General features: G+C 33.9%; 3 protein-coding genes across 3 annotated transcripts; 1 reads left to right on the forward strand and 2 right to left on the reverse strand.

The window, feature by feature from the left end:
- Positions 1 to 24,872: 24,872 nt before the first annotated feature.
- On the forward strand, positions 24,873 to 32,768 carry LOC123660515 (S-adenosylmethionine decarboxylase proenzyme). Its single transcript, XM_045595577.1, has 6 exons — positions 24,873 to 25,091; positions 29,612 to 29,708; positions 30,163 to 30,317; positions 30,968 to 31,060; positions 32,263 to 32,418; positions 32,594 to 32,768. Exons 1-6 carry the CDS (start codon positions 24,900 to 24,902, stop codon positions 32,717 to 32,719), a joined length of 819 nt encoding a protein of 272 aa, XP_045451533.1. The 5' UTR covers positions 24,873 to 24,899; the 3' UTR covers positions 32,720 to 32,768.
- A 409-nt stretch (positions 32,769 to 33,177) lies between these two features.
- On the reverse strand, positions 33,178 to 48,714 carry LOC123660129 (fatty-acid amide hydrolase 2-like). Its single transcript, XM_045595232.1, has 11 exons — positions 48,551 to 48,714; positions 47,936 to 48,202; positions 46,622 to 46,748; positions 46,085 to 46,256; positions 40,690 to 40,814; positions 39,889 to 39,978; positions 39,135 to 39,363; positions 35,515 to 35,701; positions 34,947 to 35,066; positions 34,543 to 34,680; positions 33,178 to 33,795 (listed from the first exon to the last, which is right to left on the reverse strand). Exons 1-11 carry the CDS (start codon positions 48,596 to 48,598, stop codon positions 33,643 to 33,645), a joined length of 1,656 nt encoding a protein of 551 aa, XP_045451188.1. The 5' UTR covers positions 48,599 to 48,714; the 3' UTR covers positions 33,178 to 33,642.
- A 4,773-nt stretch (positions 48,715 to 53,487) lies between these two features.
- On the reverse strand, positions 53,488 to 60,102 carry LOC123660283 (fatty-acid amide hydrolase 2-like). The gene is made up of 11 exons (XM_045595378.1): positions 59,844 to 60,102; positions 59,296 to 59,419; positions 58,627 to 58,798; positions 57,938 to 58,062; positions 56,656 to 56,745; positions 56,064 to 56,209; positions 55,692 to 55,774; positions 55,105 to 55,279; positions 54,672 to 54,794; positions 54,388 to 54,525; positions 53,488 to 53,953 (listed from the first exon to the last, which is right to left on the reverse strand). The coding sequence occupies exons 1-11, from the start codon at positions 60,066 to 60,068 to the stop codon at positions 53,804 to 53,806; spliced, it is 1,551 nt and encodes a 516-aa protein (XP_045451334.1). The 5' UTR covers positions 60,069 to 60,102; the 3' UTR covers positions 53,488 to 53,803.
- Between the last annotated feature and the right edge of the window lie 8,386 nt (positions 60,103 to 68,488).

Raw genomic sequence — 68,488 nt, forward strand, 5'->3', positions numbered from 1 at the left:
GTAACGGAATTACGAATTTATGTTCAAAAGATCGAAGTATTTTTTTTTATTTACAATTATTTAAACACGGTACGAATATTAATTTTTAGTTACGCCCATTAATTAAGTTTTGTTTGTAAGTTTCTCTCTATACCTAAGATAAGTCGAGTTTGTATTCACTTTCTCGGTAACGGTAAGGTTTCGATAATAATTTGCAACAAGGTTTTACAGGGACGAAAAATCAATCTAGCTAGGTCTCGTGTCCGGGAAATTTGTTTTCTCTTTTCACCCGAGCATGTCGTCATCGTTCCGATGCTGTAATAATAATCGAAAATAGTTTTTCTTTTCTTTGTTGTGGGTTGACACAAAGATGGGACAGAATCATATACATATAAAATTCAGTAACCACCTACGTAATAAAAAAATTGAAAATTTTGTATTTATCTTCACTACTTCAATCAATAATCCCTTGTGAACGTTATGATTTGTCTAAAGTTTTTAAAGTATAAAACTAAAATTCTGTTATTAGCTTCGAGGTGGGTGCTTCAGGGTGGGGCAATGCCTCATCTTGTCCCAACTGTGGGTACGCCCATTGATACAATATTATTTTGTAAACATTGTTATGTACACAGCTTTATTGATTACGAGCTGACTCCACAGATATTGATCTGTCTTGTTGTTGGTTTGGGTTTGGTGTCTTTTAATTTTGGGTCGTTAAATTTTATTTTATTTTTATTTTAATTGCTTAAGAATGTTCTAAAAAGTTATTAGAAATATTTGAAAAATTAGGTAATTCATTCTAAAGTTATGGCGAAACCGATGGAATCAGGGATTCATTCACGTTGTTTTAACGACCAATTTCCTTTAAAAAAATGAAACAAATAAGTTTGTACTCTTTCTCTGCTAGACTGTTTGTTGTCTTGTTTTGAATGTTTCCATATACTATATCGGTAAAACATGTTTGCCAAAAAACTATTTTGACATCTGATGTATTTGAAGATTGGACTCTTATAGACCGATTTTGGTGTTATTACAACCATTTACTTTCGTTTTTTTTTATTCTTAAATTATTTATTAGTGTAGTTCGTTTTATTTAAATTATGGAAAAATCTACGATTCATTTAGGTACAATTAAATACTATGAAATCGACGACTGGCCTCTTGGACTAGGATCGCAAATCTGAATTAAAAATCTAGAAATAAGTTTCATATAAACCCTTCGTAACTATCCATGATTAGTAAGAGTATAGTGACGTATGAAATGTAACCATAGTCATCATCATCAGATCATTCATTGGACATCCAATGCCTAAGTAGACCTCCAGACTCGTTAAAAGCAGAAAACTGCAATAAATCACGCAAGAAGTCCTCCATTAATAACGGAAAAAATCATGAAACTTCGCAAGGAAGGGAGCGGGGTACTGTAAGGACATTTGTATAACAATGGTTAATATTCCAAAATTAAATCGGATTATACTTGATTTAGTTAAGAACGATGGAGGTGACGTGGTCACTTAAAGTATTCTAAAAATTGTAATTAAAATATTCTAAAAATTTCAATACAGTTTTCACAAAAAATTACACGTGATTCTTGACTGTGGATGGGAGAGGGAGTTGAAACCCTCACCACATATCACCATCTACCCGCCGTAGGGGGTAAAAGAGTTGCTAAAAACATCACGTGATTAATAGACGAGCCCTAACTATAATGATTTCTGCGTAAGCCTTTTTGCTGACAATAGAAGTTACTCTAAAAACCTTCTCTTCGATCTTAAAGGGCACAAAGAACACAATAGCTTGGCACTGCAATGTTGCAATTTATTTGTTTAGCGAAGGTGTTGTAAAATATATCTGTACGCATAACATTATTTTATGTTTCGACTGTGGCTGCACTATGAATATTTTCCTACTGTTACAGAAGTTTAAGCTTGTTTTTTTTTTCAATGGTTTTAATTGCGATTTCATCACATCATCATCATCATCACAGCAGCCTTTCGCAGTCCACTACTGGACATAGGTCTCCAAAAGTTCACGCCAAAAATGGCGTGAACACGTGTGTTTTGCCCATAGTCACCACGTTGGATAGGCGGGTTGGTGACCGCAGGGCTGGCATTGTCGCACTGAAGACGCTGTTGCCCGTCTTCGGTCTGTATATTTCAAAGCCAGCAGTTGGATGGTTATCCCTTAGTCGCCTCTTACGACACCCACGGGAAGAGATGGGGTGGCTATATTCTTTGATGCCGTAACCACACAGCATACGATTACGATTACGATTTATCGTGCCTTAACGTGTAGAACATCTAAAGTTTTATTCTTAATTGCACTAAGTAATTTTACAATAGTCATTATAATATAGGAAGTTGGCAAGAGCGAACTTATCTTTAAAAGAGATCTCTTTCAGTCAACCCATGGTAGTGAGAGATGATGTGAACGCGGGGCAAAGTAGTGCAGGAGTAAGAGAATAAAAATAAAACAAAAAATACATACACAACATATAAACTACGTACATTACTGACACTATATAGATAAATATATACATATATATAAATACACATACATACATAAACATACATACATACATACATACATACATAAAACATTCATCTCATACATCTGTACTGATTTTATAGACAAGAATTAACCTGTTTCAGTACGTTCGTTGATTGACAGAATCTGACAAACCTCACTTCAAACACACTTTCTTTCGTGAAAATAGTAAGAAAAATTCAAATGAACTTTGGCGGTGGATATATTACTTATATTGATTATAATATTTAGTTAGGAATATGACATCCACTGGCTCTTAGTTGACTGTGCCCTTTTTGTACACCATGCAACTTTTTGCTTATCTCAGTGAATCTTTTTATTATGCTGGCACTTTAGGCCAGCAGTTCTAAGAATGCTAGAACATGGTCTGATGCCGACGGTTATTCGTGTTACAACTAAATTAATTACTAGCTGTGTCCGCGACTTCGTCCGCGTGGAAATTAACAAAAAAGTTATTGTTCATTTCTCAGAGTTGTAAAATAAATAATTTTGTAAAATAAAAGTAGCCTAAGTTACGCCTTATTACATCAGCTATCTGACAGTGAAACTCCCGTTAAAATCGGTTCAGCCGTTTCAGAGATTAGCCGGAACAAACAAACACACAGACAGACAAAAATTTTACAAAATGTTATTTTAGTATATGTACCGTGTATACATCCATATGCATTCAGTAAAAAGCGGTTATTTTAATATTACAAACAGACAGAAAGATGTCGTGTATGTATGGGTGTAACATTAAGATCAGTGTATATAGATAAAAATCACCATTGATGACGTAATCCAGAATATTTGGCAAGAACTGTAGACTACCGTGGAATACTTGCGACAGCCGCAAGACGAACTATTTACGGACGTGACAATGTTAAGGGAACGTTATTTAGCTGAACGGGACATCGATGGCTAGAAACTTTTTAGATAATCGCTTAAACAAAACATCAACAAAAATTAATATTGTCCTCTTTTAGATAACAAAAGTTGTATCCATGATTTCATGGTTGTATCATGGTTTGTCTTGTTTTTAGTTCGTTTCGTTTAAATCGCAATTTTTATAGTGAGTTATAGTATTTTTATCCCCCGCTATAGAAGTAAAGTGGGATATTTTCTTATTTATCATGTTAATTGTAAGCGATATTTCAGTCAGTACCGATAAAAGCGATATGGTGATTAGTACTGTATTTGTACAACTGTCGTTTACAGTAGATGTACAAGGCACGACAATGTAAACGGATCATAAACGAATCACACTCATCGGCCCCCAGTAGAATTTTCTCGTTTATCGGGGGTATGGAAACACAATACACAAGCACAAACGCCCAGACTACGACAAACATCTATATAGCTAATACAAATGTCTATCGTGAGCGGGGATCCGCGACAGTCAGCCCAACAGTCATTGCTGTGACCGCTGCGCCAACGCGATTATATGGAGATAATGTATAATTAAATAATAAATCCTTGTATACATAGATAAAGGCCTGCGAATCTTGAAATAATAAATAAACACTTCGGAAAACACTGTCGGTCCGGAAACATCACAAACGCCAAGATTACACTACAAATATCGGCCAGTCAGCCAGTCGCCATAACCACTGCGCTCAAGTTTCGTCATATCCGAACCTTTAAAATTACTACGCCAACTCGATTTATCGTAGTTAAACACAGAAGTATCTCAAAACAATCATCCAGTATATTTTATTTACAATACCTTCCAAACTTCCCGGTGCAGCTTCGGAACATTCATTCATCACAATCTATTGTTTGTTGGTTACCACAGCGCGTTGTTGTCGGTGAAATTTACCGTCGATGAATGATTAAGTCCGTATTTTTAACTTTGGTGCTATAATTCTTATCAGCATCTTTGGTATAAAAATCTACATCACGGATATGACTTTTCTCAAATTAGTCACCTATTTTCGTCTCTGGGGTGAGCAGTCTTATCATCAGGTTATCGGGCATAGCAGTAAAATATTTTAAGTTCGAAGATACGTTCGTTTGGTTGCTACGTTGGTTAAATTTTAAAGATCGACGGTTGACTACTGATTCTTTTGTGTGAAATTTACCTTCAGAATCCGCGGATTCATTAAAAACAATTACGAGTTATTGAAGTTATACTTTTTTTGGCGCGTTAGGGAAAAATGACGAGAGTTTTTTTGGCGCGTTAGGGAAAAATGACGAGAGTTTTTTTGGCGCGTTAGGGAAAAATGACGAGAGTTTTTTACGATGCGCGCTCACACTGTCACAAAAAACCGACAGATAGTCAACGAGGAAAAAGTTAGCAACGTGAAGTTAGCTACCCTATGAAGAGTATCTCTTCTTAAGTGCGTACATAATACACACTTTTTTTATAAAATGACGATTTAAAAGTGATGTTGATGCCTACTTAAAGTAATTTTTGATTTAGATTACATGACCATGATATCGCGTCATGATAATAAAGTAAGAATTTATTTATATTGCATTATATCTATATTAATATCTAACTCATTTTTATAACGGAATATCTTCCACGTTAATTGCAAAGGTGCTGACATAAACAAAAATACGGTATAAAAAATAATGAGTTAAACAACGCGAAACTATAACAAAGTGACAACATGCTAGATATTTTAATGCCTAACATTGTTTTGCTAAATAAATAAGCCACGTAATGTAAAAACTGTTTAATTGATCGGCGTCAAGCTGATCGGTGAAGTTAATACATTATAAAGCTGAAAAGTTTCTATATTTAAACGCGATCATCTGAGGAACTACTGATTCGGATTGAAAAATTATTTTTGTGTTGGATAGCCCATTTAGCTAAGCTATAGACTATCTTTTTTTTAAATTAACCCGCCTGAAACCGCGGGCTACAGTTAGTGTATTTATATTACGTTTATAGCCAATATCATTGCGAGCTGAGCCCCTAGTAACACTTGCTTATATAACATGTATAATATTTAAATATTATTAAATATAATAATAATAATAATGTAGTTTTGTATTTTTTACGATAACGCGATAAATTCAATTTTTTAGTGATATTGCTAACCAGAATGTAACAAGTTTAATATATTTTTATACTAATTAATACTTATCTTAATTTGGTAGTTTGTGTGATTGTTCGTTTGTTAAACGCGCTAATCTCTGGAATTATTTTCATATTGGAGAGCCTATTTACTGAGGAAGGCTATACTATTTTTTTTTCTCTCAAATTAACACGTGTGAAACCGCTTGGCACAGCTACTCTTGTACATGTACAAAGTTCGTTTTAAAAAATATATAAATATGTACACAATACACACACGGTTGTCTGATCCTAAAGTAAGCAACTTAAGTTGTTGTTAGTCTATATAAATAATAATTGTGTTTGCAGGCAACCGAAAAAAAAAATCGACTTCAATTATATCGACAAGTAATACAACGTCGGTAGACGAAAAATTAGTCAAGTAAATACGCATTATCTAAGATTACTCCAAAAGTTGTAATCAGATCTCGATGAAATTTAAATGTGACCACATGGGAAACATCGGCTTTCGATTAAATTAAAAATCATCAAAATCATCAGTACACCCAGCAAAAATTTATGCGGATTTTCGAGTTTCCCTCGATTTCTCTGGGATTCCATCATCAGATCCTGGTTTCCTTATCATGGTACCACACCAGGGATATCTCCTTTCCAACAAAAAAAGAATTATCAAAATCGGTTCATAAACGACGAAGTTATCCCCGAAGATACATTAAAAAAAATATACATATACGGTCAAATTAAGTAACCTCCTCCTTTTTTTAAGTCGGTTAAAAATGAATGTTGCTAAGCGCTTAACTAGAGAATGGCTCGACCAATTCGGCTAATTTATTTGTTTCACGAGGTTTTAATACTAAAAAAAAAACGATAAAAAAAATTAATATTAACTTTTGACAGAACGAAGCCTGTCCGGGCAGCTACTAGTAAATAAAAATTAATCGTTAAATGTGTTGCTAAGCGCAAACCTCTTTTCTAATACTTTTTAGATTTTCATAGAATTATAAAGTAGGAAATTATTAGAAATAAAAAAAAAAAATACAAAACCTAACGATTATTTAAACTTATGACAAAAAATGTAATCTCGTATCTATACTAATATTGTTAAGCTGAAGAGCTATGTTTGTTTGTTTTAATTAGCAAAACCAAAATTTCAGGAACTATTGGTCCAATTTGAAAAATTATTTCAGTGCTAGATAGCCCATGATAGGCAATTTTTTTTTTAAATTAGCGTGTGTGAAACCGCTATGCACAGCTAGTTTGAGATATTTAGAAACTTGGAAATCTTAGCGAGCGTTGACGCCGTACCAATATTTACTAACCAAGATAATTTCGATGTAAAAATAAATAGATACACACACATCAGCTGTTACGTATATTGTAAACGTAGCCGCGGTACCGACGCTCCCTCCGTATCACTGACGTACGGCGCTGGGCATCCAGCCAAAATGTGATAGTGAAAGCAGACTGTGAAACGTAGTTTAGTTTATAAAAATCTTTATTTATCGACCTTGCTATAGATCACACATATTTATGTATTTCAAAAGATGAAAATAAAAGACCGGTATATGCAATAAAAAATAGAAATAACAAATAAAAAATTAGAAAAAAAACTTATCCACAATTACATTTATCAGCTAGCGTATCTTGAAAAAGTAAATAATCATCTACAAATAATCGCCAAAAATTCTAGAGCCTTTATTCGTCTTTTGGCGCGATTCAAAGGAATATTTTTTATTGATTGAAGGCGTGGTTGTATAACGCGTCCAAATTTTCGTCCAGTTTGTCAGCGTTTGAACGTGGTGTAACATTTAAAAGTTGGTCGAAAATTTTAGTTTATATTTTTTGAGTCTGTTTCGCACCCTCTATAGAGTAAATTTATTACGATAAAATAGAAAGTAGTATTTTTATTGAGTTAGGTAACAGCTTAGTTTTCACTTCGAAGATTCCGCAATGCTTGAAGACAAAAGTCTTCGACTGGTCCACAAATTTAAAATCGCTCAACGTGCAATGGAACGGGCTATGCTTCGGGTTTCTCTCAAAGATAGGATTAGAAATGAGACTATCCGCGAGAGAACGAAAGTAACCGACATAGCCCACAGAATTGGCAAGTTGAAGTGGCAGTGGGCTGGTCATCTGTATCGCAGGTCCGATGGCCGTTGAAGTAGACGGGTCCTGGAGTGGAGACCGCGTCTTGGCAAACGCAGTGTAGGACGTCCTCCGGCCCGTCGGACCGACGATCTACGTAAGATTGCCGGTGTAGGCTGGATGAGGATTGCGGAAAACCAGGATGTCTGGCGCGAACTTGGGGAGGCCTATGTCCAGCAGTGGACTGCCATAGGCTGATGTGATGAGTGATGAGGTCACAGCAGGAATATCTTAAAATCTGGAACAGTCTGAGTGGGAACATTAATAAATCTCACAAAAGATCACAGCTATTTAGTACTGCTTAAATAGCGTTAAGTTTCTATGGTAAGTAAGGAAGTTAGAGGTTTTTGCAATGGCTGTTAACAGCCATTGCATTGCATGGTAGGGTCGACAATACGCTTGCGTTAAAAAAATCATAGGTCGTAAAGTGGCAACCCTCAATATGTTTATCCAAATTTAACATAAAATTTGGAAGAAAATATTATGCGTATACTAGCTGACCACGCAAACGTTTTTTTGCCATATACCTTATTAACCTTATCTATATTATATACATCACGAAATCTCCGAACCTATAACACATACAAACTTGCAATTTAGCAGGTAGGCTCCTTATAGGACATAGACATCCGCTAAGAATTACGGATTTTACGAAACTCGACCCCTAAGGGGGTAAAATGGGGGTTGGAAGTTTGTATGAAAGTCCTATAATTTTTAAGTAAAAAACTTAAAATTTAAAATATATGCTCTATAGATGGGGAGAAGGTGTCCAAATAATGTATCTTTAGAAATCAACTCCCTTTTGGGGTTAAAACGGGGGATGGTAGGTTGACTCACTCATCACGAAATCTCCGAAACTATAAAAGCTATAAACTTGAAATTTGACTGGTAGGTACCTTATAGGGTGTAGATATCCGCTAAGAACGAATTTTATGATATATATATATATATATATATATATATATATATATATATATAAGAGAAAGGTCACTGACTCACTCATCACGAGAACTTAAAAACTACTAGACGGTCCATCCATCCAGGATTGACAAAGATGGAATTTGACAGAGAGGTAGATTATAGTTAGTAGACGTTCGCTAAGAACGTATTTTGCGATATTCCACCGCTAAGGGGGTTTAATTGGGGTTGATAGTTTGTATGAAACTTATGTGTTCAAGAAACATTTATCATCACAGCAGCCTTTCGCAGTCCACTACTGGACATAAGCCTCCACAAGTTTACGCCAAAAATGGCGTAAACTCATGTGTTTTGGCCATAGTCACCACGATGAGCAGGCGGTTTGGTGACCGCAGGGCTGGCTTTGGCGCACCGAAGACGCTGCCTTTTTTTACGCGGCTTTTTAAGTTCCAAGGTAGTGGAACTATGTTATCCCTTAGTCACCTCTTACGACGCCCACGGGAAGAGTGGGGGTAGCTATATTCTTGATGCCTTAACCACACAGCATCCGTAACCACGAAGTATTACAGAAACATTTATATTGATCACTTATAAGTAGTACAAAAAAATATTTTTTACAATATCTAACCTTTACGTTACTAGAATACTTTTTATTTAACCCTGTCATCACGGAGGAGCGTGCGTTACGCTATTTCGTTGCATATATTTACGTAGAACCATATTAAAAACTAAATTGCATGCAGTATATTTTAAACATATTTACATTACAATACTATATTATTACTACATTATTTCATACCACAATTCTGACGAATTCGAACCAACGAAACGAACCATTTTGTTTGACGCGACGCGAGCTTCACGCGGACTTAGTCGCGGGCAACAGTTAGTGTATTATAAAACAAAGTCCCCAAAAGTGTATGTGACCACTTCCCTCTAAATCTACTGGACGGATTTTTATGCGTTTTTACCAATGAAGAGAGGGCGTCAAGAGGAAGGTTTACGGAACGGCCGATTTTGTTGAGAGTTTCACTGGAAGTTTGCCGGGAAAACTTTGTGACACACTGATTTCAATGCGGGCGAAGCCGCGGGCACAGCTAGTCTTATTAAATTATGAAAAATAGACGTTGGCCGATTTTCAGACCTACCTGATATGCACACAAAATTTCATAAAAATCGGTCCAGCCGTTTCGGAGGAGTATTTTAACTAACATTGTGACACGAGAATTTTATATATAAGATTACACTTACTCTTGCTACCTTGATAATAAGTAATAATAAAAAAAAACATAACGCTTCAGCCTGTAATACCCCACTACTGGGCATAGGCCTCTTTCCCCGTGTAGGAGAAGGATCAGAGCTTAATCCACCACGCTGCTCCAATGGGGGTTGGCGGATATATTTCCTACTATGAGTAACGATCGCTATCAGGTGTACATGATGACAACCGGGACCGGCGGCTTAACGTGCTCTCCGAGGCACGGTGGGGAGATCCACAAGGACTGCACAAACACCCGGACCACGGCAAACACCTTTGTATTGGCCATACGGCCAATACAAGTGTTTGTTATGTGCGGGGATCGAACCTGCAACCGCCAGCGCAACCGGCACAATCCATGGCAGTGACCGTTGCGACAACGCAGTGTCTGAAAAAAAAAACATGTAACTCAGGAATTATTGATACGTCTTAATGGTCCAATACATCAAATTCATATCAAGATCATCTGTTAGTATAACTACGACATGCTAAACGTTTTTATTCATTCTAATTTTAAAGTCAATACAGCAGCTGTTTTAATAGAATCGAGTCTGGAAATGTCCACTGACGCTGATCAATTGCCTCAAATCATTTATTTATGATTCGCCCGATTGACCGTGTTTTCACATTTCATTTGACCCTCATCGATCTCTGGATTGTCAATATGTAAAGACACGAGCTAGACTATTTTAATTGATAGGGTTCCATTTAGAATGTCCTACATCTTAGACTTGGTGAATTAAAAGTTAGGGTTTTAAATTCTTTTCAGAAACGGAATTGGTTGGTTGATTTTTAATTTCTAATAATGTATATTTATTTATTATTAAACTCGCTACTTAGTGACTAACTACTCACTCATTGTTAAACAACCGTTTTGTTTTCATTTGGTAACCACAAGTCCGTTCATTGTACTCCACAATCTGTGGTATCTTTAAGATTTGTTTATATTGTATTTGTGGTGTACAGTAAAAGTGTAAATAAATAAACTTGCTGTTACATGCGACTTTATTTGGGTGATTTTTTTTTCTTCTAAATAATTGGCTTATGTATGATAAAATTGTCTTGCTTTCTTATACATAGTTAGTCTTACATTTTTTGTTTGCATAAAAAAGTAGTCACTGACTTCTAAACGAACTTGAAACACTGCAAAATAATCATATCACTCTCTTGTTCGATGAAACTATTCAGCTTGTAACATCCCACTGCTGAGAATATATATCTCCATGTAGAAGAAGGATCATAGCTTAATCCACGACGTTCCACTGCAGTTTGGCGGATATATTTCTACTATGAGTTACGATTGTTATCAGGTATCTATGATAGCAACCGGGACCGTCATGCCCAACGACGGGCCCCCAGTGGACAGATAGTAACGTCCGAAAAAATAGCCCTTTACTATTCCATATATATCTAAGTGCCAAATTCCATCCAGATTATTTAATTCGTTCTGGCGTGATTGAGTAACAAACATCCATCTAAACCTTAGCATTTATAACAGTAATAAGGTTTATTAAGTTCAAATTTAGAGCGCGTCTTTATTAATGACACTATTTTTATATCTCAATTGTGGTCCGTGAATGACCTGTTGCGATTCCCAGTAGTATCATCTGAGACGTCACTCCCCACGAACAGAGAGCATGATTATCAGCACAGTCCGAATGACAATTGAAATCGTTTCATTAATAAACTATTTGTAAAAAATAACCTTGCTTAAATTATTATGTTAATTGACGATAACTTATTGACCTGGAAAATAATGATTAGATTTGATATGACGTATTGGCGTGTATGCTCTATCGAATTTGCGACCACTGACACGATAATTTATCGCGTTGATAAAGCAGATATTTAATTATTTCACGGACACACCGTCGACACAAGTAGAATGAAGTAACACAGCTAAACGTATAATTCCGTATGATTTGTCTGTACACGTGTGCTTGTAGTAGATATCTCATGGCAAATGCTTTTATATAATATGACATACATGCCCTATGTGACAGTTATTTATTATGATCTAGAACAGTTTTTTCTGTTTACCTAAACTAGAGTGCCTCTTAGCAATTGTAAGTTACTTCCTCAAACACGCTTTTATTGCATTTACCCTATCTATGAGTATTGTTTCACACAAGTAAATAGTTAAGAAGTGGAACTTAAATAATGATATTGAAGATACCAATTACTTTTTAACTTGTTATGAAAAGATTAATTCTTATGGAAAAGAGATGTATAAATATCACAGTATGCGTGGTATGATAAAATTGTTTACACACAAAATATTCCGCAAAGTCTTCAATTTCGATGTTCAAACTGATTCAATCTCTGAAAGTTGCCTTCGTAAATGTAAACAACTTCAATTCAGTTGATCGTGTTAAATGTTGGAAGATGTAATAATGATTGGGTTACGATTAATTTATAAATTTCGGCCTGTAAGCCCTGAAAAAAATTGTCAAAATTATTACAATCTACAATTCTACAATGACAATATTTGAGGACATGTTGTCCTCAAATATTTTATGTTAAAAATATTAAGAAAATATTTAATATTAAGAAAATTTATTTAAGTAAAACTTTTTTAGGCACGCTAGACTTGGGAAGAGAAAATGAGATTCTTTAAAATCAAGAATCAATTGTGTAAAAAATTTGATCTGCATCAGAACGCGTATTGACGTTGATAAAGTAGTATTAATCATCTATTAGAGCGGTTCGTTGACATTTGTTACTACATTTTATCAAGTCCACAATACACGAGATTATATTGAGAGGCGTTTGTTTATTCAAATACTTCTAAAACAATGCTTTGAGTTATAAAGATAAGTCATTTTATATTAAGTGGTTTTAATTTTATATTCGGCAGATATTTTTTTTTATATAGATATAAATAATTATTTTTTAATCTTACGTGACTAACGTGACGAATAATTAAAATATAGTTACGATGGTGGAAAAAAAATTAGCGTGAAGGTTTTTCATGCCTTTAGTAGTGGAATACTTAATATTATCTTCTTTAACTTCTGTCAAGACTATTGTTAAGTTATTCCATTCTCCTTTGGTTGTCTCCTTCAGTTTCTTCAAACTCGACTGGTGAATATTTGTTAGAATATAACTGGCAGCCCAATAGTTTCATCATAATTTTAACACCCACAGCAGTTTGGAATTTCAGTTACTATAAAATGTTTATTCAGGTGGATAATGGATAGGAAGAATTGCTTCAGACCGTGGTGTCAGTTAAGATTTGAAATTGTTGACGGCCGTTATGTTATATGAAGCGAGAAAAAAAAGATCAGCCCATCATGCATGATTTAGTAAATATAAAATAGTTAAGAATTTTCCAGAAAATAATCAACCAAGTAATGAGGAAAAAGAATAGGAACCTATTTTGTTTATACGCTTTAGTGTTCTAATACTTTTGTGGGGTTAGTCCTGATATCCATACCCATCCAATAAACTTGCCTTTTTTCCCGTGGGGGTCGTAAAAGGCGACAGAGGGATAAACCTGGCTCAAAATCATCAGGGTCCTGGAGAAGGGAAACTTCATTTGAAACCCGGAAACCCCGTCCCGTGGGGTCTCCGTCAAGCATTCGTGGCATAGTTCTAAAATGCGAAAGACTCCTGCAGCCGAACTGGCTCCACACGTATCGACTCGTCGTTCCTGTGGGCCTAGCCAGTGAGGTCGAGAAGGTGGCGCAGAGGTTAAGCAACCTTGCGTTTTCCTGAAGAGTGTCCTAGGCGACACGGTGTCTGTCTGACACTGTCTAAATCGTCTGCAATAGATGGACTAAGGCCAATGATGATGATACTGAATTACTACCCGGTATCCGACCGGATAGTTACCGGATATCCGTTTCATCTCTATTATTATATCTTAATTGTCTTATGCTCTAATTTTTTGCCAAAATTTTTAATTTGTTGCTATTGCTGTTAGTCAATGTCACTAGCTTGAGTTTATTATAAATCCAACTTGTTATAACAAAGTCACTATTTTTATATTACGAACTGAAATAGAAGAGAAAGCTTGTGCTAAGCTAACTTTAGATACTTTTCACTGAATCATGGAACGATCTATAAATATCATCTAGTACGAATATGTGTCACTACGTCACACGTATACAAGATTTTATTTTTTTATTACTTTCGTATTTTGTACTCAAATGTGGGTAGTTATATAAAACTGCTTATCGCAATTATGGACTTAAATAAACTAAAGTGTGCTATTGTAGAAGATTTTCTAATGAATCTTGAAAATGAATATCTTGAGCTATTGATTCAGTAATCTATTAGGCTAAGCTACCACTTTACGTGTTATTTTAGAGGAGAGGGTGACTGGGAAGGTCAAGGTGGAGAGTTTCGCGCATGCGTCGAGCACTCTACGCCAGATGCGGATACCTTCAAGTCGTCTAGCTCATTGCATATTTTGTAACGCTTTATTACACTGAGTAAAATCTACATTTTTTCGCTGCAACAAGTTTTATTTATAATTTAATCTTGGAGTTTCCATTTTTTTTTGTCTGATGATTTAACACACTAATCTCTCTACGAGTCTTTTTAACAAAACTTGCTTCGGTAAATATAATCTTTAAATATTATTATTATAATCTTTAAATATAATTATTATAATATTTAAATATTGTTATTAAAATATTTCAATATAATTATTATAATATTTAAATATTATATTTACCGAAGCAAGCTTTTTATGGAGATTAATCGAATACGGAAATATAGAGGCACTTATTTATATGTTTATATATAAACGTGTTATGTAACTGATACAGTTCGATGCCCACACAATTACGACAATTTACAAATCGTTAACAAAAAGTGGTCTTGATTGGTCGCGATGTTCGACCACTGGCCTCGAACGACAAATCTTCAAGGTCGGTTGCAACAGACAACATCCTAGACGAATTATGGTAATGATATGGCAAGCAGAATTTAAGCGAGAATTAATTTTGATTGGTGCGTGATTAGTATTAATATAATTTGCTTGAGAATCGACAAACAATAAAATTGTTATCAGAGTAATTTTAAAGGTTTACCTACTACAAATAAAATGGTTAACGACCCTACCTTGAATAGTATAAAATGGAATAAGAGGCTGTAGCATTTTTAGTATGAATATCCTTTGCAATAAAATATAGTACCACTGTTTGGATAATTTCATTAAAAAGAGGGTATATAAATTTATCAGCTTAGAATTATTACAAAATTTAATTTGTACGAAACAATAAATTTATAGAATTGACGATTTGTTGACTAATAAATATTTCTTAAAACGTTCCATAATTTATAAAATTAGGTCAGTCGAAAGTCAGTTAGTTTCGATCCTTGTCCTGCGAAATCTATTTTTGTAGTTGTCGATAAAATGACGCCCCTTCGCCTTATTTAATCGGTCGTCTCTGACTCTGTTTACCTTCCAGAGAATTTGACCTAGAAAATTCGAAGAAAGATTTCAGTATTGCGTAAAGACATAAACGCCCAAACGGTGTCGTAAGACGTATAATATGCATGTAATTGAAGGAGTTCCTATCAAAATTTTTTGCTAAAAATGTTTAAGATTCGTTGAGAACTCGTCACGAGTAATTCGCCTTGATGAAGTTTATACATGTATTTAAAAGTGAGAAAACTAGTTTTGATTTTTAAATTACAACATTTAAATAATGACTAGCAAAATTAATGAATACTTTGAAATAAATGTAGTTAGAAATTAATTTAACTGCTAATGACTGATATTACGCAATTCCCTGAATATTAAATTGGAAGTGCATAACACATTTGATATTTGATTTCATTTGAAAAGATCTATCCCAAATATGTTAAATTAATATATTTTAATATTATGAAGATACCTTCAGTATTCGAGCAAACATGTTTAATTTCAGAAACATGTGTTTGCCTGCAATATTTTAATGTTATCGGTTACATGAAACCTTACGTAACCCCGTGTAACCCTAACCGGACGATTGTAATAATATACGAAACTTACACCGACCCGATTACCTTGGCAGTGTTAAGGACGTCGTGATAAATTGAGTCTAATTGCTTGTTTCATTTATATGATCGGGCTTAGCACGCGAGAATTTTTTACGTACTGTATATTACTTATTAAAATTTAGATTGTGTTTTAATGTTTTTTTTTTTTTTTTTTGTTTACTTAAAAGTTTTGCTAGATTTTATTTATGATTATTTCTGGACGACAGTATAACTCTATAAGAAAATTACACAGGCGAAGCATAAGTATCCAAATTTATCTGCTGTAAGAAAAATAGAACGAAAGTCAGGGCACAGCAGAATATGTTTAGTTTAGAATATGGAAAAGTCCGACGAAGTATTTTAATCTTATAATACATGGGCTATGATGTTGCAAGCGTTTCATACGTTATTATTAGATATACCTTTATGGGACGTTACCACGATAACCCTAATGTGCCAATTATTCGAAAAATCAGACAGCCTTTAGGCGGTGTCATTTCAAATGATATTTGAGTTTTAGGGCCGACATCACCGGTTGTGGATAGGGTTTATCCTGCAAATAAGTTACGAATAGACTTTAACGGGAGGAGTTAGAATAGGCCAGTAGAGCCTGTTTATCCTCAGCAAATAAACGACAACTTTTAGATTCATATAATCGAATAGAAACATCTCATAACTATAGTGGAATTCGATGGTAAAATATAATAGTATATCAAAATTGTTAATCTGTTGGATACCGTCATCCGTCAAGTAGCGTTATCTACAACCGGTTAAACAGGCCCAAAATACGATAAAATTAATAAATGTTTGAATTAATTTCAAATGTTCGTCGACTCCAATGAAGTCCTGTCACAAACAAATTGAAAATTGAGTAGGTAGATGTTGCAAAAAATGATAAATGATGCATCAGCTCTCTTTCGTCATCAAAAAATCTGATAAATTAGCTTGCTGAGTTTTAAATACACGTGGTAGTTTGCCAATTCCTGTTTGTTATGCACGTATGAATATCGTTTTATAAATTATTCATCATAAACTATTTGAAAATTTAATAAAAAAAATATCGTGAACCTTATTTAAAAATCCTTTTGTGAAGAAGATAAAATATACTCTTTGAGGGTACTTTATTAAAACCCAGCTGCACCTCTCAACTCCAGATCCAATATTATATTATTGGCAATATTCAGTATTTTTTACATGAAACAATAACAAACACAAATCCAAACTTTATATTAAAAGTTATAAGTTAAAGTTAGTAGATAACGTTACTTATAAGTATAAGACAGTCATAAATGCAAGCAATAAAAGTGGACCTAGAAAAAACATTCAAACACCACTAATCCATATAGATTAATCTTTCCAAGTGACACCTGTGGATTACACTTGCATAATCTAGAGATTTGTTAAGGTAATCGCAGCACTTCTAAAATTAACTGAATAGGTTTAAATACGGAATAGGTTTATTCATGGTGCGTTGCTGCTAAACAGATTAATTAAGTAAATTTTTAGTTAGACTTACAAGTAGAGTTGAGTTTGTAGTATTTTTTAGTAATTAGAGAGGTTATAAAATTACTTAAACCGATTCAATTATCGATCAATGCTTTTTCCTCTTTATTGTTGTAACTAATATAATAAATTATATAATATTCCTGGGAATGTTTTGGATAATAGTATTATGCAGGACTTAACCTCAACGATCAATTAGTCAACAACAAACTTTGTAAGTAATGTTTGAATATAAAATATCCCATTGAGTTCTTAAGTTACAAGGGTTGGCAATATAAGTGACAATTAAATGTGATTTTTTTTTTAAATTAGTCCAAAAATTCTTTTAGTTTTGTTGATTTAATTGGGTGATTTTTTTGGTTATAATATAATTTCTTAAGTTTGGTATTGGAGGAAAATACTCTTAATCTGTCCACGTTACAATACTCATTGTGTATTAAAACAAAAAATGTCATTACTAGAGTTACGTAACAAATGTACAGTCAGTACCCGCTCATAAATAATGCACATCGACCTTTGGAAAGAGACAATTGGATAATTAAAAAAATCTTCCATTATACTTAACGTTTTAGAGTAGTAATACTCGCTTATGATTTTTTTTTTGTATTAGTCACACACATGTATGTTTATAATGTGTGTCCGTGTTTACTTTGTGTTACGGAACTTGATACAAGATTGTCATTCTATAAGCGGATCTTTCACTGTTGAGTATGAAGCATTTATTTATATATTTATATTCCTTATCTAAAAACTGAATAATCATTATTAACCGGATTAAGATATACCAACGATTATTATATTATAAATATATTACCAAACAATATTAATTGAAAAATAAATAAAACATTACTATCCGTGTTTAGATTCACAGCCCTGGGTGTTGAATCCGTTCTGGCCCACGGTCGTACAGCGTGGTCAGACACGTGCTTCTGACACTTTATATCTTCATTGTGTGATTACGTATGGTCTTCTATTTCTATCTTGCTTAACGTGTGTTACAATTGTAATCACATTGACGAAGTCATTGTTTGTTTAAAAAAATAAAAACAAACTTCAATTTCCATTAAGTAGGTATTTAAAGTAGGTTATTTAAATACACATTATTAGGAATAACTCGTTAACTAGTCGTCAGATTTCGATAAAATTTAAATTTGACAACATGAAAAGCTTTCCAATAAAAAAAGGATCTTCAGAATTGACCGTCGATTAAAAATTTGTCTGTTTAGTCCGAAGTTTTGACATTTTGAAATTATTATTAAATTGATTCTTATAAGGATAAATAGATAGTAATAATTAAAATGCATTTTTTATATCATTCATTTGTATTGATGGCTTCCAATTGTGCCAAAGTAACATATGATTTCGCCAATGTAACGTAGAATGAAGACACGAGAAGGATTGATATATGCGATCGAGATTACAACCTTAATAGTTTTAAAGACCATAAAAATAGTAGCAGGAGATCCGAACTAGAGACGAACTTCACCTATCAGCTTAATCGATGAAAATTATTTTATATTTATTTTAATTTATATTAGAGAAATAATCGCGAAAGGGTTGACCAAAATTCCTAGCCGAGTTATATTTTATTTAAAATTTACATTTTTATTTTCATTTTAAAAAGCACCTACGAGTTTAAAAAATAAATTTAATACCCACCAATAGTATGACGCCTGTAAAAAATCCAAACTGGGGTATTCTTATCCAGGCATAGCTACTGGGTGGCAGGTATAAACATATATATTAATATATATATGGTCATAGTTACTTTCACCTACATATTCATCAAAATGAACGTTGTTTCATTGCGAAAACGATGGTATAGGGTTGCCTGCTAAAAATTTGGTTTGAATGGCAGTTGTCGAATATAATATATCCTGGACAGGAATTTTTCAGCTACTCTATTCGTGATTTATCCTTCGCATACTAACAACTACTACTGATTCATCTTTACATACTAACACACTAACAAGATAATTATTGAATTTTTGTCCATTAGGCAGATGAGTGAAGATCACATCTAGTTCGGATCTTAGACTATGGGTAGTTTATAGTAAGTAATTGTATATTTTAACTATTTTTATAAATATGTAATAATATTTTAATCTTTGATAATGCGTACCTATTTACTTGACTATTTTTTCGTCTATCTCACATTTAAATTTCATTGAGATCTGATTTCAACTTTTAAAGTAATCTTTGATAATGCGTATTTACTTGACTATTTTTTCGTTTGCCAGCAAACACAATTATTTAATGTTTTTTGGAACGAATGAACATAAATCGTACGCAAGGAATCACGTAGAGCCTAATCAGTGTAGCTAGTGCATGTACATTCGTCGCTCTATTGATCGGAGCCTGCGCGCTCGCTGCACGAGTGACGCAGTTGATATACCGACAACCCTTACACTTGAATAAAGCCAGCCTTAATGACATTACGGTTTCTTATTTTAAATTTGGAACACTTTACCGTTAAAATTTATTCGTTACCATATGAAAGAGTTACCTATAATAAGTACCTATTGATAGTCCGCTGTTTAAAATTGGAATACAGATTCGATTTTTAAATTTGGAATCTACTTTCCAAATGTGAGTAACTTATAACTTTAAAATGATGTTATGAATACCTACATAATTTAAATTTTGAAAACATTACTGCTAAAATTTATTCGTTATTGATTGAAAAGTTCCTATAACGATACCAGTTCTAAATTTTAAAACTACTAACGTTGAACTTAATGACGTTACGGATTCGTTCTTATTTTAAATTTGGAACATTTTTACCGATATGCAGCCTAAGCGTTCAGGCTTAGTAGACTCTTAAATTGAATATTAAAACAATATATTCTAGAATAAATCCGCTGTTTTAATACGTTTCTGTAATTCAAGATAACGAGACGTCGAAGAAATTATCTAAATGATATTAGTTATATCAGATGAATTAAAAGTAATATAACAAAGAATAGTGTGACCTCATATTGCTTGTGTGACTTCTTATCGTCCGTGATAAGCCCGTGAGGCATGGTTCGCTAAAGACGCGTCATATACTACACGAATTAACATAATCGAATTCGAAATTTAATCATATATTCCCAAAGTGGTCCAGGGGGACCCTCAGGGGTCCACCGGAGACGCGACGGGAGCCTCCGTTGGCGTGACCAAAAAATGGTTCACAATTCGTAAGCACGAAAAAATTATTTTATGGAATTATGGCCTAAAAAAGAGTTCATTCCTGTTTTTATCTTTGCAACGCAAATTTCCATAGTTAGGTCTAATCTTGACACTTTTGTCGAGTTTATGGAGTTTTGGTAGAAGTGTAGCTGCACGGTTTCCATCGGAACCAGCAAAACTTGGAAAATGGTCTATAAGAAAAAAAAGTTTGGGAACATCCGGGTCAAATCGAAGTAGTAAAAAAAATATTAACAGAGAATCATAGAAGTTCATCCTTTTTTGAAGCTGGTTAAATATAAATGCGAATTAAAGATACGTTAAAAATGTTTTTTATAATTTGAATTTTTTTGCAGTCGAATGAAATCGAGGTGATTCGTAATGCGTAAAATTTACGTCTAAGATCAGAGATAGTTAATAAAATCGTACTTTTAAGACGAAAACAGAAAAATTTTCTGTTAGATTTTTTTTGAGAATGTAGGTGTCGTAAAAAAAAAGTATTTTTACAAATATTTCTAACAACATGTGGAATCTAGAATAAGATATATCTCTTCTGTTGGCTTCGGATTGCGTTAGAATTTTTGTGACGCAAACGTTTGATAACGTGGGATTTAGTTAAAACTGAAGAGATAAGAATATTATTTCATTAGACGAAACTTACACAGATGGGCAGGCGGGTTGGTGACCGCAGGGCTGGCTTTATCGCAGCGGCGGTGTTTGACGAGAAGCAATATCCATCAAAATATAAAGTCGAATATAAGCCGAAATTTTTTTGTTATATTTTTTTATACGTGTATGTTTAGATAAATATAACAATAGTTTATTAAACATTATACATATTTACAATTCACAACTTTAGAACCAAAGTTAAATAATTAAATCGAAATTACTCGTAAGCGAATTGTTTTCTGTTACATCATTGCTTGTGATAGGGTCCAATATACGGATATTGTCCGCCAATTCGCAGTTGAGCAGCATAGTAGAGTAAGCTTTAAAACTTTTCTAATATGAGTAAGAAGTCTGCCAAAAAAAAGTGGCGCAGTGGGGCATTCCTCGCTGAGTTAATTCAGAACTAATCTGCATAAATCACGTCATACCATAGGCTTAGTCAACAAATAAGGCCGATAAATTGCCATGCTGTTTGGCGGGTAAGATATTGTAAAAGTATTTGGTCCAAAATAAGAAATTTTATTTATTATTAAAATGTATTGACAGACACAAAGGATCAGTGCGTATTTGAACGTATTATCAGACACGTTCAGATACACTAAAGTCGGAGGTTCCGAAATAAACGATAATCATATTGCGTAATACTATAACGATAAGCGAATGGCGGATATAATTATACTAGCTGATACTAGCGACTTTACGTGGCAGCTTATTGAATATTTACGTAATGCGGCAAGATTGAGATCTTTAATAAAATTGTGTTTGTTATCATACAAAAGAAAGTGACTTCAATTTGCAATATAATGAGAAATTGCGCATTATTGAAGATAATTAAAAACCTACTTAAGGTTAAAACTACCCAAACATTGTGTATGACAACGAAATTAAAACTTGTAAAAAAAGTTCGCAATAGCATAAATATGTCTATCTTTTAAGGCTAACTCGTTATATCCTTTTTTATGGTAATCAAGTTTGTTCTAATAATAGATTTAAGAAGGTGGTTTCATAGACATGATATTAACCCAAATAAATTGGTCGTTCATTACAAGTAAGATTTCAATGAATATCTTAGAAGAAATCATAGCTTTTAGAGTAACTCTGCAACGAATTAATGATCATAAAAATAAAATATTATTTTATTGTAATTATTATTGGCCAGGCATATTAATCCTTATGAATGAAAAATACTTCATCAACAAGGCAATTTTATGGAGATTAACTTTGTCTTTTAAAGCATTTACTTGGGACGCGTAATTTAGGAGATAATGTAAAACTAAATGAAACGACGCCGTGTCGCGCCGCGTGCCATTTTGCACAGTTATGGTTTAAAAATATTTTAGTACGTTTTTCCTCAAAGTAACGCATATGAAACCACAGAGGTAAGCTAGTTTTTTTTTATAACAATGAATAGGTTCCTAATTTGAATTTCTCGGCGTACCAATTTTATGCTTGTCGTGTGGTTCCATTTATCGAAATCAGATGGGTACTTTTTTAAGTATCTCTAATGCGTATTTTATTGAATATTTTTTTCGACTACCTTCGTTATATTACTTTTCGATGTACATTGACGTCGATTTTTTCCTTTACAAGCAAACACAATTATGTCATAAGATTAATGTTTTATATAGTGATCTATCTAGTATTCCGTTTGCTGTCATTTTCATATCTACTTATAGGTCCATGGTAGATATGGTATGGACTCCATACCGTGTCTTCTATTACACAATAATTGTGTTTGCAAGCAAACGAAGAAAAACCGACTTCAATTATATCGACAAGTAGTACAACGTAGGTAGACGAAAAAATAGTCAATAACAAAGATTACTCCAAAAGTTGTAATCAGATCTCGATGAAATTTAAATGTGACCACATGATAAACATCGGCTATCGATTAAATTAAAAATCATTAAAATCGGTACACCCAGTAAAAATTTATGCGGATTTTCGAGAATTTCCCTCGATTTCTCTGGGATCCCATCATCAGATCCTGGTTTCCTTATCATGGTACCAAACTAGGGATATCTCCTTTCCAACAAAAAAGAATTATCAAAATCGGTTCATAAACGACGGAGTTATCCCCGAACATACATAAAAAAATATATATGTATGTACGGTTGTTTTTTTGAAATCGGTTAAAATATATAACGCTTCTAAATACGAAGTTCATCAACTATCATTCAATTAGTTCACGAACTATATCATAATAAAATTCAATTAAAGAATAATAATTTTATTTAATACTATAAACGTTGACGTTAAGAAATAAAAAAACAAAGTTCAAGTACTGGCTGACATGTTATCGAAACTTTTTAGTAGCTGTTAACATTTATCATTTCTTCATAGGAAGGGTAACCTTTGTCCCTCCTGCATTATCATTTTAATAGGAATTATCACTGAGGACGATTTTTTAGTAAAATTTAAACAAGATTTTTTTATCACTTCATCAAGGTCTTGACCTGTATCTTCAGTTATCTTTTGCAAGTTAAATTTGATATGAAAAAATTACTTAAATGTGTAGTGCTTACTGATCATATTAAGTATATTTAAGGTTATCACTATAGCTAATGTTTGTGGTTAAATTCGTGGTAGGCATTAATTGTAAAACGTCCTTGTAACATTAATTGCGGTAAGAAATAAGTTACATTTACGAGAAGTCCTAATTAAAATGATAATTAAATAATGTATTAGCAATTTTTGAAAAGGGAATTTATTATGAAAGATTATTATCAAATTGCGAATTGGCAAAATTAAAAGAGGTTATGAGTTTCTTGCTGGTTCTTCTCAGCAGAATCTTGCTTTGCCGCAGCGGTCGCAGTAACAAACGACAAACATTTGTGTAGGCCATAAAGATGTTTGTCTCGTCGTTTGTGCTTGTGTATGTTTTCGGCCCCCGACACTGGAGAAAATTTTACTGCTTTAAAAAAATTAAATATAAAACACTGTATCAACGGACCGCTGTCGGTTCGTCGACTTAAATGGTGTATTATCTATAATATGACGAAATTTACAATTTGAATATAACGTGTGTTTTAATTGTACCTATATGTACCGGTACTGTGGTGTGGTAGCGTGGTACGAAACCATTAATATTCGTATCTGATTCGCAAAGCTGTTTTTTTTTTTTATAATTGACCTCAGTTTGTAGCATTATTTGTACGATCTGATTAAATATTCTAACTCTGTCTTTATTTTGATTCGATATTTTAACTGTTTCTTAGATATTTGAGTTTGGATTGACTGTTTAAAGTTTGTGTTCAAAATTCTCTAGTGAGTAAAATCATGAATAAATAACAATGACACAATTACACTACGTAACTATCGCTTATCAATCAGTTATTTTAAAACAGATAATGTTTTATAAATAAAATAGTAATGACACGCGTTATCACATACGATTGTAACGAATGACACTAATTTAAGACACAATTAAATAAGAATTAGAGGGACAAAGAAAACTGAATATCTGTTAGCCCATATATTGCTAATGGTACACTTATCTTGGTTTTTAATGGTTGATTAAATAAGTAATTATGCATCTGTTAATTCTTTATTTACTTAGTTGATAAATCATAATATGTTCTGCTGTAGACAGCCAATATTAATAACATTTACTATAGTGATGACTGTTGATAAAAATCTATAGTTATACATATATTATTGAGTCAAATTTGTATTATGACGAATCGATGTTAAGGTTAAATAAATGTATATCTCGCTCGTTGTAGTGAGAGCAGCATGTTCGTGTCCCGTCGCCGTTGGATCCTCAAAACGTGCGGCAAGACGACGCCGCTGTGCTGTCTGCGGGCCGTTCTTCAGCTAGCGCAGGACACGGCGGGACACTCCCGCGTTGAAAATGTGTTCTACTCGCGTAGGGAGTTCGCTCGTCCCGCAGCGCAGCTGAAGCCCCATGATAACTTTGACTCAGAGGTATGTTGATGCTATTTAATTAAAATTGTGACAAAATCGCTTTGGAATTGTTGAATAGTTTTAACAATGGAAGTCGGCTTACTATTAGAATTATAAACTTTTATTTTAGCAGAAATAAAATTACAACATATCACTCGTAGTGTCACAGAGAGAAGAGAGAAGGGCATAGATAAAACAAAGTATAGAGTAATCAAAGACAGACTAATAAACTAAGAAATTACACAAGAAGGCGCACAATTTAAATTAATATTTCAACAGGAATAATTCCATTTTGTGCTAGAAATATTTTTTTTTTCTTTTATATATATATATATAACTAGGTCAGCTAACATGCGTACGGTTCATCTGATGTAAGCGATTACCGAAGCTTATAGTAATTGTTGAGTTTTCTGTCATTTCTTCTCAGCGTAATCTAAATTTCGAATTTGCTATTAGTTATACATTGACTATACTTTTATAAGCAGTTTAGTTTTGATGACCGAATGAAGTGAATTTTTTGTTGATGAAAACTGTAAAAGATATTAAATTATTCAAAATAAAAGTTACAAACGTTTAACGATTCGCGTGAAATCGTGACCATTGGGAAAAAATTTGGTACATGATGGATTTCAAGAATATACGGAAGCAAAAGGACATTAAAAGCTCTAGTGGCTCTTAACCCGTGCTTACAAATTAGTGTTTATTAAACCGTTTCGTGACTAGTTTTATAACTTGAAAAATAGTTAAAATAGTCCTCAATCGGCCTTGACGTGTGGCGTGACGTTAGAGCATAGGTTTCGTTAATCAGGTGACACAAATAAGCTCCTCGTTTTTATACTTATATACATAATATAACAGTAATATAAGTTCTACAAATCGATATACATATGTTACAAACAATATTATAGCGCTGAAGCGTTTTTTTAACCGTCTTCCAAAAAAGGAGGAGGTTCTCAATTCGACTGTACTTTTTTTTTTTAATGTATGTTACATCAGAAATTTTGACCGGGTGGACCGATTTCGACAAATTTTTTTTAATCGAAAGGTGGTGTGTGTCAATTGGTCCCATTTAAATTTATTTGAGATCTAACAACTACTTTTCGAGTTATATCTAATAATGCGTTTTTACTTGACGCTTTTTTCGTCGACCTACGTTGTATTATACCACATAACTTTCTACTGGATGTACCGATTTTGATAATTCTTTTTTTGATGGAAAGGAGATATCCCTAGTTTGGTACCATAATAAGGAAATCAGGATCTGATGATAGGATCCCACAGAAATCGAGGGAAATTCTCGAAAATCCTGATGTAACATACATTTAAAAAAATACAGTCGAATTGAGAACCGCCTCCTTTTTTGGAAGTTGGTTAAAAATAAACACCGATTACTCACTTTTTTTTTACAAATTAACGCGGGTGAAACCTCGCGGCACAGCTATATATACGAATAAATCTACAGCGTTATTTGGTAATGTACATTTACTAGTGAATGAAGCTTTATCATTTGATGTGCGTTATGTTAGTTTTATTTCGTTATTTTTGTTCTATGAATTGTAATTGTATGTACTAGAATTAGGATTATAACCTACTAGCCGACCCGTGCTCACTTCGTTGGGCGTTAATTATTATTGTATTAACCAAATAACATACTTTAAAGAACAAATTTTATAGCACTTAAATAAATAATATGTTCCTTCCGTGTATTTATTATTTTAAATTACAAAACTAAATAACATACTTTAAAGCACAAATTTTATAGCACTTAAATAAATAATATGTTGCTCCAACGCCATCTATCAAAAATCGAGAAAACGTCGTCGATAGACTAAAATAAGACTAAATTAATAGCGTCGAAAGACTAATATGTTTTCTAATAGCGATAGATGGCGCTAGTTTATTTACCATTTTGATATTATATTTTAATCTTTTTCTTATTTACTGAATTTTTTGTTCAGTTACAATAAAATATAGCCTATGTCACTCCTGAATAGTGTAGCTTTCTGTTAGTGAAAGAATTTTCATGATCGGATCAGTATTTGCGAAGATTACCCCCCTACATACAAACAAAGTTATAAACTTTACCTGTTTATAATATTAGTATAGATTTAGTACTATAATAAAATAGTATACAATTTAAAATTGGAATAAATCGTTTTTTTTTTCATAAATAATATCTTTTTAAATAATATAAAAATAAACTTGAGTTTTTAGTGTTAATGATAGATAAAAACAAAACGACTTGACTGGTTTTAAAAAAATTCTCTTATAAAAAATCTTTAAAATTCTTTCATCAGAAAAATGTTACGTTATCAATAAGCGACACAGTCTTTGATTACCGCACTTTCAGAAAGGAGAAGGTACTCAATTCGATTGTTTATTTTTTTATGTGTGCTACCTCAGAAATTTACTGGGTGGACCGATTTCTATGTTTCTTTTTTTAATCGAAAATTGATCTTTATCGTGTATTCCCATTTGAATTTGATCGAGATATGACAATTACTTTTCGAGTTATGACTAATAATGCGTATTTACTTTACTATTTTTTCGTCTACCTAAGTTGCATTACTTACTGGTCCGCGTAAAAGTCGGTTTTTTTTTTTCGTTTGCAAGCAACCTATATTTTGATGGAACAAAATGGATCCTGTACATTTTTGTTATTCGTGCGGGCAAAACTGCGAGCGGAAGGCTAGTCTATTTGTTGTAATCGTTCTTTTACGACATTTTGTTATTAATATATGTTTTAGGTACCTAAATCTAATATCAAAAGTTATTTTTTTAATGAGATTGATAAAACATAAAGATTAGTTTATTATTAAATTTAACGATATTCGATAAGTGGAACTATATCAAAATAAATATAATAACTTCAAAAATGAATAAATTTTAATATAACTTCAAAAATATTATACATCAAGTCATCAATCAACCATCGTACTGATGTAAGAATATTAATGAAATAAAAATTAAAGAGACAATATGAGAAAAAAAAAGACTTCGATAATTATAATGAGGAACGTCCCTTATCAGCCGTGATGCAGTCAAAGGGCATCTTGACAAAGTTGAAAATTCTTAGAATTGATAACGTGAAAATTACAATATATTTATATGTAATGCGTCTATGAGTTTATCTCGTATGTTTTATCTTTCAATTTCTTTACCCGTGATTCTGTTTGCGGATTATTCCATCGTTAGCATTTGACTGCAATCGGTTATAGAGTAATGACTTGGATATAACAGAAAACTTTGAACCGGTAGCTATATTCTTTGCTGCCGTAACCACACAACCCCTCTCTTCCCGTGGGTGTCGTAAGAGGCGCCGAAGAGATAACATAGTTCCACTACCACCTTGAAACTTAAAAAGCCGATCGATGGCGGGATAACCATCCAACTGCTGCCTTTGAAATACACAGGCCGAAGACGGGCAGCAGCGTCGTCGGTGCGACAAAGCCAGCCCTGCGGTCACTAACTCGCCTGCCCAGCGTGGTGACTATGAGTAATACACATGAGTTCATGCCATTTTTGCCGCGAACTTGTGGAGGCTTATATCCAGCAGTGGATTGCGATAGGCTGATGTGTGTATGAACCGGTACTAAATTACTAAACGTAATTACTAACTACTTAAACCCGTATATTACAGGTTCATTTCAAATTGTATTATATACATATCTCTAATTCAATATAACTGTGTTTTATATAACCCATTAGTGCTTGTACGCACACATATATATGACACACTTGCACACGCGATACAATGTGTGCAATTTATCCGATTGTTACCCAATATTCACATTTTCTTCATAATGTTATAGGTAATATTGAAATTTTAAATAATTGTATTCTTTCAAAGAAATGAATCATTAATAAACAATGATGATTTACTATAGAATCGAAATATAAAATCACGTCGTCATTGTTTTGGACAATTAATTGTTAAAATTTAAATTTCATTAGCCTCATTAGTTAGCGGTGCCGGATACACTCAAATATGCATGTCTAAACCTAAGAGCCTAAACATGCAAATCACAAATATGCATTGGCGCTGTGGTCACTGCACTGGCTGTTGCACTAGTGGTCGCGGGTTCGATCCCCACCCATGAAAAACATTTGTATTGACCATACAGATGTTTGCCGTGGTCTGAGTGTTTCTGCAGTCTTTATGGGTATATCCGCCGTGCCTCGGAGAGCACGTTAACATGTCGGTCCTGGTTGTTACCATGTACACCTGATAGCGATCGCTACTTATAGTAGGGAATATATCCGCCAACCCGCATTGGAGCAGCGTGGTAGATTAAGTTCTGATCCTTCTCCTACATGGGTAAAGCAGCAGTGGGATATTACAAACTGAAGCGTTTTAGTCCGTCTTTGAAGAGTAAATTTAATTGTTTATTGTTATACATATTTTAATATCATACGCAGCCCTTAGTTAAGTTGGCTAACAAAAAAATTTAGATACCTTTATACTTTAATTAGTATATCAAATTGATTTCAAATTCAAGTTTATTTTCATGTTGATAACAAAAGCGTGTCCTCCTCACCAGGTAGAACTACTGGACTCGTTCTTCGGTGACGGTCGCGCGTACATCATGGGCCCGGAGAAAGACTGCTGGTACCTCTACACGCTTCTGCCACTTGAAGGTAATATATACTGTTAAACTACTCTCAAACTTTTAATTCTACGGAACTTACTCCGATTGTTATTTTGAAACGACGATATTTCGTCGCCATTGTAGGCGTCATGGTCGCAGGTGACTATATGGTATATACTGTGTGGTGTAAATAACAATCACTTGAATCAAAAGTGCCAATAGTGACCATAAAAGCTTATAATCTTACTACTGAAACTATTTTAACATGACATATGACGTCATTTGATACATTTTACTTCAATTAAATAATGAACCTGAAATAAGGATATATTTTATGTTGATAGTATCGATTTCTGCTATGAAATATTTATTTCGATTCAAAAACATTAATACAATTTTTTTATAATTATATGAAGTTCACTGAATGCGTTATTTTGTAATCACAAAATATTTTTATTTACTTGGTACACTACTAATTAACTGTTAAGTTGACATTATTACAGGGACTGTAGACGCCCTGGAGAAGGAGCAACAGGACGTGAGCGGCGAGATCCTGGAGCCGGATCAGACTATCGAGATCCTCATGTCGGACTTGGACCCAGCCGTCATGAACATATTCACCAGGGCCAACTCTAAAACAGCTGCTGACGCTACCAGAGTGAGTTGTTTTTTTGTTATACAACTAGGTCCACAAACAAATGTATAGCCCACTTGATGGTAAGCAATTACCGTAGCTTATAGACGTTTGCAACATTAGAAGCATCGCAAGTGCATCGCTGACTACCCTTACTCACTGCAGAAACACACTACTTGAAAGCAGTATTATTTAGCTGTGATCCTCTCTAGTTGGGCTGCTCCAGATTTCAGCAGGATATTTCCTACTATGCACCACTGCAATGAAATATGCGTGTCTAGTGTCACTATGCTAATTCTTTACCTTTAGCTATAGTTGTGTTGGAAAACAAGTCAATTACTAATACAATAACATTTCATGTTGTAATTCGTTGTTTCATAACAGTTTTTCTATTCCTTTGATCAAAGTAACTTCAATAATTTTATAATAGTTACTAGCTGACCCCGCAAACGTTGTTTTGCCATATATTTTATTAACCTTCTTAATCCCCCCCCCCTATAACTTAGGGGTATGAAAAATAGATGTTGTTCGATTCTCAGACCTATCCGATAGGCACACAAAGTTTCATGAGAATCGGTCAAGCCGTTTCGGAGGAGTTTAACTACAAACACCGCGACACGAGAATTTTATATATTAGATTTAAAAAAATAACGAAAATATTTTAATTATTTCAGGCATCTGGAATCGATAAACTGATACCTGGAATGGTGATCGACGATTACCTGTTCGATCCATGTGGCTATTCCATGAATGGGGTAGCTAAAGACGTAAGTATTCATTCTTATTAATTATTCTTAAATATGTGATTTATCTCACATTTTTAAAACTACCATTTTAAAGTAATCTAACAACAAATATTTATTAAAAAACGCGGGTAGTTTAAAAACTTTAAGTGGTACTTTTGAAGCGTTAGTACTTACGATGTGTTACTATTTGTGACTCAGCTTACTATTTGAAAAAAAAAAAAACACTTACCAAATCTTGTATGGATTAGTTTCAGAAGTAAAGGATTTAAGGTACTTAAAAAAACTTCATAATTAAATTAGTTATAAGTATTTTTATGTGTCTTCAAGCACATACAATTACAATTTATGGTAATAAACCGTAAATTGTAATACAACTCTTACTACCATGGGTTGGCTAGTCTTACAAACTTCCCATATATGACTATCGTAAAATTATTCACTGTAAAGTAAAGTAAAGAATAAATGAATATTGTTCTTGAATTATTAGAATTTAAGAACAATATTTTACATGATGAAAAAGCGTTTAAAGCGCTTTGTTTTCATTATATTTTATATTTATCAAGTGTTTGTTGTTATGATATAAAATATCATTAATAAGATTATTTTTCATTGTTTTTGCTTACGAAGAAAAATCTGGAAGTACCATCTGTAAGTTGGTGTTTAAACCTCTTTGGGATAAACTCATAACTCTTGGTAACAGAAACTCAATAAAATAATGCAAAAATTAATTTTTACATTGCTTACCCAGTAAATGCAACACTGTGTAAATAATTTAATAACTAAAAAGACTGCAATATTTTATTGCTTATGACAATTTTTGATTTGTTATAAATTAAAAAGAATAATCATATATTGTACTATCTTTGCCCTGCTGTTTCAAATGTGTTAATTTGAAGAACAAAAAATGTACTACAATATTATTAAGCCTTTGTTGTATATGGACTATTCAATTTCAATTTAATAATCTATATATATATATATATATATATATATATATATATATATATAAAACACATGTCACAATGTTTGTTCGGATTAATCTCAGAAACTAATAGATCGGTTATAAGAACATTTTGTATAAATATGTTACTTTGTTCAACCTAAAATATAGGCTATTATATTGGTTAATGATCGCGATATTTTTGGTGACAAATTAAAAAAGAAATATGAAGGAAAGTTTCCGAGGTGAGCTAGTATTATTATACGCGACGTGTGTCCGGCAGGGCTGCTACATGACGATCCACATCACGCCGGAGCCGCAGTGCTCGTACGTGTCGTTCGAGTCCAACGTGTCGGCGGCGCGCTACGACGAGCTGCTGGCGCGCGTGCTGGCCGCCTTCCGGCCCAGCAAGTTCATCGTCACGGTGTTCGCCACGCCCGTGAGTGTCCCGCCGCTGGTCGGCATCTTCTTCTATATACTAGTACCGGCTTTTGTTTTTAATTAAAATGGTATCTGCCATAGTGTAGCTCGTAGCTGTAGTACGCTGGGCTAGCACGGGTGATGTTGGCGTTAGTTTGTTTTAACAACAATAATAACACGTGTGCACGGCGCAGGGCTCCCGCGGCGCGGGCGCCGGGCGGCTGAAGGCGCTGGACGGCTTCTCGCGCGCCGACGCGCAGAGCTGCCGCTTCTCCGGCTACGAGCTGCACTACGCGCTGTACTGCAAGTTCCCGAGCTGAGCCGGCCGCGCGCGCCCGCCCCGCCGCCCGCCCGCGAGCCGCCCGCCCGCCCGCGAGCTGGCGCGCGTGCTGGCGCCGCCCGCCCCGCCGCGCGGTCTGCTGCGGGCGCTCGCCCGCGCGCTGCTGGCGTGCCGCTGCCGGGCCGGCTGAGGGCGGGCGGGGCGCGCGTCTCGAGCGCGATCGCGACTTTGAAGCGTCCTCTCGACTTCGGGGGCGGGCGGCGCCGCGGCGTCCTCTCGAGTTCCGAGCGTTCGGTGACGCGCGAGTCTCCTTGTGTATACTTTGACTGTGAGAATTTTCGATGTACAAATAGTTGACCGTGTCGACCTCTGCGGCGGTTCCCGCCCGGCGCGACGGCTCTAGCGATATTGTGTGGCGCGGGGGCGGCGGCGATTTCTAGTCGCCCAAGGGGTGCGGTCGTGATTTTAACAGAGATTTTAAATCGAATAAAAGATTTCTTCTCATTTTATATGCCTTTTATTTATAATATCATATCCATTCTTATTACACCGTATTTATTATTACGATAAAATTATTACACCATCACCATCAATAGAGTTCATATACAAAAAACATTTCAAATCTTACAATAATATTGGATATCAATACAGTCTTTCATTTCATTATATTTAACAAATCATGATATACTCAACATAGATTATAAATCTAAAATTTAAATCAAAACCCACAACATTTGTAAATTTTATCTATAACAAAATGGAGATCACACACAAATAACAATTCATAAACGTGTATTACTTATTCACATTTAAAATAACCTTCACTCTAGCTTTGATTGAAACCGTAACACAAAAATAATAATTTTGTTTTATGACTTTGTTGTATAAATTTTATATTTTCATTATTAGAGTTGTTTTATCACATTCGACAGTTCATAAGATATTTAAACAATGGTAAAGCTTTCAATCCTTTTGCGGTACTTTACAAGGCGGTACAAAGCCCCCAAATTCCTTTTCTAGGTACTTAGCGACGGCGAGACAGAGCGCTTCTTGTTTCGGAGCGGCCACTACCTGGATACCTAGAGGCAGGCCTTCGGAGTTCAGACCGAGGGGGACCTAGACAACATTATTAGACAATTAGCAATTATACCTAAAACATAAGATAAACACTTCTATGTATTTGACGTTAGCCACAGAACAAATTTTACAAAAGGGCAAAGACATCAAAAAGTTTTTATATGAAAATAAAAACTCGTTAAGTAAAATAATTCTTATAATATTGTGTTTGCTCGCAAACAAAAAAAAGACCGACTTCAATTACATTGACATGTAAATACAACGTACGACAGACGAAAAAATAGTCAAGTAAATACGCATTATCAGAGTCCACATAAAGTTCTTGTCAGATCTCGCTCAAATACAATTGCTCAAATATAAAAAAAGAAACGTCAAATACACCCAATAAGAAGTTTTGACACATAACAAAATATATATATATATAATTTAGTAGAATTGAGAACCTGCTAACCTTGAAATCTGTTAAGAATCATATTGTGCTCTAAGAGTAAAGAAAACTAGTAAAATTATAAGATTATAGAGGCACAGAATTCTTAAACGATTTATTTGATAGCTTGTAGCATATTTATATAAAAAACACATGGAAGTATTTATTGTATATAAAAAAAAAAAAAAACTTTCAATGCTGTATTTGCTTGCAATCAGTACTGTCATTTCTTTGTTTAATTTGAAAACTAATATTGGACATTAAAATACTTATTTATCAAAAAAAATTGGAGGCTCTTAAAAAAAAACAGTCGCACTCTCAGGTAAAACTGCAAAGCACAACTTGTATAATATAGTTACCTGCACGGCGGGGAACTTCAAAACGTTGAAAACGCCCCATATCGCAAAGTTATAGGGCCTCAGGTACAGGGCGACGTGTGGGGGCGCCACTGTCGCTGAAGAGGGCGCCAGTAGCACTGCATTCGTGCCCAGTGTGCTCTGTGTAATAAATAAATTATAAATATAAAAAACAATCCCTATTTCTCTTGGTCACGTTACAACTCTAGAACGAATATACAAGCACTTGAACCTCCGTTCAATTCTCTATTCTTTAATTACTGTTATTAGTTAAGTTATAAAAAGCAGTCAAAAATATGCTATATCAGTTGGATGTTAAACATAGGCATTAAGTTGCCTTAAGAACAGACGACCCAGTGTGTATGTTAAAGATCTTTATTTATCATTATTAAAATAGAATGTCTTACGAGTAAGTCCTCTCGTAGATCGTCAGTGACACGCTCGGCCCAGTCTTTTGGCACAGCGGGAGATAGATCCATTAGCAACTTTAGTATCGCTGCTAAAGTGTACTGCGACTGACCTATTAGCTGGAACACAGATATATAATCTTCATTACACTTAAAAACACTTCAACATATATTATTCAGGTAGGACAGAGGAGAGTCTACGGTAACCGCTTATGCTTACTTCAGGTGGCTTGTACGCTTCAACGCTTGTTTGCCAAAGTAGTTGTATAGAAAAGACATCTGAAGGGCTCGATTCAATTTGTCAATTTGAATACGGCGGTCTAATTACTGCGAGTTAATTGGCCAAGGGGTATCGCTCTCACTTATCAAAATAAGTGAGAGCGATAAGTTACTATTTTCTGAACGTAAATAGACTAATAATATTACACTGATCTTAACTATTATTTTAAGCATTTATTTTCCTTGAAGGTTACCCTTAATTGTAATAACTCTCGAAGTCTACTTCAAAGGTCTGTAATCTGGCGAATATTTGTAAACAACAATGAACTTAACACTACAAATGTCTTACCTTCTTTCCCAACTCGACAAAACCATTCGCTTTTCCATTATTATTCGTGAGCATTTCAGCAAATTTCTCAGTTTCCTTAGTCATAGCATGTCGCCATAAATTGAAGCAGTAGTTGAAACCTTCATGATAGTACTTTTTGGGAACATTCTCTGTAGTCTTCGCTCGCTGAGTCAGCTTTGTCAACACTCTGGTAACATATAATTATAAATAATATATTAGCTGTGACCCCCGATTTTTCTATTATAGCAAGACATCACGTACAGCACATACACTCAGCGGCACGGAATCTTGGCCAAACTCATAACATGCGATAACAAATTTTTAAGTGTGTCTAACTTTTTTCTTATTGTATAAGTGGGTAGAAATAATGTTTACGTTATTTCTAATAGGATATTTAACTGAGTTGACGGGCATATTGGTTTGGATTCTGAAGTTTAGTTGAATCGTGTCATTTATCCGACGAACTCTACGTTTTGAATTGTGTTGTGGAATTTGCGAGTGTTAAGTTGTCGAAGTTCTTTGGTTTTATTGTGATAAATAAACATCTAAAGGCGCCTAAAAATCCATAAAAATGCCTTTGTCACCAAGTCAGATTGCACAAGCAGTGGCATTTCTCGAACAAGGTATAACCCATCGTGAAGTGGCTACTACCCTTAATGTACCGCGTTCATTGATCCAATATGCACTAAAACGGTAGCAAGAGACTAGCCTCTGCACACGCAGACTAGGTAGTGGTGGTTTACGTTGGACGTCAACTCATGACGACTGCTTTATTGTGTTAGAGATTTTAAGAAATCGCTTCCTTACTGCTGTCGAGATCCAGCAGCGGTTTCAAATCTCCAGGAACGTAAATGTTAGTGAGCGTACGGTGAGAAGACGTGTAGAGGAAGTTAATTTAAGGGCAAGAAGACTAGCCCGTGGCCCACAGCTTCTCCCACAGCATAGAGCACCTCGACTTTAATTTGCCCGCGAACATGCTAACGGTCTCATGAACAAAGGGCAAGGGTTTTGTTAACGGATGAGTGCAGAATCGCTTTAAATGCACCTGATGGTAGACAACGTGTGTGGAGAAGGAAAGGTGAACGATATCTGGCGATTAGTAGCACTCCAACAGTGAGTTTTAGTAGAGGCTCTATAATGGTATGGGGTGGCGTTAGTTCTGATGCATGTACAGAATTGGTCATCGTCAATAACGCTCTAACTGCAACACGATACATCAAGGATATCCTTCAAGAACATGTTTTACCCTTTGGAGGGTTTATTGGATATGACCAATTCATTTTAATGCATGATAATGCACATCCTCACGTCGCTCAAATCGTAAATGAGTACCTTCAAGAGGTTGGTATTCAAAAATTGCAGTGGCCAGCTCGCAGCCCCGACTTAAATCCAATAGAGTATATTTGGGATAAGCTAAAAAAGACAATTAAAACAGCATCGAACACACAACAAACTCTTAACCAGCTTCAAGATGCTGCATTGATTGCCTGGCGCGACTTGTCGCAAGTGGACATCAAAAATGGCATCCAAAGCATGCCAGATCGAATGCAGGCGGTCTTAAGGGCTAGAGAAGGAAACACGCGATATTAAAAAGCTCACCAAAGATCAAACAGTTAAAACAGTTTTTATTACTAGTGCTCAAAACTGCAGTGTTTAATTTTGTGTAAATGTGATTTTGCGCTTAAACTTCATTATAAACTAAAAAAACATTATTTATGTTTAATTACGTATTAAAGACGTTAATTGGAAGAACAACGATCAAAATTGGCTTAAATTTGCAGTGTAAACTGAAAAAAATTAAAGTTATCACAAATTTTATACTTGGCCAAGTTTCCGTGCCGGTGAGTGTAGTAATGATAGTTTGAAAATTATTTATAAATAGTTTTAATTACCCACAACCTTTCTTAAACTGAAACCTAAGAACTAAATTTTAAAACTTATTTTATTTTATTATAAGCTTTTATTTAACTTGCAATGTATGTAAATTCGGGTGAAATCTTGCAACCAATTGAGCTGAAATTTTGTATACTAGTTCAAATGACAATGCATGATTAACTTTGTGACGTCATTTTAAATCCAACATGGCGGCTTATCTAAGATGGTGGACTAGTTATTTTTAATGAACTTCTATAATATGGGTATCAAATGAAAGGGCTTTATTTAACTTGTAATGTATGTATTTGTGTATGTATGTATGTTTGTTCGGGTGAAATATAGCAACTCAATTTTGAAGCAGATATCTTCCACCAATTGAGCTTCAATTTTGTATTCAAGTTTAATTTGGATGACAATACATGGTTAACTTTGTCGTCATTCTAAATCCAACATGGCAGCTTATCTAAGATGGCGGACTACTTATTTTTAATGCAGTTCTACAATATGGGTATCAAACGAAAGGGCATGCTAAGAATAATTCGAATAAAGTGACGTCAGTGTAAATCTGATATGGCGGACTAACTATTTTATAGCTATAATAACAGTTTTTGTTTAAATAATAGACTGAGAAACTTCCAGCGATAGCTAAGAAGTCAAAAATAAATTAAAAGTCAAAAACCTTTTTAAAAAACAAGCACTTATTTGAATGCGCTAAAACGAAAAATATAAAGTTTTGCTTTAAAACTTTAACTATCTACTTATAAAGTCATTCATCATCATTTCAGCCTATCACAGTCCAATGCTGGACATAGGCCGCCTATGCCATATGTACATGTAATACAATTTGAAATGAACCTGTAATATACGGGTTTAAGTAGTTAGTAATTACGTTCAGTAATTTTGTACCGGTTCAAACACACATTAGCCTATTGCAATCCACTGCTGGACATAGGCCTCTACAAGTTTGCGCCAAAAATGGCGTGAACTCATGTGTATTGCCCATAGTCACCACGCTGGGCAGGCGGGTTGGTGACCGCAGGGCTGGCTTTGTCGCACCGAAGACGCTGCTGCCCGTCTTCGGCCTGTGTATTTCAAAGCCAGCACTTGGATGGTTATCCGCCATCGGTCGGCTTTTTAAGTTCCAAGGTGGTAGTGGAACTGGGTTATCCATTAGTCGCCTCTTAGGACACCCACGGGAAGAGATGGGGTGGTTATATTCTTTACTGCCGTAGCCACACAACAGTTCATATTAATATCACATAGTCAAATATCATATAAAGTCATTACATAATTTATATGATATAAAAGCTTGTCGCGAGATTTACTTGTCCTGATAAACAAGTAAATTAAATAACTTGGTGTGATAATTTTCAAACTAAGGAAATACGAGTTCTCAAAATTCGCGACAAGCTTTTCTTCATATAAGTTATGTTATGAATTTTTAAGTGAAAATTTTAAAGCAAAAATTAATTATTTTCGTTTTAGCGCATCCAAATATAAGCTTGTTTTTTAAAAAGGTTTTTTACTTTTAATTTATTGTTGTACCAAATTCATCCCAATTTGAATGCATATAAGCCAAATATATTAAAAATGATCTTTTGTAATTGATATCTTGTTATAGAAACAAAAAAATCCATAGAAACTAACAATAATTTTATATAGAATGCAATTTTTTAAATCTGTTTGACTATAGACAACCATAGAGATACATATAGAGCAATGTTCGGTTTAAAAGTGATACTAACTTTTTCATAGTTTCCCTCAGATCCGTGCGAATGGGACTCACGCGAATATCTCTAACTGTCTCCATATAATAGAACTTTATATCGTCAATGCTGACTTCCCTGTCCAGCTGCAGTAGTGGGGCGGAGTCGCCAGCCACTACCTTTGTAAGGGGCGCCAGATCTGAGCAATGTCTGCTGACGAAGCCTATGGACGCCATCGAGGGGTCCAGGCCTGACCGCAGGGCCGACCCTGAAATAAATCCGGGGGGTATTTATGAACTGTTTGTGTGAGAGTTTCAAGAACATACATTGAGCTACGGCACAGCAAGATTTTTCTCCTTCAAAATCTGGAGCAGCCCGACTGGAGAAGTATTGTACCTCAACCTTACAAGATTACAGCTAAATAACACTGCTTTCAAGCAATATTGTGTTCCTGTCGTGAGTAAGGCGAAAAGCTCTTTTTTTATATGAGGAAAATCCATCATGGATACCCTAAAGCTCCTGGGACAGATTAAGGGTAGGATAACACTGAACCGAGGTAGGGCACAGCAGAAATATCCTGTTGAAAATCTGGAGCAACTCGACTGGGAAAGTACCTCAACCGTACAGAAGATCACAGCTAAATAATAATGCTTTCAAGCATTGTTGTGTTCCTGTGGTACGGTGACCAGAGCTCCTGGGAGTGCAAGCGCCTATAAGCTACAATAATCACATACTGTTTGGGTAGACTGTGCGCGTGTCTGCAACCCCAGTAGTATATGTTTCTGTAAATTACCTTTCAAGCTCGTATACCCAGCAGTGGGATTGAGACCGAATAAGCCGCAGAAGAAAGCAGGCATTCGAGTCGAACCGCCGATATCAGAACCTGAAAAATAAAAACTGTTGAGCTGGCTGAAAAATTCCTAGCCGGGATTTTAAAAATTCATCAAAATGCCTTTCAAATTAGACTTTTTCGCAGACCATGCTATATCACCATATATAAATAAAATTAATAACTTAGTTATCGTAGAGTTATCATTTGAGAGACCTTAAACATAATTTTAATAAAAATCCTGACATGAATAACGATTCAAATTGTTGCACATTATCAAAATTTGTTTAAAAATCTCCCACCTCCGCACTCAATCCTAAGTATCTAAACATTATATTTTAGTCATCGCTTTTTGGTTTACAGACCAGGATAGTTTGCATATCATTGTGCAGACAATTTAAGGGATAATAATTCTGTGATCATCGAAAATTGATTTATCATGGGCACACGTTAAAATGTTTATGGTAAGAAATTGAGAACTTTTCAGCCTTTTTATTAATAAATAATAATAAAAAACTGCTTATATCGTCAAGCGGTTGTCGCTTTATTTTGCTATAGTCCGTACATCCAAAAAGTTGACGTCCGACATAATATTTATTTAATCGTTTCTTTTTACTATAATAATATTTAAAAAAAACTTCAAATGACATTTAATTGGTTTGATGAGTAGTCTGTATAAGTGTGTTCTTATATCATATTAAATGCATTGTTGATTTCTTCCTGTACTTTTTACTTTGTGAAATTATTATTATATAAGTTACTTACATAATGATATAGGGCTGGCGATGGCAGCAGCCAGAGCGGCCTCCCCTCCACTCGACCCTCCCGTGGTGCGACCCGTGTTGTAGGGGTTGTTGGTCCTCCCAAACACCATATTGTTTGATTCTTGCCTATAATGTGGACATGTATCTTTATTAACTTTAACTAAAGTTAATAGTGCACATTAATTAACTAAATGAGGTAGGGCACAGCAGGAAATTTCCTGCTCAAAATATGGAGTGGCCCGACTGGGGCAGTACCTCGACCTAACAGAAGATCACGGCTAAATAATACTGTTTTCAAGCAGTGTTGTCTTCCTGTTGGTGAGTAAGGTGACCGGAGTTCCTGAGGGGAATTGGGGATAGGGTCGGCAACGCGCTTGCGGTGCTTCTGGTGTTGCAAACGTCTATAATATACGGTAATCGCTTACCATCAGGTGAGCCGTACACTTGTTTGCCGACCGAATTGCGCACAGGGGTGGAAAATGCAACAGTTAATCAAAAAGCAAGCAATAATTTTATTATTGTATCTGGTAATCTATGGACATGTATATGTTGAAAGAAATTTTAAAATACGTATCTACATTAAAGCAATTTAAATAGTTTTGACTGTTCTGTTTTCTACCGTTAAAATATAACCTACATAATTGTGTCACTCAGTGATAACGCCACTTTCTTCTCTTGAAAGAGCTTGATAATCGGTCCAGTTGATTTTAAATTTAGCCATTATAAACACTTAAAAATACAACATTGGGGGTTGTTGCATCAAGCGAGTCCAGTTATCGATGTGAGATCCTCTGGTGAAATGTGTTTTCGTGCGAATTTTTTGCACTAGGATATAATATACAGATTGTAAGGGGTTTTTCGGGGGGGGGGGGGGGTTCTTTGCTAATCGTGACGACAAACGATAAGTGGAATATTGTTTTCTAAATCTCTTCTAAGTAAAAAAAAAATCAAATTATTAATCCGGATGCTGTTTTTCATTGTGAAAAAAATTATGATGATGATTATTTTTATCGGGTCACAGAAAATGTGACTTAGCATGACGTATTTTAAGGACGTTCCCTAAGACATTACTTTATTAAAACCTTTTGTAAAGAAGTATATCAAAATGTGAAATGCTTTAGGTAACTACCGCCTTTTAGTCAATAAATATTAATACTTTATCCGTCTGTAGGTTTCATTTCTGTTATTTATTGTATGATCTGAAATTGTGTTTTTCCGTCAATTTTCAATCAGGTCTTGTTGATTGTACTCAACAAGGCGAAATAATGAGTTTAAATTGATGAATTGTTTATTTCTGTTCTTTTGTTTCAATATCATTACAACTATATGTGAATTAACTTAACTGAAGTAGGACAAAGTGGAAATTCGCTGCTCAAAATACGGAGCAGCCCGACTGGGGAGAGTACCCCGACCTTACAGAAGATCACAGCTAAATAATACTACTATCAAGCAGTGTTATGCTCCTGTTGTTGAGTAAGGTGACTGGGCTGCGATGCTTCTGGTGTTGCAGGCGTCTTATAAGCTACGGTAATCGCTTACCATCAGGTGAGCCGTATTTTCGAACTTAGTTATATAAAAAAATACTTGTAACATTATATATTTTCCGTTTCGAACAGGTTGAACGCGCTCTTTTAACGATAAGGCTGTTGATTACATAATAATTATTTTATTTTCTATGTGTGTTGTTATCATTATTACTTTTGTATGAATGCATTTAATATCTATCCTAATATTATAAACATGTAAAATTTCTAACTTTGTTTGTTTGTAGGGGGTAATCTTTGCAAGTACTGATTCGATCATGAAAATTCTTTCACTAACAGAAAGCTACACTATAGTTATTGAACAAAAAAATTCAGTGAAAAATAATAGTATATGTAAATCAAGTCGGAGAAATGCGAGATGAAAACCTTAGATACTATATATTTACATCACAAATATATCTACTAATTAACGACCAACGAAGTGGGCACGGGTCGACTAATATTATAAAAGAGGTCTATGAGAAAAAAAGTTTGGGAACCTGTGGACTATATTATATAAATCATAGTCGTTCACGCTCATCTTTGTAGTTTTGAATACAATTAAGAACAAATATAATTTGGGATGTAAATATTACGACATGCTTCAGTAGTGTACTTTGACCAGGTCATTATGACGTTGACTGAATCATAGTCAGCGTAAGACTGGATAATCCCAAAAACTTTCATACATTTCTATAGATGTTATGGTTACCATAGGGTAAAACCATAGTTATTTAAAAAATAAAATTGTATTTGCTCGCAAACGATAAAAAAAACCCACTTCAATTACATCGACAAGTAATACAATGTAGGTAGACGAAAATATAATCAAGTAAATACGCGTTATCAATGATTACTCAAAAAGTTGTAATCAGATCTCGATGAAATTTAAATGTGACCACAAGATAATCATCAGCTTTTAGTTAAATTAAAAATCATCAAAATCGGTATACCCAATAAAAAGTTATGCGGTATAATACAACGCAGGTCGACGAAAAAATAGTCAAGTAAAAACGCATTATTAGATATAACTCGAAAAGTAGTTGTTAGATCTCAAATAAATTTAAATGGGACCAAATGACACACACCACCTTTCGATTAAAATTTTTTTTTGGCGAAATCGGTCCACCCATTCAAAAGTTCTGAAGTCACATACATAAAAAAATACAGTCGAATTGAGAACCTCCTCCTTTTTTGGAAGTCAGTTAAAACAAGCTGTACGCGGCAAAATTGAATGAGAATGATGTTTTTAAATTTTCTTTTATATAATCCTTATCCTGACATAACAAAGACAATAAAAAAAGAATTATGCATATAATTGCAGTCGTTAAAAGTCATTAATTCAGAACGAAATAAGAAGTTTGACGCTGCGTCATGAGGTTGGCAATACTATCGCGCTAAGCGGTCAAGGGGATAAGACGTCGACGCGCGAAAACCATTAAAACGAAGATATCGGCATTGACAATGTAGTTTCTTTGTTCGATTATCCCACTGTTCGCCCACGTGATGTCTTACGAAATTTAGAACTAGCTCTATCCGCGACTATGCCCGCGTGGAAATTAACAAAATAATTGTTGTTTAGTTCGCAGTTATATAAAACAAATCTAAAATAAAACTAGCCTTAGTTACCCCTTATTACATCAGCTATCTGCCAGTGAAAGTCCCGTCAAAATCGGTCTAGCCGTTTCAGAGATAAGCAGGAACAAATAGACAGACAGATAGATAAAAATTCTAAAAAATGTTATTTTGGTATACACACATGAATTTAGAAAAAAGCGGTTATTTTCATATTACAAACAGCCACTCTAATTTTATTTATTGGTATAGATGTATAGATACAGATGTATTTGACAGATATACTTGTATGTATATAAATAATAATTTATACTAGTAGTCGCCCAGTGGTCGAAATTCGACAATAATAAAAAATGTAAATTAAAAAACAAACAAAAAATAATGAAAATAAAGAACCTTTTTTTATTTTTGAATTTGACTGTTGACTATGACTTCGACAATCAACAAAAGAGTATATAATATGCGTGCGTGTGTCAAATACACGGTGTGTAATTTTTTTTTATTGTTTTATTATATTTTTAAAACACATATTACATTTTACATAATTTAAAAAAAAAATAGTATTCTGCACTCCTTCTCTATATAAACTACAAGTGTACGAAATTCCATACTCTTCCGTCCGCACAATTTTTATAAAAAGGGGTACAAAGTTTTTGGTCCACGTATTTAATATATAGACAATTTAAAAGACAAGATTATAAGTATCATAATAGCAATAGCACGACAGGATATAATTATAATCGACAAATCTTTATTTTATGTTATGTAATTTTATGCAGCAATTTTTTTATTTAATTTTTATGAATATATTTCATAATTGTTTTATTCTAAATTTGTTTTATACATTGTTTTATTCAAAATTTATTTTATATATCTTGTTATAAAGTAGATAATTGGCCAAACCGCAGTCTTTGTTTTTATATGTTTACGTAATTACGAACTCATTGTACTGCACCTTGTGCTAGTGTTAGAACTTTTGATAAAACCAGTATGGCTTTTTTTGAAGGGGAGACAACAGACAAAATTTGAATAAAGTAACGATTAACCGTTAGTAATAAATTTCATCACCCTTACACCTCAAACCAACAATCATTACATAGTATAAAACAAAGTCGCTTCCGCTGTATATATGCTTAGATCTTTAAAACTACGCAACGGATTTTGATGCGGTTTTCTTTAGTAAATAGAGTGATTCCAGGGGAAGGTTTTGTATTTATAATACATGCATAATATAGTAGAGGAACACTGATAGTTTTTGCAACCGCGCAAAGTCGGGGCGGGTCGCTAGTAATACGTTAACGATTTAAGCTTTTACTTCTAACAATTTAACACCCCCCAGTCTATGTCAGGGGTCCGGTAACAAAACTAGCACAAACGCCCAGACCACGCACAAAACATATACTTATAACCTATATGTTTGTCTTTAGCGGGAATCCAACCCGCGATCGTTAGCACTACCCTAACACAGGAAATAGACATATCTAGATAATGTGTTCATAAATATACGCACACAATTGTCAACCCCCCTCCTCCACAACCAGTACGACAGCTTTGTGTAAACGAAAATATCAGTCATTGTAGCACATTTGAATAATACGAATATTAATTTCGACCCGAGCGTCGCTAATGCAAATTACTTATCATACAATTAAACAAAATTGGAGTGTCTGTTTGTAATATTAAAATATCCGCTTTTTACTAAATACGTATGGATATATACACGGTACATAAACCAAAATAACATTTTTTTACATTTTTTGTCTGTCTGTCTGTTTGTTCCGGCTAATCTCTAAAACGGCTGGACCGATTTTGACGGGACTTTCACTTGCAGAGAGCTGATGTAGTAAGGATCGACTTAGGCTACTTTTATTTTAGAAATTTATTTATTTTATAACTCTTCAAAATGAACAATAACTTTTTTGTTAAATACCACGCGAACGAAGTTGCGGGCACAGCTAGAATATTACATAACATGGTGGTTTCACAACTATATTAGTTACGATTGCTACCAGGTGTCTGTGGTGAGACCCACAAATGCCCCGAACTAGAATCATACTCACTACCGTTAAAAAAAACTCTGGTGGCGTTAGGACGCCATACTCTTTATGGTTCCAAGGTCATTAGTGTCTCCAAATCTTTATTTTTTTTAACCGACTTCCAAAAAAGGAGGAGGTTCTCAATTCAACTTTTTTTTTTTTATGTATGTCCATATAAAAGGAGCTGCCAATCAGAATATCAGTTTCTGTAAAGTATAAGTAACCCTATAAAGATTTTTATTATAAGAAAAAAAATACTCACCACTTGTTGATCTCCGGTACGTTAGTGACAGCGACGGGTATCGCGCCAGCGTCGCGCAATAATCGCACGCACTCCGCGTCCTCGTCCGCGCGGATATCGCGACGAGCAACAATACCGAGGGTGAATAACATGCCCTTTACGCCGTGACTTTCCTTCGCGGTGAAAGGGACGCCTAAAATGAAATTTCTTATTCATGTTGCTATCTAAGACTTAGGGTATTATAATTATAGCCTATAGCCTTCCTTGGTAAATGGACAATTAAAGTTTGTAGAGGCCCTGTGTTCTGCTCCGGGGGTTGTGCGTTTATTGTTTATATTTATCTATAATTTCTATGTGTATTTATCGAAATAAGGATATGTACCTATATCACAAGCATTAAGTTGCTTACCGTAGGAACAAACGACCGTGTGTATGTGTTTCGGAAAGAGAGCTTTTAAAATTCCATGAAGTTTTAATATGACAATGTAGGTAACCAGACATGGAGAGAAATTAGTTTTAAAGTAAATGTCGACTAGAATAACGCAAAATAAAACATACCGAGAAACGGTTTCTTATTGAATTCTTCCTCGGACAGGCCGTTTTCGATCATCTTGTCGACTTCCCGAGCTTCTTTAAGGGCGTCTTCGTATCTCTCGTCGGTGACTGCATTCAGTATTGGGTTCACCTACAACATTTTACTGACTGTAATATTTTTATAATTTTCCAATCTCTATATTAATTACTAGCTTACCCCGCAAACGTTGCTTTGCCATATATGTTATTAACCCCCTTATTACCCCTCCCCCCTTCTTATAACTTAGGGGTATGAAAAATAGATGTTGGCCGATTCTCAGACCTACCCGATATGCACAATAAATTTCATAAAAATCGGTCCAGCCGTTTCAGAGGAGTATGGGAACTAACATTGTGACACGAGAATTTCATGTACAGGATTTGGGTTGTCTGAAAGAAATCTCTTATTTGTTTTATACATATTTAAGAAATTTGTGTTTTATACATAGTAAACGGTGTACAATGTAGTGTATTCTCTCTCTGTTTATGAATAGGGTAAATACAAAGAGGGGCCATTAAATTGAATCACGTCCTGTTTACTATTTCTAAGATATATACGAAAAAATCAGTCAAATAGCAACAGTAGTTTAGGTAAAAGATAGGTTTAGGTACTGAACTTAAAATATTTGGTTGATTCGTATATAGTTTATAAATTGTATGTAGTATATATAGGTTAATTTAAGTTTTGTTTATTATCTTCTTCCTTTTTTAGCCCTTTTCATTCTTTAGGGTGTAGGGCTCCTCCATATCATGGCATTAATTTTGGTCTTGTGCCATTCCCATCCATTTTACACCAGCAGCTCTTAATATTCTCACACCAAAAGTATGATCAAGAAGCATGACTGAGTTCTTACATCTTCTTGTAGCTGATCATCATCTCTGTAGCTGTTCAGGGTTTTCCGAAAATAAGACAATATTGTGTGTCTACCACATAATTTTTTTTTTATATTAAAATGTGAATGAAAAATTTAAATATTCTTATGGTCTCAAAGTTATACCAAATTAATACTTAAAAATGAGTAAAATTATGAATGTTTATGCAAAATTTTAGCATGTGCTAATTTAAATTTATATGAAGTAGCTCAAAATTTGGAACCGCCTAACTGAATGGACCTCAAGTTTACATAAATTCACAGCCTAACACAAATCATGTCGTTTCAACAAGGTGGGATTGGCAACCCCTTGTAAACTCCTGTTTTTATAAGATACGCCTTGTTTGTTCTCTAACCTTGTTTGTGTCACTTTAGGGGCTTAAAGATACTAAATATACAAAATTATTACACATATTCCAATACAAACCTGTTTAATTCTTTCAATGCAAGCTGTTACAAGATCTTCAGACTTTAATTCCCTCTTCCTAATTTTCTCCGCTAGTGTTACAGCACTCTTCATTAGTATAGCATGTTTCTTTTCTAATTCAGGAATAGCATTATTTTTCCCATCCCAATAGATATTTAAAACAAAGTCAACGAAGTAATCCATACAGAGACGGAAGAATAATAAGAATGTTTTTAATATATTTATTATTACACCTTTACATATTCTATTGGTTTTAGATTTGCGTCTCTGAAAGAAAAAAAGAATAGACATAAAAATTTACTTTGAAAAAAAAAAGTTGGTTTTTGCTTTACTTGAATAATTTCTTTAAAAACTTTTTGTAAATATGTTTCAGTACTTTTCCAAATTACATTCAAGTTTTTCTGACATAACACGTACATACGTAGTAATTTTTTTCGAAATTGGATGTTGGTATAGGAAATTATTTTTTTTGTACCCTCGTAACGTAAAGTAGCCAATGATAAATACAATTATTCCTAACAACACATCAATATAAGTAGCTCGACGCAACAAGTAAATACACTAAAAAAGTATAGTGGGCAAAAGACGCACGTCAAATAAAAAAAAAAAACTTACTTGAGCTTTATCCCTTTTACAATCAAACGATACCTTTCTGGTCACCATTATGTATATATTTTAATGTAACCAATAAAAAAAATCGGAATAATTAATCTTTAGTTTAATAAAACTTTTTTTCTTAAAAAATATGTATACGTCCGAATACTTTAATTCACTTTCCGTGACTAAAATTGACACATTTCTTTGACAACATTACGACCACAGAGAATACCTTCTGTCAATGATCAAAGATAAATAATTTGAGGTGAGCAATTTAAAAGGACAACGTAGTCGAATTGAGCTATTGAAAATGTATCGATTAGTATTTTTTTTTACAAATATCAATATTTTATTTGTTCAAACTATTTATATTTATTTAAAAATTAAGGGAAGTGGATCTGTTCCAAACTATACTTGAGCAATTATAAATGCAACTTGAGCAGTTTTTTAACACTTTGAGCAATTTAAAATATTGTATACATCGAAAGATATAGGAGTTTGAAAATATTTGATTTTTTTTTTTAAATTTTGATTTTTAATTATATAGTTTGAGGTGAGCAATTTAAAAGGACAACGTAGTTGAATTGAGCTATTCAAAATCTATCAATTAGTATTTTTTTTATTACAAATATCATTATTTTGCAGGCTGGGGTGGGGTAGGTCCCCCTACCCCAGAAAAATTGACAATTAAATCAAATAATTTGAGTTTACATTACAATATATCCTTGTGTCATGTTCATGTGTGGGATAATTATTGCTAACGAACCTATTCGATCATCGATTATTATTCTCATTGTATTCAAAATTGTAATCACTAATCGCTCGATAATACTTTTTGACAAATTGTCATAATATAACAATTCACCACTGGTGAAACAGGCCCTTAGATTTATACGAAATAATTACTTTTACGAATACCTAACTGTAAATTAATATATTTAACATCAACAAAAATATATTCATATAGTTTATTGTACAACCAAATATAGACAGAAGCACCCAAACTTTTTTGTGTCGTAGACCCCTTGCCATGTTTTTCGGTTTTAGGTAGACTCCCTAGTTACCTAATATTGATTTATAAATTTTTAACTGTAGTGAAGTTTAGTGTTCAAAACTTAATAGTGTTAAAAGCTTAAAGTAAAACACATTTTAAGTTTTGTACATTTATTAATTGAATTTAAATTAAAACTACACAAAATTGAATTTTGTATCTGTTATATAATATATACGTAACATAAAATAAACTAAACAATAAGTAGTAAATATTTTTATTTATTTTATTTATTTTTATTTATTAAGCTTTATTGCACACATAAAAAAGAAGATACATTTTAGAACGATTAGATACAAAAATTTTAGTGAGAAGGATGAAGCTGATGCTTTAATAATAAAATAATTATCAGAATTTGGCGTCAATTCCTTAAATCTTAAATCTCCTCATCTAATGATGTCCAGTCTGTTTGTCGTTTTCGTTAGGAGATTGGTAACAGCGCTGAACTCGCTTTCTACTAGGTATGACGATGAAAAAGAAAATAAAAATTTCCTCTCTATATTCTATAATACGGGATAAGTAACGGATATGTTGTTTTGCAGCCAGAATTGCTACTATCCGTTTTTAAACTGAACCTGAAGTCCTTCGTTTGTACTTAGTGCAGTCAGTTCATCTTGTATTACATTCGTTTCTTCTGTCACCATGTGGGTTAATTATACACGGTGGTATTACCATAGTCAAAGGATCGATAAAGTCGTCTTCCTGACCGTTTGTCTGTGACAAATTGTGGAACTGGGAAAGTTCGCCCCGTCCTATATTTTGCTTTATTAGTTTAAGTCTGGCAAAAAACGCTGATAAGATGGAATTTGTTTTAATCAAATTTAGTCGCTTTGTAACTTCAAATTAACTTCGTCGTTCAGCTGGATGAGTCAACTTAACTTGGTTATTACCAAGTTAAGTTGACTCATCCAGCATTATTATAGACATATATTCGTTTTATTATGAATCAAGAAATCTACGAAGAACTGCTTTTCGCAAGAACTTTGACAACCGACACCAAAGGTGGATCAATATTTCATGTTTTGAAGGAGTACTCCATTGAAAAAGCAATCCTTTTATCAAATATAATATCAGTAGCTAACAGATGGATCACCTGCCATGGTTTTACGTTGTCGTGGATTTATAAGCTATTTAAAACAAAATATGTCAGGGATGTGAGCAATACATTGCGTTTTCCATCGACAACATTTAGTTGCTAAAAATTTGAGTGTTAGATTGCATGAATCTTTTCAATTACGCATTGATGCAGTAAACCGAATCCGAAGCAACGAGTTGAATACGCGGTTATTTGCGCAGTTGTGTGAAGAAAATGACAGTATATATCAGTAAGTCAGAATATTTGTGGACAGAACCTACGTCATTTATAAACAAATTAAAATGAAGCGGATCGAGATGAGAGCCTTGAGGGATCCCTTCACTGTAACAGTCTGACTCCGCTCCTTCAAATAAGATTCAAACTATCGCAGAAAATCACCATATATATACGAATTTCAACAATTTTCCGAAGAAGTTTAGAATTTCGAATCTTGTCAAATGCCTCAGAGTAATCGGTATATACAGCATCAACCTCATAATCCTGATCCCTGGCAAAAGATACTTGATGTACAAATTAGTAAAGGTTGGTTTCAGTGGATATTTTATTTATAAAGCCATGTTGCTGATCAACAATCATAAGAAGAAGTAAGAGGGAATATAATGTCATAAATCAATTTCTCAAATAGTTTAGGTATAGTAATTATTTTATATCATTAATAGAATATTCAATTAAATTTAAATACTGTAAACTTTTTAATGGGAATTAGTTATTTTGTTGAGTGAATTTTATTTATATATGTAGTATACGACAGTGTGTCTGTATGGCTTTCTTAAGTTGCTAATGCGGAAGCGTCCATTTTAGTGAAATCGAAGATCCAAATAATCAGTACATACCAACCGCAATTACATACCAATAGCAATTATGAAAGGGTAGTTTTGATTTGCGAATGACACGAAAACATTCGTAACTTACGTTTAACTTTTAACTTATATATTTTCTTTTACTGTTCTACTCTCATGTAAGCCTAAAGAGCTTTCTTGTTGCTGTATCGGAACTACAATTTTAATTCAGCATCACCTGGTCAGTGAGAAAGAAAATAAGCTTTGAAAGAGGAATCTGTGAGCTCATTGTATTCAAAGTAATTCAATTATAAAAATATGATAATAAACGCGAAGCCCCGAGTTAACTATGTACAAGGAAAATAGTCATGAGATTTCTTAGACAATATAATACAATACAAGTACTTTTTATTGTAGACCAAAAAAATTTAACAAATTGGTTGTCTAATTGCTAAAGAAGCAATTTCTTCCAGGCAACCTTAGGTCGAGGAAGTTAACAGAACGGTAGGGTGTTCGCAATATACAAATGTGAATACACACGTACACATCAGAATATATAATTATGAGTTATAAATATAACATATATCTCGTAAATACATATACATAGATTTATATATATTTAAATGACGCAAGAAATTTTGCAAGTCTCATACACCTACAAGAGATACTAAATTCCACAATCGTATGGATTGGATGATGAAAGAATTTGTATTAAATAACGTCGAATAGGAAGTTTTTTTTTAAATTAAATTAAATTATCTCCGCTAACCCGCGTTGGAGCAGCGTGGTGGATTAAGCTCTGATCCTTCTCCTACATGAGGAAAGGGGCCTATGCCCAGTAGTGGGATATTACAGGCTGAAGCGTGTTTTTAAAAGAAGAAGATGAAGAACATGAGTGTGCCTGCAAAAACCGATTGGGAGCTACTTGAATTTCTTTCGAAATTCGGAAACGTGAAAATACGATAACGAGACCAAATATGAATCGACTTCAAAGATTTTGAAGACGTTCAAGTTTTTGAAGTTGTTCTTCTAATTAATTCCATAGCTTAATTAGCTATGAGCGCCGACACGGTCAGTCGGAGACGCGGGTTCGAACTCCGCTGGAGCGGTCAATTTTTGATATGATATTAAAAAATGTTTAGAATTCCTAATGTGTGGGTAACAAAAAAAAATCGTAGAAATTAAGTTGTTCTTCTTTTAAATCAAGATTTTTAATCAAGAGCATTGCCGTAATCGAGGACTCATTATCTATATATTAATACGTGAAGTAAAAACTTTGTACCCCTTTTTACAAAAATTGCGCCGACGGAGGAGTATAAAATTTCGCACACTTATAATTTATATAGAGAAGGGGTGCAGATGATAATATTTCTTTTAAATTATACATAAAAAATACATTATATCAATTAAATAATTGTGTTTGCTCGCAAACGAAAAAAAAAACCGACTTCAATTACATCGACAAGTAATACAACGTAGATCGACGAAAAAATAGTCAAGCAACTACGCGTTATCAAAGATTACTCAAAAAGTAGTTATCAGATCTCGATAAAATTTATATGTGACCATATCATAAACATCAGCTTTCGACTAAATTAAAAATCATCAAAATCGGTACACCCAGTAAAAAGTTATTACGGATTTTCAAGAGTTTCCCTCGATTTCTCTGGGATCCCATCATCAGATCCTGGTTTCCTTATCACGGTACCAAACTAGGGATATCCCCTTTCCAACAAAAAAAGAATTATCAAAATCGGTACATCCAGTAGAAAGTTATGCGGTATAATACAACGTAGGTCGACGAAAAAAGCGTCAAGTAAAAACGCATTATTAGATATAACTCGAAAAGTAGTTGTTAGATCTCAAATAAATTTAAATGAAACCAATTGGCACACACCACCTTTCGATTAAAACAAAATTTGTCGAAATCGGTCTACCCGGTCAAAAGTTCTGATGTAACATACATTAAAAAAAAAAAAAAAAAAAATACAGTCGAATTGAGAACCTCCTCCTTTTTTGGAAGTCGGTTAAAAAACATTACACACACTACCATGTATTTGATACACACGCGCCAATCAGATTGAAAATAGATTATAGACTATAAATTAAAATTGTCTTTACTAATGGCTAAATTAAATTACTAGTGATTGTGCTAAAATAATCTTAGTAAGAATGTATAGAAAATTATCAATATAGCAATCTTTGAAGAGAACTAACAACACAATAGATTTATAATTACATTTATTTTAAAATTTTAACAGTCTTATAAATTGAAAAAAATTCACCACATTAAATAACCCATAATATTAGTAAAAATAAAAAAATAAAAATATTTAAATTATTGGTTAACTAGTATTAACTTTACAAGCTGGTAAAGACCCGCCAAATTCTTTTTCTAAATATTTCGCAACGGTTAAGCAAAGGGCGTCGTTGTATGGCTTTGCTAACACTTGGATACCGACTGGTAGGTCTTGACTGTTCTTTCCTAGAGGTACCTGAAAAAAAAAAAAACAATTGATAATTTATTTGCTTGGGAATCTATTTTGTATAAGTATAACCTTGGAGAATGTGAAAATGAAGAAAGAAGTGAAATGATCACAAAATTTTCGTCGTAACAATATAACAATATATTTTAGAAAATATAATAGTACCAAACTAGTCATATATATCTGCTAGCTGACCTGGCAAATGCTGTTTTGACACATGGATAGAAACATACTTACCAGCTACGGGTATAAAGAATAGCCTATGATCTATCCTCAGGTCTACTAATTTTATACACGAAATAAAATCATAAAGAATCGGTCAAGTCATTTTGGGGGAGTTCGATAAAAACACTGCGACATGAGATATTTACATATTAGATATTTATATGATAGATATTTATATATTAGATATTCATAACATGTGTTTACTTTGTAAACTGTACCTGTGTGGCGGGGCACTTGAGCGCGTTAACGATGCCCCAGTAGGAGAAGTTGTAGGGGCGGAAGTAGAAGGAGTAGTGGTAGGGCGCGGCGTGCGGGCCGCTCGGGAGCAACAGCACGCCGTCGTCGCCGAGCTTGCTCTGGAGACAAATATCGCTTGTTTTTTAATTCTACATTTTTTTTTCTTAAGATTGAATCAAAATATGTACTCAAAAATAAAGAAAGAAAAGGAACAAAATAAGGAAAGAAGCTATAAAGTCAGCAGAAGATGTTAACAAAAACTTACAAACAAATCTTCCTTAAAGCTTCTCGTCAACTCTTCGGCCCACTCTGGTCGCGGTCGTGGCAGCCATTGTAGCTCGATAACTCTCAGTATGCTGAACAAGCAAAACTTGCTCATTCCGCACATCTGTTATAAAAATTCAAATCATTATCATAGATAGTCTACACATTTGAAACTATAAATTTGATATGTAACTCTGTTTGATTTGTATCAGAAAAAATCCATCCATTGAAATAGTACTGCTCTCAAGTACTGTTGTGTTCCTGTGGTGACCAGAACTCTTGGGAGGGGGGGGAGGTTGTTGGTAGAGTCAGCCATGCATTTGCAATGCTTCTGGTGTTGGCTACACCGAATCTCTTACCATCACGTGAACCGTACACTTATTTGCCGACCTAGTCGTATAATATAATATCTATAATACAATTACAAATCTTACCTTTTTAAATAATTCCGTTAACCCATTCATTTCCTTGTCGTTAGTCAGCAGTTGTGCGTAGTTGCCTGGTTCTTTGGACATCCAGTATGACCAAATTTGGTACATGTAGTCGAAACCTTTGTGATAGTAGGGCTGGACAGAAGTGTTCAAGTTTTCATTTATCTTGCAAATTACCCTGAAAAATTAACTATGTATTATGTATTGTATGTATGTATTAATAGGATAAGCCCAAATATACAGTAGATATTTTTTTTATATATAATTCTATGTCTTTTTTTCTAAGATATCAATTAAGTTTAGCATAATTTTGGTCGGTGGACTCACGTCTGCATTAGGGATACTAAGATAGAATAATTAGGTCTCTTAATGTAAGCTGCAGTAGTGTAACAAGTAAACGATCAGTAATAAAACTAAAAATCGGAATAACAAAAGCATGGGCACTTTAAGCCTGTGGACATAACTTTATTTAAAAAAAAAAAAAAAATACAGGTGTAAAAGAATAACTATTAATAAGAATAATATAGCGCGTTATCCAGAACTTGTGAAGCAGGCCCCAATTCCGATAAAACTGTAAAACCAAAACATACCTTTGCATAGCGTCTTTCATATCCGACCTCAAAGGACTTACGAAACAATCGTTACTCGAATCTAAGTAGTAGAATTTGATGTTCTGTAATTAGAAGTAAAAAAAAATATATATTTTTAAGTACAACCCAATATCATAAAGTGCATTAGATTAGAATAGGTTTAATTTGAATACCAGCCTCGTTGAATTTGCAAACATAACAAAACTTTTTTTTTATTTGGGGACACATAAAAGTATAATTTAGATGTGATCTTCTGTAAGGTCGAGGTACTTCCCCAGTCAGTCCTACCTCAGTTATAAGTCTAACACGTAGGCGAAACCTCGGGAACAGTTAGTGAGTATAGGATATATAGAATATATATTTATATGTTACCTTTATGTCGATCTGTCTGTCTAGCTTCAGAAGACTGGCTTTGTCTCCAGCAATAACAGCTGTTAGTGGGGCCAGATCCTCCACGAACCTGGAGATGAAGCCCAAGCAGAACATTGAATCCTCATCACCTTTTCTGTAGAAGGACCCTGAAAAATAAAGCGTGCTATTAGTAAAAAAATAATACTTAACCAACGTCTAGATCGATTTTTTACTATACCTAGTACAATCTTCTTTCTATATATATATAAGAGCGAAATACCATTCACTAATTAATCACGAAATCTCAGAAGCTATAACACCTACAAACTGGAAATTTGGCAAATAGGTTCCTTGTAGGGTGTGCATCCGCTAAAAATGGATTTCACGAAACTCCACCCCAAAAGGGGTGGTGGTTGGAAGTTTGCATAAAAGTCATATATTTTTGAAGTAAGAGACTTGAAATTTAAAATATATGCTCTATAGATGGGATTGAGGTGTATTAATAATGTATCTTTAGAAATCAACTCCCTTTTGGGATAAAACTGGGGTTGGTAGTTTGTACAAAAGACCAATCTTTTTATCTTTCTTTTATTTTTTTCTTCCATTAACTTACCTTTCGTATTCGTGGTTCCAGCAGTTGGGTGGTGACCAAACATTCCACAGTAAAACGCTGGCATACGTGTGGAACCTCCAATATCTGAACCTGGCGGAGGAAACTGCCAATCAAATTGCTGCTTAATATCTTTAGATAATTCCTGTTTGGACCAGAGTTATATGCCTACGCGACTTCTAATACTGACATAAGCGTTTGAATAATAGAGCGGACTGTATATAAAGACGGTATGTTAGGTAATACTATCATTTTCAGCTACACTCAACAATCATTTCGTACCAATATAGGCAAGTATGGTCCGGGAGCCAAAAAAACAAATTTTGTCAATTATTGGTGAGTAAAAATTTGTGTACACACTAAAACTTTTTATTACATCTTTTAAGGTACTAGATGACGAACCTTCCACCAATATAGAGCCAACTGACATTAATTTTCATTAATCATCAGACAGTAGTAGCATAGAAACTATTAGCAGGTAAATTTTTAGTTGAGAGGATATCATTGAAAATATTTTTTTTTCTTGTTTAAACAGCCAGCTGACGTATAACCCACCATGATATGATCAGCTGACTTTATTTTTCCTTCAAGATATTAGGTAAACTATAATCCGACAAATTTTATAATGGAAGGAAATGACAAAAAAAAATTTGTTTTCTTCATTCGTGGGAGGCTGCCACTGCCAGTCCCACCCACGGAATTACAGCTAACGGTCGCGAATATTCATAATAAAAATCCCTAATGCATTTTACGAAATTTCGAATGGGAGGAAATTGGTCATGAAAATTTGACACTGGCTCCCGGACCAGTAATTTTGCTCACTATTTTCGCCATGCGGTGCAATTCACGATGAATGATGTTTTGCTTACACGCTTACATCGGGCGCGTTATTGTCCTCATCAATTTCACTGATGGCAATATATAAATACTGAACGTCAATTATGTTAGATTTCTTCAAAGTATAGGGAAAAGTATTTTTTCAGTACTGGGAGCCATTGGATAATTTTTAACTAGGCTATTAGCGCAGTCAGCGACCCTGCTATCTGCTCCAGGAACGACTCCTGCGAGTCAGAGTTTAGTATATGTATTTTTTAAATGTCCACTTACTGTCGGTTGTTACCTATAACACCTTAAGTTTCCTATGGTAGAAACAAGCGACAAAAATATTTATTTACTTAAAAAGAGATTTAATTAGGAAAAATATACATTTTTCCCACGGAACAATTACAGACTGCAGATAAAATTAGTGATCTTCTTGGCTTGGAAAATAGTTCTTAATACTTACACAAACTGATCGCAGTAGCGTAGGTGGCGGTCAGAGCCGCCTCAGCGCCACTGGAGCCTCCTGTCGTGCGGCCGGTGTGGTGCGGGTTGTTCGTCATGCCGTATACGGGGTTGCGCGTTTCTTGCCTGAGAATTATAAACAGGTTTTCTATGAAATCGTTAATTTTTATCACTACCCAACCGATGTGTTCCTTTACAATGTTATATACATATATAATATACTAACTACAATATCTTATGGCCACTTTAAAAATAAATAAAACTCTTAAACTAAAAATAACATTAATTTATAAGGTAACCTTGTAATAGAAAACAAACATGGGAACAATGAATGTTATAAAAGCCACTGCCACTGTTTCACAATTGGGCAGCTTAATGTCAGTGCTACCTTTACTTGTTGTCAACAAAACACTTATATGTAGACACTTCACACTCAACGGGTTCCAGTAAGATTTTCTCCTGTGTCGGGGGTCCGGAAACACACACAATACAAAAGCGCAAATGCCCATACCACGACATATATATATCAGCCAGTATTGTGACCGATGCGCTAACGCGTCGTCAATGTTAATATGTCGCATTACCAATTGACTTGTTTTTTTTTAAAGGTTATGAATATTTCACCAAAGTTTCTACCTAAGTCATTAGTTTAGTTTAGTGAATAGTGAAGTGGTGGGTGGTAGAGTTTACCAAACAAGTAGTTCCGGTAAATTAGAGCAGGCGAGTGGAATGGCTCCAGCTGCTCTTAGTCTCACGACGGCTTCACTGTCTTCTGTCGCCCTTTCGTTGCGCCGGCACCAGGTCCCCATGGTCAACGGCATTCCTTTTATTGCCTGACTTTCCTTTGTCGTGAAAGGAACACCTATTTAAAAAAAATGAAAGTTAAAATATTTTTTCATTCAGAGAGTTGAAGGACGTTGCCCTGTCTTGAGAATAAATTAAAAAAAAAATTCAATTTAAAGTAAATTAAGAGTGCAAAACGGATTTTGACGCAGTTTTCTTTAGTAAATAGAGTGATTCTAGAGGAAGGTTCATATGTATAATACATGAATAATATATTAGAGAAACATTGATTGTTTAGAGGTTTCTAATGTGATGTTGTAAATAAACATATTTTTTCGCTTACATTGCATATATTTATTTTATATTTAGTATCAGCATTGCACCCGTGCGAAGTCGCAGCGGGTCGCTAGTAATAAATAATACTTTGGGATCAAGAGTTTTTTCTTATTACCAATTATTAAACTGGTAGTAAATTACGATTAATATTTCGAATGAAATAGGTTTAAGTTATCTTTTATAAACAATAAGTCGGAATATCTTAATAAAGGGAAACTAAATAGTTATAATAATATCTACCCAAGAACGGCTTCTTCAATAGATCATCTGTGATTCCATCTGATATCCTCCTGTCTATTTCTCTTGCTTCTTCCAACGCACCTTCGAACCTGTCCGCTACTATAGCGTTTAAGATTGGATTTACCTGAAACGAATTATTTTTAAATAGCACTTTTATTTATTTTTTACATACTAATAATTAATTGAAAATCATTAATAGAAAAATATTTAAAAAAGTTTACATGTATTTTTTTCATGTATTTTGGAGTAGGTTTTTTACGTCACCATAAATTTTTAATTAATCAATTAATTATTATTAGCCGGGCCCCGCGGTTTCACCCGACTTAATTGAAGGAAAAAATAGCCTTTCTTTTCCTTAAGGCATACCTAACCTTTCTTTTTAAATAAGTAGTTTCAATTTTTTAATTGCGGATGCCGGTAGAGCAAGCAATTATCTATAAAATTATATATAATCTATGAGAAGTAATTGTGAGGTTTTTTTTTTCTAAAAATGGAGGCAGACATCTTAATCTTAGCGTATTAATAATATATATGATTTTTCCAATCACCTGTTTTATTCTCTCAATAAGAGCGAGGACTAATTCTTCTGATTTCAATTCCTTCTTTTTAATCTTATTTGACAAACTTGTAGCGCTTTCAGCAAGGAAGTCATACTTCTTCTCCAAGTCCGGTATAACTGCCTTTTTATTATCCCAATAAAGAGAGAAAAAGAAATCGACTACTCGATCTAAGAAGAGGCGGATGTAGACACATATCGTCTTCAATGGACCCATGGTCTTTTGTTTTACGTGTTGGAAATTCTGTGAAGAGACAATGAAGAATATTTAATATGTTGTTTTCCATAAAAACAATATCTAATAACATAAGTATACAAGGTTAGTTAATAACAAAACAACTTGTAAATAGCTTTTAAAAGACAAAAACATGTTTTGATTTGTTAAATATCTAAATTATCAATACGTATAATATTTATTTATTTTATTTATTTATTTATTTATTTACAGAAGAAAAAAAAGATACAATTTATGTGATAAACAGTGCAGCAAAAACAATGAATAGGTAGTTTAACAGTGCACTGTGTTTCTAAAGTAATAATACTAAAGTACATACTATATTATTTACTAACATAAAAATATGATATAGAGCTATATAAATATAGATTATTATACATGTGAATATAATTGGAAAGAAAAAAAAAAATAACATTAAGTGGTTAAAAAAAAAAAAAAAGTAATAATCATAATAAAAAAAAAAAAAATGCGGTCATGTCAATCTGTCTCTTTAAGTTGTTCTAAAAAGAATTTTTTAAATATGTTTTTATAGTTATTTTTTTGAATTTTTTTTTTAAATTCGATGGCAGATTATTTATTAGGAAAGGAATAATATATTCAAGCGTACGTTTTCCATAAAAATTACTATGCCTAGGTATTTTTAATGTGTGATTTGTAATATTTCTTGTTAGTTTATAGTGACTCATTTTTATTTGAATGTTTGAATTAAAATATTGTTCTATTAATAATGTATATTTTATTTTAGTGTGTATTGGCATTACTTTGCAGTAGTTAAATAATTTCAATGCGTTGTTTTTGTATTTATTTCTTATGTATATGGGTACGATTGTTTTTAAGATTCGTAATTGGAGATGATAGATTCTATCGAGATGTGATTTAAATGTAAGACCGTAGGTGCTTAGTCCATAAGATATAATAGATTCACCTAAAGATTTATAAAACATTAATAGTATTGAGAATGGAATTTTGGGTTTAATTATGGTTAATTTGGCTAAAAGGGCACGTAATTTGTCACAGACATTGTTTATATGTTCTTTCCAATTGAGGTTAGTATCTATAGTAATACCAAGGTAACGCTGAGTTTTAACAAAGTCAATGTGGTTACAGTTGCAGATACCAGTATATGAATTATGAAAACATTGATGGCTATGTGCAGTGATTTGTATGTCTATTATTATTTTATGTTTTTTATTTATTTGTTAATAAAAATATAACGGATCGCTGTGTGGCTACAGCAGTAAAGAATATAGCCACCCCAGCGTCCTCTCTCTTGCGTGGGTGTTGTAAAAGGAGACTAAGGGATAACACAGTTCCACTATCACCTTGGAACTTATAAAGTCGACCTATGGGGGATAACCATCCACCTGCTCACTTTGAAATACACAGGCCGAAGACGGGCAGCGTTTTCAATGCGATAAAGCCAGCCCTGCGGTCACCAACCCGGCTGCCCGGCGTGGTGGCTATGGGCAACATACTCGTACATGAGTTCACGCCGTTTTTGTCGCGAACTTGTGGAGGCCTATGTCCAGTAGTGGACTACGATATGCTGAAGTGAGTTAGTGAGAACTGATTGCTGTCTGTACATAGAAGATATATGAGAAAAAATATAAATGGGACCTTTATCAACGCAAATATCACTCAAATCAATTATTGTTAGAACTGTTGTCTGTTTGTCTGTGCGTTTGTCAACGCTAATCTAAAAACCGGTTTATCTGATTTACATGTGGTTTTCATTAATATATTGTGGTAAGTTTCATTTAACATTTAGTGTTTGTTTCATGTCAATCGGTTTGTAAATAAAAAAATAACGCCAACTTAAAGAATCACATTGAACATGTAAAAACGCGGACCAAGTCACGTACAGAGCTAGTTAATAATAAATAACGATAATTTTTAGTCATAACTCAAGCGTAGAAACGTCTGTAATATTCTCATTTAAGATCAGCAGGATTTGCGGACAGAAAAATTTGACGACTAACCGACATTGGCTGATCTCAATTTCTATTATTTGCCTCACGCTTTCACGTGGAAAAAATAGATACGGAATAATGTAACTAACTATTAGATGTAAACTAATTTAACATTCAAACCGGTTCTTACGTAACCGTAATTTAACGTCGCGGTTACGCGTTAGATAACTGCGTGCATCGTAATTGAACATAACGTAGGCCTTACAATAACATGCGTTACACATATTACGTATAGGAGAAAGTTATAGGTAAAAGATGGTAACCGTCGCTCGTAAGTCTATTTTAAAAATATTTAACAGAATTTGATTAAGCGTAAACATTTTTGCCTTTAAAATATTTTTAAACAGTTAATTTATTAATTTAGCAAAATGTAAATATTGACAATTGTCATCAAATCGGCTCATGTTGAATTGTTGGATGCAAAATAATATTCCATAACAGAAAAGGGCAGAATTACGGAAGTACCTACCTGTTTATTGTTTACGTAATATTAAACGGGCAATGAACTTATGTCTGCTGTGTCATAATGTAATGTTTCACATAATATTTCTTACATAAAAGACATTTTCTTATAGATCAATAATGGCTAATAGCTATGTAAAACTCTAAAACCGTTAAAATAGTGCTAATAATTAAAAAAAAAACACTCATAGGCCCCCAGCCTAATTCTCATCCTGAGAATTCTGTGTCGGATGTCTGGAAAAATGAACAATTCAAACACAAATGTCTCGTCCACGAAAAACATATATTGGTATGGTCGATAGGTACATTAATACATTGGTCATAAGCGTTCGCTAGCAAATCAGTTTCTTAGTGTGATCATTGCGCCATCAACGGCACTCACGAGAAAAAATAGTTACCTACAGATTGGACCTCTACCGAACCTTGGAGAACAACACGTAAACATAGGAATTTTAATATTACAAGCAAGACAAATATAGTCGCATTACCACAGTTTCTTCGAAGAATGAATGGAGGTTAAAAATATGCGATGTACGTGATGATAGCGTTGTATAGTACACATTACATTAGACCACAATAATTTAGGTTTATAGTTGGTAATTTTCGAAAAGCTTAATTTGTTTTTTTAAAGAAGTTTGGCAAAGAAGAGAAAGAGTTTTTTTTTTATTTTATTTTTTTTATTTTATTTTACGTATAGCTTACTTAATATTTTATTTTTACATTTTACTTAGGAAAGATCGTATTAGAAATGAGTACATAAGAGGAAGTTTGAAAGTAGCACGCGTGACAGAGAAAATGAGGAGCAATAGGTTAGCGTGGTATGGGCATGCAATGAGGAGGCATAAACGCTATGTTAGTAAAAGAATGTTAGGGATGAAAGTCGAAGGACGAAGAGCGATCGGCAGACCGAAAAAGCGATGGATGGATTGTGTGAGTAAGGATATGAGAAAGAAAGGAGTAAGCGCTGAAGTGACGAATAATAGAGAGGAATGGAAGAGGAAAACATGTTGTGCCGATCCTACATAAGGGGGATAAGGGGAGGAAGATGATGATTGTCTATCCACAAATGGACAATATAATCTTCTCTCTATAAAAATAATGTTACAGATTACATTGCTGCCCTGAACTTCTACAGGATTGGTGCTTATTTATCTTCCAAGAGTAACTACGGCTATCAAGTGTTTATGATAACAACGGGATTGACGGCCTAACGTGCTGTCTCAGACCAGATGAAAAAAAAAAAACATACAAACAAGAAATAAATAAGTGTATTTCTATTTTCATAAAATAATACAAATATCCGAGAATCGAAACCGCGATCGTTGGAATTTCGGCTTTGTTTGTACCTACTTTGTAGGTATAAAACCTTCTATCATAATTATCATTATTAATACTTGAAAATACAAAATACATATTATTGCGCTAGTTTCAAAAAGGTCATCGATCTCATTAGGCTACTAAGACGAGTTTTTCTTAGTGTTAGCGGACTTGAAGCTGAACAAACCACAGTAATTTGAGTCTAGATAAAAAAAACTCAACATAATGGCACATTAGAGGCAATTCCGCAGACCACAGAGTGGGCAATGCAGTTCATTCACTCCACTTATCAGTGCAATACGTTTAAAACGATCATTATTTTTAAAACTTGAAAGCTTAATAGTAGATCCAGTAATAATTACTCTTTAACAGTGTAGGTAATTCTCTAGACAATCGGGCAACGATTTCTGGGGTTTGGGGTAGAGGGGGGGAGGGGATAGTGATTCTGTCTAGCTACAGTTTACAATTTTATTTATTATTCATAAATAAAAACAGAAATTTAATTTATAAAATAACCTTAGAATCCTACTTATATATAGTAGTTTTTAATTTTGGTTTTGATATTTTGGTACATATCTTTAAATTTCAAGGTTTGCTTACCGCTTGAAGTGATTCTATCTAGCAAGCTCGTTAAGGAATGGATAAGGATTACAGACTGAAATGAAATGCGCTAGAACTACTACTATCACACTATACATAAAAAAAAATCATTGAAACCAAGCTACAATACACTTAATTAAATGCGAATGAAATATGTAATATTTTTTTTTTGTTTAGGGCCATAATTTTTCTAATTAGGTTTTTTTAAGTACTTAGAACCTTCTTGGACCTGTTTCAACGATTGCTATTAACCACCTGTTAACGCTATTCGATAGATTACAGCATCAAAGGAGTGAGTAAAGTAAATACGCATTATTATATATAATTCGAAAAGTATTAGTTAGATCGTAATTAAATTTAAATGGGACTACATACCATCATGGGGACACACCATCTTTCGATTAAAACAAAAATCATCGAAATCAGTCTACGCAGTCAAAAGTTATACAATCGAATCGAGAACCTCCTCTTTTTAAGAAGTCGGTTAAAGTATTTCTTTAATCCCTCTTATGTAAGTATATCGATGTCCTATTAAGACGATTTTAATGAAATTCTAGGGTGACCGTGAACTAGTGCAATCACCACTGCACCTCACACAGCACGTGTTTATGGTTATAATGAAACAACTTTAATAGGATATAGGATGTCGTGGATGGGAATTGGGAGGACTCAGGACGGTCCTCCTGTCCCATGGTTAAACCGCGATAAAATCCGAAAAAGTTGTTTCATTATAATGAGTAAAATTCGCGTAAACATTAGAAAACAATATGTGTTTATAATTTTAAATATAAGTATTATGCATAATCCAAAAGAGACATGACATAAAATTTTACTAAATATATTCAACTTTTCAAGGTTAACGTTAACGATTCTTCAAGGCGTCATCGAATATATAAACGTTAAACTAGTCTTTTACAGTATAATTATTATGGCAGTTATTTAATTAAATGTTAGTATTTATCTATAGATAATTGTTTGATATTTTTCTTTTTTATTTGTCACAAGCGCTTTATTTTCTTAGCAAAGACATCGATAAATAAGTATAATATGAAGTATATGACTTGATAAAGTTAAAAATATAATTTAATTAACAGATAGATATTTTGTGGCTGATAAGATATTGGCAAAGTAATTATTAAAAAAAAATAATAAACCATAGAAAGTATGTGTAAATAATAAATATATTTATTGTAAGAATAGTCAGTATTGTATAACGATCTGTTTCATTTTAGTAAATAGGCTTTTTTAACCGACTTCAACAAAAAGAGGAAATTCTCAATTCGATTGTTTTTTTTTTTCATCTTTTTTATGTATGTTACCTCAGAACTTTTTACTGGTTGGATCGACTTCGATGATCCTTTTTTTAATCGAAAAATAGTGTTTGCCATGAGGTCCCATTCAAATTTTCTCGAGATCTGACAAGTACTTTTCAAGTTATATCTAATAATGCGTATTTACTTGACTATTTTTCGTCTATATACGTTGCATTACTTGTCGATGTAATTGAAGTCATTTTTTTTTCGTTTGCGAGCAAACAATTATTATAAGCAATAACTGTCTAAGAAATTGTTCACACAAATAATAATTCTAAGCTAGATTTAATAACACTAAAATAATATTGTTGAAATGTAAAAAAAAAAACAATACATAATATAAAAATACACATGAAACTTACTATAACTTGTACTTTCCAAAAATTAAATGTAAAACTAAAACAACGAAATTTATAGTTTTTAAACTCAAAATCTTAAAACACTTCACAGACGTCTGACCGCGGCGATAGCGAAACCGAAGTGGAAATGTGGTGGAAATGATGAATTGTTTCAAGTGACGTTGAGCTAGCTTAGAGTCGGGTTATAGGGTATAAAAATTACGTTGTACAACGTACAGCCAGTTTCAGTAATCTGCTTACCTGATTTTTCCTATTACATTACGTAGAGTTTGGACACAAACTCTACGTATTTAATTTGTGACAGAAATCTATCAAACTTTATGTTATTTTCAAACAAAAAACGAGTGTGCTTTATACGACACGACTGAAATTAAATTTGCTCGCAAACGAAACAGTAATATACGTACCGGTGTGTCGTTAGGGCAGTAAATAATATGCCACCCCTTTCTTCCCGTAGGTGTCGTAAGAGGCGACTAAGGGATAACACAGTTCCACTACCACCTTGGGACTTAACAAGCCGACCGATGGCGGGATAACCATCCAACTGCTGGCTTTGAAATACTAATTAAAATTAGAAATACCAATAGATCAATGAGTTTTATATGCAAGTTTGAACTAATCCGACGTAAATGTGTTGCAATTTTGATACTTTTAAAATAAAATTACATTCAAGGTTATTTATCTGCTCAAGTTAATCAAAAAGATGTTTTCCATCCTACCAAAATAAACCAGTTATCCAATGTAGGTAACTATGTATTTATAATCTTTATCGAAATGGATATCGGGCTTTTTATTCAAAGGCATTAGCATAATTATATTCAAATAAATTTCCTATTGAAACAGATTAAACTATAATAAAAAGACCTCGTAAACATAAATTTTATGTATATTTTAGTTGACCTTGATAATCATGTTATTTCCCATTTTTTGTACATTATATAACTATTTTTTTATAAGAAAAAAAATTGTTTTTAACCGAGTTCAAAAAATGGAGGAGGTTCTCACTTCGACTGTTTTTTTTTTAATGTCCTTATCATGACTTTTTACCGTGTGGACTAATTCCAATAATTTCTTTTTATAATCGATAGGTGATGCTTGTCATGTGGTCCATTTAAATGTGATCGAGATCTGACGAGAACTTTTAAGTACTTTTTTATCGAAAACAATGTGTATTTAGTTGACAATTTTTTCGTCCAGCTACTGTCTATTACTCGTCGATGTAATTGAATTTGGTTCCTTTCGTTAGTAAGCAAACACAATTATCATTTCTCGTTTGTAGGAAAGATTGTAATTTAAGAACAACTTAATCGATTTAATTGATTTTTTTTTTTTTTTCGTTACAATCACCTTTACCGGTTCAAAAATTATTTTTCGAAAATCTTGGGCAGATTCGTTAATATCGACATTATGCACAAATTTTTAACGACTTAAAAAAAGGAGGTTCTCAATTCGGTTGCTGTGTGGTTATGGCAGTACAGAATATAGCCACCCCCTCTCTTCCCGTGGGTGTTGTAAGCGGCGACTAAGGCGACTGATGGCGGTATAACCATTCAACTGCTGGCTTTGAAATACAGGCCGAAGATGCGTCTACGGTGCGACAAAGCCAGCCCTGCGGTCACCAACCCGCCTGTCCAGCGTGGTGATTATGCAACACATGAGTTCACGTTTTTGGCGCGAACTTGTGGAGGCCTATGTCCAGCAGTGGACTACGATAGGCTGAAGGTTCTCGCTCCTGGGAGTAGGCCGTTATTAATACTTCAATGTGTAAAAAATATATTTGACATTTCCTACTATGAGTAACGATTGCTGTCAGCTCGCTATTAAAACATATTGTACCGACAGTTTAACATCCCCTCCGAAGCACGGTGGTGAGACCCACGAGGACTGACACCCAGGCCGGAAACAAATATTTGTACAAATACAAATATCCATCACGACCGGGGATCGAACCTGCAACCGCCGATGTTTAAGCGCCGGCACCCACTACACCAGAGCGGTGTCAACACTATGTAGGTATATATGTCATATAGTGGGTATCGTGGAACAAACGTAACAGCAGATTCGAAATCTTGTTATTGTTAGTTAAACGTCTACAATAATACCTACCATAATTTAAAAAGATTTATGATATTAATATTCATGTTTCTTAAGACATTTGACCTCGAAGTCGATTGTAAGAAGCAGTTAATTTATCTGCTAGAGACATTACGTAAAAAGTCGTTTTATTTTTCAATATCAAGTTAAAAATAAATTTTGTTTTCGACAGATTTTACTATTAGCGAGTGACGTAAGGCTACAAGTTTTTAATACTAGGCTACAAGTTTAGTTACCTAACAGTTAACACTTTAGTCTCTGGGTAAAAAGGTAAGTGCATTTGGGAC

This window comes from Melitaea cinxia, chromosome 15, assembly GCF_905220565.1.
Source record: "Melitaea cinxia chromosome 15, ilMelCinx1.1, whole genome shotgun sequence".
In the NCBI taxonomy this organism is placed as follows: Eukaryota; Metazoa; Arthropoda; class Insecta; order Lepidoptera; family Nymphalidae; genus Melitaea; species Melitaea cinxia.

What these genes read in the sequence shown, in the direction of transcription:
- LOC123660129 (XM_045595232.1), bottom strand. Translation starts at nt 48,598, where the DNA reads ATGGTGACCAGAAAGGTATCGTTTGATTGTAAAAGGGATAAAGCTCAA. An exon ending in GTACCGGAGATCAACAAGTG is followed by an intron (nt 40,815 to 46,084) that starts GTGAGTATTTTT and finishes TCCACATTATAG; the next exon opens with GCAAGAATCAAACAATATGG. An exon ending in CGCCAGCCCTATATCATTAT is followed by an intron (nt 39,979 to 40,689) that starts GTAAGTAACTTA and finishes TTTATTTTTCAG; the next exon opens with GTTCTGATATCGGCGGTTCG.
- LOC123660283 (XM_045595378.1), bottom strand. Translation starts at nt 60,068, where the DNA reads ATGGGTCCATTGAAGACGATATGTGTCTACATCCGCCTCTTCTTAGAT. An exon ending in TTATTGAGAGAATAAAACAG is followed by an intron (nt 59,420 to 59,843) that starts GTGATTGGAAAA and finishes AATTCGTTTCAG; the next exon opens with GTAAATCCAATCTTAAACGC. An exon ending in ATTGAAGAAGCCGTTCTTGG is followed by an intron (nt 58,799 to 59,295) that starts GTAGATATTATT and finishes TTTTTTAAATAG; the next exon opens with GTGTTCCTTTCACGACAAAG.
- LOC123660515 (XM_045595577.1), top strand. Translation starts at nt 24,900, where the DNA reads ATGTTCGTGTCCCGTCGCCGTTGGATCCTCAAAACGTGCGGCAAGACG. An exon ending in CAGCTGCTGACGCTACCAGA is followed by an intron (nt 30,318 to 30,967) that starts GTGAGTTGTTTT and finishes TAATTATTTCAG; the next exon opens with GCATCTGGAATCGATAAACT. An exon ending in TCACGGTGTTCGCCACGCCC is followed by an intron (nt 32,419 to 32,593) that starts GTGAGTGTCCCG and finishes TGCACGGCGCAG; the next exon opens with GGCTCCCGCGGCGCGGGCGC.